Source organism: Hyla sarda, chromosome 1 (assembly GCF_029499605.1).
Source record: "Hyla sarda isolate aHylSar1 chromosome 1, aHylSar1.hap1, whole genome shotgun sequence".
In the NCBI taxonomy this organism is placed as follows: domain Eukaryota; kingdom Metazoa; phylum Chordata; class Amphibia; order Anura; family Hylidae; genus Hyla; species Hyla sarda.
Window position 1 is genome coordinate 478,540,043 of NC_079189.1, and position 72,089 is coordinate 478,612,131.

At 42.1% G+C, this 72,089-nt stretch overlaps 1 pseudogene; it reads left to right on the forward strand.

Annotated features, from left to right (window-relative positions):
* Positions 1 to 16,289: 16,289 nt before the first annotated feature.
* On the forward strand, positions 16,290 to 16,367 carry LOC130342503 (U2 spliceosomal RNA; annotated as a pseudogene).
* Positions 16,368 to 72,089: the final 55,722 nt, after the last annotated feature.

The following is a 72,089-nucleotide window of genomic DNA, read 5'->3' on the forward strand; positions in this document are numbered from 1 at the left end:
CAAAAATACACTATTTTGGACTTTGGAATTTTTTTGCAATTAATTAATGATATATTTTTATAATTCGGACATTTCCGCACGCGGCGATACCACATGTGTTTATTTTTATTTACACAGGTTTTTTTTAAATGGGAAAATGGGGGTGATTCAAACTTTTATTAGGGAAGGGGTTAAATGATCTTTATTAACTTTTTTTTCCACCTTTGTTTTGCAGTGTTATAGCTTCCATAGAGGGCTATAAAACTGCACACACTGATCTTTTACATCTTTCTCATAGGTAACCATTGATCAATGATTCTGCCGCTTGACTGCTCATGCCTGGATCTCAGGCACTGTGCAGTCGTTCGGTGATCGGACACCAGGAGGCAAGATAAGGGACCCTCCTGCTGTGTCACAGCTGTTCGGGATGCTGCAAACTCACCGCGGCCATCCCGAACAGCCCCCTGAGCTAACCTGCATTGTTTTACTTTCACTTTAGACGCGGCGTTCAACTTTGAACGCCGCATCTAAAGGGTTAATAGCGCACGACACGGCGATCAATGCCACGTGCTATTAGCCATGGGTCCTGGCCGTGCCCGACCCGCTATGACGTGGCCCCGCGTTATAGAAAGGGAAAGGACTCAGGATGTACCGATACGTCCTTGGTCTTTAAGGGGTTAAAAGAAGACTTTCACTCCCTTATCCAAGAAGAAATTAGTAACATTCAATACCCTATAACACAGACTCAGTAAAGCATATATACTCATTTTATGATAATAATAAAAGTGTGTGTTTTAAGGGGAGTTCTTAGTTGGTTTTTACCCTGTGGGGTCACCCCCAAAAGGTTGTTTGCAAATTGATATGCCCAGGAACCATCTGGGGATTTTTCTTTGGTTGTTCCATGAATATGACTTAGGATAGCAGCACTGATTTTTCAGATTCAGGATTTAAGGAAAATTAAGTTGTTCAGCACTTTACAGAATATACTGAAATGACAATTTTTAGATATTGGCTCATTTACTTAAAATGGTAGAATTGATTCAGTTTGAGTGAGTCAGGCTGATTTGCCTCCTTGAGAATAAAAGCAGAGAAAATTTATAATGAGTTACTCATCTCTAGTCATTAGAGGCTATAGAAATTGTGATTCTATGTATGCAAAGGACATAAATAAAATTGGATAGGAAAAATTCTAGGATGATACTTCTTCAGCCCTAAAAAATGGTGTTACATATACACCATGTTACTTTTTCTGATACTCTTCACGCAAAAGTTAATAGGGATTTAGAGCTACATAATTTGTACAGTTAAGAAAAATACATGTGACCGTCAAGTTCAACCAAGGACTCATTTATAAACATTTTCCAATAATTTACTAAACTCTGTAGCATAGTATACTGTATGTGCTTATAGAGGGTATCAAGCCACTTTCCAAGAATCACTTCAAAGTGGGTAATGGCTTTCCAGGCAGGTCAGATGGCTCTGGTGCCAGGCACCAGGAAGCATGCAGAGGCAGAACTGGTGCAGGTGTAAATAACAGGCAGAAGAGTCATGGCAAGAACCACAGGTTCAGAGTCAATGGTTCAGGTCAAGCACAGGAGGGCCAGCTTAGAACACAAGGGTCAGGCAAAGGCAATGTCAGTAGAACAAATGCAGGTCAGCTACATGATAAGAGATCAACAATAACGCACCTTTGCTATGGAAAAACATACTATTGCTCAGGTACAGGTGAGCAGAATAAGCAGCCTTAAATAGGTAGTGCAAGGCAGGGATAGGTATAGGGTAGAGGATACATGAGTATGTGCACTGTCCCTTTAAACCTTGGAAGATACAGGAATAGACACAATGGAGAGATGAAAGTAGACAACTGAACAAGATGAGCGTATAACTCTGCACAAAGCACTTTATTATCGGTCCTACACTTAGAAACACTTGTCCTTTTTGTTTTAAACCTCAGAAAGCACACGTACACTCACTTTACAATCCAGAATAGAAACTGCATTTACATGAAGAAAATGGTGGTAGGAAGTCTGGGTCTGATGGCAGGAGACAACCTAAGCAGCAGCAGAGACTTAGAGGCAGTGAGTGCTGAAGTAGGCATTATGTCAGCGGGTGTTGACAGCTGGCATTACAATAGGGCTAAATGACAGTCTCTCAGTGATGACTTATAGACACTATTAATACACATATTGCTTGTAAGCAGCACCAATAGAAACAGGTGAGGGGGCATGCCACATAGGGGGGGGGGGATTCGGTCCATCTGGCCCCTACTATTGTAAACCATAGATGTAGAGTAGCGACAGAACTACCAGAGATAAACTTCCTTAATCAGGTATTAGTATGTAGGGATAAACCAAGTTAATGAACTTCATCTTTGGTGGTGCTGTTGCTCCTTAGTTGTGGGAATGAAACTGAAGTGAGAGGAGCTCATAGACAGTGAGAGATTGGACAGAAATACAGATGGTGAAGTACATAAGTTGCAGTCAGTTGGGCAGTGTTTCAGTCTGCTTTTAGGGAAAACAACAAGAGAAGAATTGCATTTGACAGGGAGAGGAATCGCTTTCAAAGTGTGAGTTGGGCAGTCAGGCTGCCCCTTGCAATCATTTTGTTGTGATTCTGTGAATGGTTGCAGTGGACACATACAATTTGTCAATCACCAATCTTCTTCAGTAATATATGGCTGATAGCATTCCGACATGTTAAGAAAGTGTTTACACTGAACCAATGCTCTTCTACATTAGCTTGTGTCCAAGGAACATTTAACTATTCCTGATAATACTGTGCACTCTGTGTTTTGCATAAAATTTTGTGCCACCAAAAATCTAGTTGTTCTGTGCCAAGCACATGTTTAGACAGCACTATACATCAGTCTGTCTCTAAATGGGAATTTAAAGACTGTTCTTGATAGCAGTCGCACTGTGTAGTGGGGATTTTTCATTTCATTTGGACTGTGACCAAGCATTTTTTTAGCATCAAGCACACATTCACATAGCTCAGTTATATGTTAGTCTGTCTCAAAGTTGGCAACTTGAAACCTGTTGTTGATAGCCCTGTGCAGTGAGAACTTTACATTTAATTAGAAGCGTCATAAAAGATTTTATCGTTCACCATCAAGCGCACATTTACACAGCCTGAAAAATAAATTCAAGTAAACGATAAGTGGCAATGGGGTAATAAAATTATTAGAAAAAAGAACTGTGCCATGTCTACTGCCAGTAAGGATGTGGACAGCAGTAATCCAAGTATGAGAAAAATAGTTGGTAAAACGTAATTTTTAACTTAGTTTATCGATAAAAAAAGTGTCACCCAACACAAACCCCAGTTTGTGGGGAGAACATTCAAAATAACTATAGATAATCCTTCACCATATACATTGGCATGTATATAAAATAGAAAATATTGAAATGTTCCAACACAAAAAGAGAGTGTTATGGTAATTACAAAACCACCCACAAATCTGAGTCAGTCTCAACACCAAAGTGTCTCCATGTCTCAACACTTTAGATAAATGGTGTACACATATTGAGGGGCGCACCTATAACAGATAGGTAACATGTGACCAGCAAAAAAACGGAGATGCATATCCCATCACTGATAGGAAAGTAATGTAGGGAGGTGATAATTAGAGATCATCCACAATGGTATAGCCCCAGTAAAAAACAGTCCTTAGATATAATCCTAATGATTAAAACATACACCTCCAGTTACACAGCATTATCCAGATGGGCCGGTTACCATTGTCTTAGCACATGGAGTGGTAATCTTGGCCACAGTAATGGAAGTAGCAGCAGTATCGTATCAACCATGTGGTCAATAGTAGCAGGTCACCTTAGTCTATCATATCAAGTCTGCATGTTGGTACAGATGAAGTGGATGAGATACTAAACTGGATTGCCACTGTCATTGCAGGGGGATGTTACCTCTGATTAGAGATAAGAGAATTTTTGAAAAATTTGATTCAGCCGATTCGACGATTTTTCAGAAAAATTTGGTTCGGTCCAAATTTATTTGTGGCAAATCACTATTATAAATGGATATTTCTGGCCTACAGAGAGCCTCAATAGGGGAGTAGAACACTTTGCATTGCAGTAACACACATAGGGAGTGTGCTCTGTTAGTGAAATAATACTGTCATTCAGTATAACATGCAGATTAGAGGTGTCTCTATTAGAATCACTGTCACAGAGTGACACAATGACAGAACCTGGAGGTGTCATCCGTATAAGGAGACCATATAGTGGCTGAATGACACAGCGTGGAGGTTGCAGCAGCATGAGGAGACCATATAGTTCCTGAATGACACAGTGTGGAGGTGGCGGCAGCATGAGGAGACCATATAGTGGCTGAATGACCCAGCCTGGAGGTGGCAACAGCATGACGAGACCATAGGGCCTCACAATTGAAAAGATTAAATATATTTTTTACCATTTAAGTTGAAGATTTGAAATAGATGAACCTAAAAAGTTTTATTTAATGTGCCAGCAGCATTAGGAGACCACATGGCGGCACGATGACACAGCCTAGAGGTGGCAGTAATGTGAGGAGACCATAATCTGGCAGAATTACAAAGCCTGGAGTTGGCGGCAGCAAGACGAGACCATATAGTGGCTGAATGACACAGACTGGAGTTGGCAGTAGCACGAGGAGACCATATAGTGGCTGAATGACACAGCCTGGAGGTGGTGGAAGCATGAGGAGACCATATAGTGGATGAAAAGACCATATTACCTCACAATTGAAAAGATTAAAGATATTTTATTAATTTAACAGAGGAGACCATATAATGGCTGAATTACACAGTCTGAAGTTGGCGGCAGCAAAAGGAGACCATATAGTGGCGGTGGAGGTGGCATCAGCATGAGGAGAACATATGGTTGCAGTATGAGACAGCCTGGAGCTAGCATCAGCATGAGGAGAACATATGATGGCAGAATAAGACAGCCTGGAGCTGGCATCAGCAAGAGGAGAACATATGGTGGCAGAATGAGACAGCCTGGAGTTGGCATCAGCATGAGGAGAACATATGATGTCAGAATAAGACAGCCTGGAGCTAGCATCAGCATGAGGAGAACATATGATGGCAGAATAAGACAGCCTGGAGCTGGCATCAGCAGGAGGAGAACATATGGTGGCAGTATGAAACAGCCTGGAGCTGGCATCAGCAGGAGGAGAACATACGGTGGCAGAATTCAGCATGAGTGTTGGGGGGGGGAGGTGAAGATGACTATGATGACAATGGTTGGACAATACCTCAGAACTGGATCAAGGTGACAAGGAGGAGATGACCTCATAGGAGAAAGGTGGCAATAAGGAGCAGAGCCAAAGTATGGTCAACTGGATCAGCTGAGGTTTGCTCAGAAACCTGATGCCACTGATACTCATGGTGTAGGCTCAAAAGCTGGTAGAGAAAATAAAAGCTGGGGTGGTAGTGGTGGTGACACAAATAATGCTGGTGAGGGAGCTGTGCAGGCATTTACTGTAAAGTAATTGTACTTGACCTCAGAAAATGACTAAATCATTATAGTGCGCAAATTCTGCAGACAGAGAATAAGCCATGGCAGGCATCTTCTCTCAAAAAGGGATAATGCAAAACACTAATCCAATGATCCAATAAAATACAAAATATCCAACAGTGCGTATATGTTGCTCTTAGTTTGGCTACTATTGCTGTGTTGACTTTAAGACGCTTGAAAGGGGTTGGATACTGCCCTAGGGGACCTCTAAGCATTATAAACAACTTTTCTGGGAAATTTGGGGCCCCAAAAATGACCTCCAGATCAATAAATACAACCCATTGGAAAGAATTGGACCTGAAATGAATTTTAAAATATTCACTTATCACTAATCATGATCTTAATATATAAGTTACATCATAGATAATATTAGTCAATGTGTTATTTGCTCCTTTCCTGCTTAAACATCTGTCGCTTACTATTTATTTATGGTATCCATTATGATAAACTGACAGATCTGCAGAGATAAATCAGCACTGTTCATAGACTGTACAGCTGTGCAGGTAACACATCGAAATAGTTTTAATGAAATTTACTGTAAATTTGAAGGTCCATCAATCCTGTTACATGCCCTGAGGACTTCATTCTAGTGATATGAGACTATATGGCTGGGATGGTGAAATACTAATTAATAGCAAGTTAACTAATAGAGAATGACACTGAATATTACTTATAGAGGATGGCATTATTTATCACTTATAGAGGATGGCATTATTTATCACTTATAGAGGATGGCATTATTTATCACTTATAGAGGATGGCATTATTTATCACTTATAGAGGATGGCATTATTTATCACTTATAGAGGATTGCATTATTTATCACTTATAGAGGATGGCATTATTTATTACTTATAGGGCCTGACTGCTGGGAAAGAGGGGAAATCTAATTATGAGCTAATCCAGATTTGGTGGATTTGTTGCAGTTTTGTGGTAATTTCATGCTCCAAATCAGCAGCAAGAGCGTGCTTTACAGAAATCCACCTGTTAAATGTACAAGCTTTACATAGTTACATAGTTACATAGTTACATAGTTAGTACAGTCGAAAAAAGACATATGTCCATCAAGTTCAACCAGGGAATTAAGGGGTAGGGGTGTGACGCGATATTGGGGAAGGGATGAGATTTTATATTTCTTCATAAGCATTAATCTTATTTTGTTCCAGGAATGTATCTAATCCTGTTTTAAAGCTGTTAATTGTTCCTGCTGTGACCAGTTCCTGAGGTAGACCGTTCCATAAATTCACAGTCCTCACGGTAAAGAAGGCGTGTCGCCCCTTGAGACTGAACTTTTTCTTCTCCAGACGGAGGCAGTGCCCCCTCGTCCTTTGGGGGGGTTTAACCTGGAACAGTTTTTCTCCATATTTTTTGTATGGGCCATTAATATACTTATATACGTTTATCATATCCCCCCTTAAACGTCTCTTCTCAAGACTAAACAATTGTAACTCCTTTAATCGCTCCTCATAGCTAAGATGTTCCATGCCCCATATTAGTTTAGTCGCGCGTCTCTGCACCCTTTCCAACTCCGCAGTGTCCCTTTTATGGACAGGTGACCAAAACTGAACAGCATATTCCAGGTGAGGCCGTACCAATGCTTTATAAAGGGGGAGTATTATGTCCCTGTCCCTTGAGTCCATGCCTCTTTTGATACATGACAATATCCTGCCGGCTTTGGAAGCAGCAGCCTGACATTGCATGCTATTCTGTAGTCTGTGATCTACAAGTACACCCAGATCCTTCTCTACCAGTGACTCTGCCAGTTTAATCCCCCCTAAGACATACGATGCATGCAGGTTATTAGTACCCAGATGCATAACTTTACATTTATCCACATTGAACCTCATTTGCCAAGTGGATGCCCAGACACTTAGTCTATCCAAGTCATCTTGTAACTTATGCACATCCTCTATAGACTGTACTGTGCTACAAAGCTTGGTGTCATCTGCAAAGATAGAAACAGAGCTGTTAATGCCATCCTCTATATCATTGATAAATAAATTAAACAACAGCGGTCCCAGTACTGAACCTTGGGGTACACCACTAATAACCGGGGACCAATCAGAGTACGAATCATTGACCACCACTCTCTGGGTACGATCCATGAGCCAGTGTTCAATCCAGTTACAAACTAAAATTTCCAAACCCAAAGACCTTAACTTACCTGTCAGACGTCTATGAGGGACAGTATCAAATGCTTTAGCAAAATCCAGAAACACTATATCCACAGCCATTCCTCTGTCAAGGCTTCTACTCACCTCTTCATAAAAGCAAATTAGATTGGTTTGACAACTTCTATCCTTAGTAAACCCATGCTGGCTATCACTTATAATACAATTATCCCCTATGTATTCCTGTATGTAATCCCTTATAAATCCTTCAAACAATTTACCCACAATGCACGTTAAACTTACCAGTCTATAGTTTCCTGGGGAAGACCTAGAGCCCTTTTTGAAGATTGGCACCACATTCGCCTTGCGCCAGTCCCTTGGCACAATACCAGACACCAGAGAATCTCTAAATATCATGAACAGGGGTACAGATATTACTGAACTTACCTCTCTAAGAACTCTTGGGTGTAGTCCATCCGGTCCTGGGGATTTGCTTACATTTATATCACTTAACTTACCTTGTACCATCTCTATATTAAGCCAGTTCAGTACATTACACGATGTGTTACCAGCACTGACCTGGCCAATGTCAGCTCCTTCTTCCATAGTATATACAGAACTAACGAACCCATTCAGTAGCTCCGCCTTCTCTTGATCGCCTGTGACAACCTCCCCATTATCATTATTAAGGGGTCCTACATGCTCTGTCCTTGGTTTTTTTGCATTTATATATCTAAAAAAATATTTAGGATTAGTTTTGCTTTCTTTGGCCACCTGTCTCTCATTTTGAATTTTTGCTGTTTTTATTACATTTTTACAGATTTTATTAAGCTCCTTGTACTGTTTAAATGTTATAGCTGACCCATCAGATTTGTATTTTTTGAATGCTATTTTTTTGTTGTTTATTGCTCTTTTAACATCATGTGTCAGCCATGTAGGATTTAGTTTTAATCGTTTATATTTGTTCCCCTTTGGTATATATTTAGTTGTATAGTTATTTAGAGTTGATTTAAAGATGTCCCATTTACCTTCTGTATCAGTATTTGACAACACCTCCCCCCAGTCTATGTCCTGTAGTGCAGCCCTCAGCCCAGGGAAATTTGCCTTTTTAAAGTTATATGTTTTTGCCTTCCCCGCCTGTCTTTGTTTTCTACATTTTAAATCAAACGTAACTATATTGTGGTCGCTATTCCCAAGGTTTTCCCGCACAGTTACATTACCAACCAGCTCTGCGTTGTTGGAAATGATCAGATCCAACAAGGCATCACTTCTTGTTGGGTCCTCCACAAACTGGCCCATAAAATTATCCTGCAATAAATTTAGGAATTGTTGCCCCTTTGTAGTTTTAGCCAACCCCGGACCCCAATCTATATCTGGATAGTTAAAATCTCCCATTATTACCACTGTACCTGCCCGGGCGGCCCTCTCTATTTGTTTATGAAGCCGAACTTCTATCTCTTCAGTGATATTAGGGGGTCTGTAGATTACACCAAATACTATTTTTTCAGTATTTCCCTCCTTTTGTAATTCTACCCACAATGATTCCACATCCTCAGAATCATCACACACTATGGCATCGTTCACACTGACTTTCATACCACTTCTTACATACAGACAGACTCCACCACCTTTTCTGTTCATTCTATCCTTGCGAAACAATATAAACCCCTGCAGATTGACAGCCCAGTCATGCGAGGAGTCCAGCCATGTCTCAGTGACCCCAACTATATCAATATGTTCTAACCCCTCCCTCCGCTCCACCCCCAGGTACATTTATAATTCCCACCTCTCTATCTACACTATCTTCCCCCTCTTTGCTGTAGGTTCCCTCCCCCCAAGTCCCTAGTTTAAACACTCCTCCACCCTTCTAGCCATCTTCTCCCCAAGCAAAGCTGCACCCTCCCCATTGAGGTGCAGCCCGTCCCTACGGTAGAGCCGGTAACCGACAGCGAAGTCAGCCCAGTTCTCCATGAACAGAAACCCTTCCTTCCTACACCAGCTTCTGAGCCACTTGTTTACCTCCCTGATCTCCCGCTGCCTCTCTGGTGCGGCTCGTGGTACTGGTAGTATACAGCTTTGCTGTAAAAGCATCACACTGAGATGTGTGTTGACATCTCTGTCATAAGTATTTTGATATATGTGGACCTAGCCATCTGATAAATATGCTGGTAGCTTTTATTATCTCCTCTGTGCTCTCTCCTGTCTGATAGCACTCCTCTGTGTTCTCTCCTGTCTGATAGGACTCCTCTGTGCTCTCTCCTGTCTGATAGGACTCCTCTGTGTTCTCTCCTGTCTGATAGCACTCCTCTGTGCTCTCTCATGTCTGATAGGACTCCTCTGTGCTCTCTCCTGTCTGATAGGACTCCTCTGTGCTCTCTTCTGTCTGATAGGACTCCTCTGTGCTCTCTCCTGTCTGATAGGACTCCTCTGTGCTCTCTCCTGTCTGATAGGACTCCTCTGTGCTCTCTCCTGTCTGATAGGATTCCTAAAAACTATAGTCCAAAAAGTTTTTTATTTGACTATGCTACAGGTTGACAGGTTGCTGGGTGGGGCTGGAGAGGACCCAGCGGTCATGGTACCTATTGGCACCAATCAGACATACTGTATATCCATATGTCTGGCCCCCACAGCGCTTCTATAATCAAATGCCTTCACAGAGCTATGAATGAAAAGTATTCTACAGCAGCGCATCTGGTCGGCCACATGCGCTGCTGTAGAACACTTTTCATTCCTAGCGCTGCCGGGGCTTATGATATCGCTGCGAGGGGAACATATATATGCGCTGCGGTGGTAACATATATGATTGCACTGGGGAGGGGAACATATACATGCGCTGCGGTGGTAACACATATAACTGCGCTGCGGAGGGGAACATATATAAATGCGCTGCGGGGGGGGCAAGATATATAGAAGCGCTGTGGGGGCCAGATATATACCATATACCCCCCCCAGCGATTCTATATATCTTTCCCAAATGCAGCGCTTCTATTTGAAAACCCCGTGGAGAGCCCTGAATGGTTCCTCAGTACCGGCCATTGAGGGCTCCCGGCGGGGAATTTAAAAATGAAAGTAAATACATCGTACATCGTAGGGGAGGGCAGCATGCCGCCCACTCCCCTGCTTAATAACTTCTAATCACATCGGGTCTCAGAAGTGAGACCCAGTGCGATAAATCCCTCACCCCTGTCCTACAGCCCCCATCATGGAACAGAGTCTGTTCCATGACGGGGGTAGTAGTACAAACACTAATGTAGCCTCCCTAGCCACTGGCAGACTCCCGCAGCCCTGGAACTACTACTCCCATCATGGATAGAAATCTGTTCCATGATGGGAGTAATAGAAGTGCAAGCTGTGGGAGTCTGTATACGGCCATACATGAGTGATGTTATAATGGGTCTTAACGGATGAATATTTATTCAGCCATTAGAACCCATTATTTCATTTGTTATTATACATCCGTTTTTACACAGAAAACGGATGTTTAATAACGGATGAATGCTCATAGTGTGAAAGCAGCCAAATTGGTATCTACAATATTAGAAGTTTAAAGCTTTTCTTTCTCTTGTTTATAATTGGAACCTTCAGAACATGTCACTGGGAGACTGAAACCCTTTTAATGCAGTCACAATGACCTTGTACGACCGATCTTAACACAGCTGAAAAATGGACTTTTACCAGATAAGATAGCTGTCAGTGAAGTTTAATTGTGTCCTATGTAGCTGTGATTAGTTTTTAGGCCTATATCGGCAGTGTTAGTTTTGGTTTCTGCTAAAATAAACAGAATACTTTATCAGCTTTAACAGTATTGTCTTAGGCAAGGACTTTACATAAATCTCTTGAAATGGGAGAAATATATTGCTGCAATAAAACACATTTTATTGTCTTTTCAATGCACTCGTAGTCGACTCAGTTGTTTGAAAATTCTATAGTAATAAGATAATTAACAAATTCATTGCATTCATTCCAGACAAATTTCCATTCATGCTAACTGGGTTTTATGTTTTTCATGTTTTATATATATATATATATATATATATATATATATATTTTAGTTTTTAGTTTTTTTGTGAGATACATGTTTTGCATCTGGATTATTTTATTACGTGTAAAGTGCAAATATCTATTGAAATAACGTTTGTTGCTTTGTCAGCAATGTAAACTCTATAATTTATAATTCATCTATTTTTCTGTTTATTTTTAATCTGAATAATTTAGAAAAGACGTTGTGTTGCTACCTGCAGGCTATCTTCGGTAGATGGATCTCATAGCAGCTTTATTTTTATTATAATTATGGCTTGTGTAAATATCCAGGGTAGGCACAGCAGGGCAGGCAGTGGCATATGAATACAGGATGTTTACACACTGCCATGTTTAACACTTTCCTACCCTATGTCATAAAATACATTGTGGTTATCTTATCATTCTTACATTTAGGAGATGCTCTTTGTTGCTGTTTTCTGCTTTAACTGTTAGTTAATAATAAGCAGTCTTATTATTATAGAAGCTCAGAACAGAAACTAGGGAATCACCTGACAACTAACTTTGGAATGTTTTTCAAACATCAGGATTGGAAATTCAGCTCTAGGCTAAAACGCACCCAGGATTAGTTAAAAAGGATATGTCCCTTGGTTTATGCCGCCCAATCTGAGGACAGCATAAATTACTGACAGAGAAGGTGATTACAATAATGTAGAAATTATTGTGTAATGCATCCGTTCTACTCATATCTACTACTATTCTACTACTAATATCCAGGACACGGAGTACATTATTAGCATGTACTCAGTAGTTCTTTATAGTTGATGAATTACAGCTTGTTGCCTCTACTGGCAGATGGCAGAATCAGGATATAGACAAGACCAGGTAGTATAGCAAGGAAGAACACTACTGAAGGAGGATAAACACTGATCACAGGCTTCTGTGGCCAGCAGTTGCCTGTATTACATGCACGGCCAGAATGACAAAGGGGATTCCAGTGCTGAGCTAATTGATCGATTGCCCATTCTGACTGATTGGGTGGTCTACTCCCCTTCTTGTTCAGAGCAGCCCTGAGATGAGCAGCCCTGGTCATAAAGATGATAGACACACTCTCCTGATGGGGCTGAACAGAGGCTGGAGCCGACGTGGGACCGAGGACAGGTAAGTTCATTAGTCCCCATCACTATCTAAATCTCATATCCCAGACACCTACACTAGCGCCAATAACTTAATATTGCTAATGAGCCACAATGTTGTACACAGCATTTAAGCTCTATAATCCCTTCTAACTGGCATCACTTGATCTATTTTACAGGGAACTAGAATGCTACTGTATTGAAGTTCATTGTGAGCAGACATTTTCAATAGTATGCCCTGCCACTGGCAGGGTGTACCAGCAGGACTAAGATGGCAGGTCTAAGGGCATAGTGCAATCCTAACCCAAGTAGCAGGAACCAGCACCATGGTACCTTTTGATATAAACCACAGCATCTAGCAACCTTCTTTGTGGAGATTTGCTGGCGTTATGCATTTTCTGGTCAATATAATGTATTTTACAAATTCTGTCATGCTCTAATTATGCAATTTTTATACAATTTTTTACATAGGGTTCTCCTTAATATGACTTGAAAAAAAAATTATCAAAAAAATGAATACACTTATAAAAACATCATTAAAATGTATTAAATATGTGAAAATAAATAAATAAATTTGAATGAGTTGCAGCACTACTTTTGAATACCCGGATGCTACCGCCTTGATGACTACTTGAGTTATCAAGAAACAATGATATCAGTTCTATATTAAAAATCTATATAAAAAATGTGTCCTAGTTTGAACTTCCATTACAAAGTCTCTTTCAGCTTAAGTTAAAGCTTGAAAGCGGACAAATTACATTTATGTGCAAAAAGTTTTTAACAAATAAGACAGTTTTTAGATCGTAGTGTGGAGTCCGAACTTTCATTCATCTCATTTGCTGGTGTCTGATTCAATAACTTCATATGTTGCTCTTTAATTTCTAAATATGCACAAAGTCTTTCCTAAATATGCACAAAGTCTTTCCTAAGAATCAAAGGTCTGGTGCAGGCCTTGTTAGCAATGCTAATGCAAATACTTTCCAAATGTGTTTGTCCAATCTATTCTATTTGCTTTGTCTTTCAGCATAATAAAAATACATTTTAACAAGCAACATCTGAATTGTAGAACATATTCTACTAGAGGTTACAGAGGGCTTGTTTTGGTTTCAGTGTAATATTAGGTTTTTGAGAATTAAAGGCTGGGCTGGTGCAAGGATTTTTGTCACCCTAGGCAAAAGTTAATTTTGCCCCTTGACTCGGCCCATTGGCCCCCCTTTGACATGCCCCACTTTCTCCTTCTCATGTAAGGGGAGACACTCTGTAACAAGTCCCCTCCTCATGTAATTAGCTTACTACTCGGGTGACACACTGTAACAAATCTCCTCCTCATGTTTCTGGCTGAGCGAGTGGTTTTGATGCTGGTTGTCTAACTTTCTTGTGGCAGGCAGAGTGGCGGCCCCCATCAAGAGGGCCCTCTAAGCGGCGGCCTATTTTGCCTATAGGCAGAGCCGGCAACCCAGAAACATATAATTCACCAGGGATGTTCACCTTTGATTTTATAAAATACATAATACTTGACTTTACTTGGTCCACCAAGCAAGATTGTTGAAGTAGTAGTTGAAAAAAGACAACAATGTAATCTGTTGGTGCCGTGAGAAGGGCCTTGTAGGGCTGAAACAATTTTTTTTAAAAGCCGCTAGGAGTGTACAAACCTCCTAGAGTTGCACATGTGGAAAGGCGCTACTCTATTGTAAGCTTGGATAGAAAAATCCTGTTTGCACTTCCCAGGGGTATGCGATGGCCTCTTACATTATCTATAATCAAGGGGATGGCCAGTATATGCTGCACTAGTAAGAATGATGATCGCACAGGTGTAACAGACATGTCGGGATCCAATGGAAAAGGGCATTAGTGTATTCCTCAAATTGGAAAGTATGTTCCACTGATGTCAGATTAAGTAATATAATTGTTGCTCTCCTGCATGTGATTGGATTTGCATTTCTATATATACCATGCTATCCCCCAATTAGCCATCCCCCCTGCAAAGGTGAAGTAGGTGAAATGTACTTTGGGTGCTCCATGTGTCTGGTCTGTAATGACAATTGTCATGTTTACATTGTTATTGTGTACGTTCCATATGCAGCCGCACAGCCATGGTGCCAAAAAAGTGACAGGTCACTTATTTACACAGATGGAAAAAATACTGCCATTTTTAATATACTGTCCAGAGGAAAAGTTGCCCATAGCAACCAATCAGATTGCTTCATTAATTTCTGAAAAGGCCTATGAAAAATGAAAGAAGCTATCTGATTGGTTACTAGGGGCAACTTGGCAACTTTTTTTCTGGACAGGTTTTGAGAAATCTCCCCCCAGTGCACAACCTCTTTTCCATAGACTTACATAGACATATTAATTTTGCAAATACTGATGCAAACTTTCAGCGATTTTACAAATTATAATTTTTTTGAATTATACAGTTTTTTACACAGTTTGGTTCCACTTCCTTACAGGGGTATTTCCCAATCAGAAAATGTTTTCCTATCCACAGGATAGGGCAGGGGAATACCTATAGGGGGTGCCGAGGCAACAGTCGCAATAGGGCTTTGATGCCTTATAGGGCCCAAAGCACATCTGCCCCATAAGAGACCAGTGTTTTAAATGGCACATGGGACCCTGTGTTTTTGCATCAGGGCTCAGAAGATACAAGTTACACCTCTGGGATAAGGCCTAACAAGCTAATCGGTGGGGGCTCAACTGCTGCATGAAGAAAAGCCACACAATATCCATTCACCAGTTGACATTTGGTGCCGGTATCAAATCTGCAGGATCAATAGTTGCGGATTATTTGTGGATTTTCTCCACTGACTTAAAGGGGAAGTCAGTAGCTGCAAAAAAATTCAGTTTTACTGATTTTGCTGCAGAAAGGCTGCAGATCTACATCAAAGAGTGCGGAATTTGGTTCATATTTTCTATTATATTTTTTTGTCTTTATGCATGACTGTACCTTTATAATTCTCTGCAACGGTAAGTAAAACTATTCTACTTAATTAGTAAATTGCTTTTATTGGCATCAGCACTAAAGGCAATGTGCTGGCAATGTGCTGGAGAATGATTTACCTTACTACTACACTACATAGATGACATGTGGAGGGAGGGGGAAAAGCTTATTGATGTACTGGATTTGCAAGGTGCTATATGAGCAAAAAAGGAAAGAAACAACAGCAACACAGCAATGAAAGGTTACACTAGGGACTGAACTGATGATGGTAACAAAGGGGAGGGGGAGATTACATTCAGGAGAAATCCCTGTGTACATACAACATTAGGAACCATGGTATTTACACCATGCACAGCTTTCTTGTACTTTATGGAAGATAACATGGGAAGCCTTAATTTACCTGTTAGGCAAAGCATGAGCATTCTGGAGGAGGTAGAATGGCCCACAGGTAGCAAGTAAATAGCCTAGGCCTTTTCTCCTGCATAGCACTATCTGAGCCTTGCTCCCATTTTTTGTGTTCTGTCTTGGTCTCCCTGTTGCTAAAGATGGGATTCCCCTAACAGTGGACAACAGATTGCAGGGATGGAAGACACTTAGTGGCAAAGACTGTAGAGCTGTTTTTCTGTGCTAAGGAATCATCGCTTCTCGGCCTTTTGGCTAAGATCAAGTGTAGTATCTGTTCTTATCAGTTTCATACTGGTGGATAAGTCCCACCGGTGTGGGGCTGGTGGGGATGGGTGTTGCATGGAGGGGGCAGGTGTACCGGGGAGTTCCAGGCTGGTTCTGAGAAATAAGCTTGACAGCTGATGTGACCTGTTTCCTCCGGGTCTCGCCATAAGGTTGGGGGGTGTAGAGCTGAGGTACTTCTGTGCCTCGGGGAGTGGTGACCCTGAGGTGCCGAAACTCACTGGGTGTTATATCTCACTGAGTGAAGGCACTGCACCATTACTCTTCACCTTTGGCACTCACCCTTGGTATCCCGGCCTTCTGGCTAGGATCAGGGAAATTTTTATAGATCCGGTCGGATGACCAGGCAGTATATATGCACTCGTCCACTTATTATTTTTTTGTTTGTCACTGTGCCACTTTTATGTGTCTGTTTTTGTACACAGGATTGTCAGGATGCCGTAGCCCTTCTGGTGGTCTAGGGGAGGTGTGTGTGGCCATTAGGTTCCTTACCTCCCTGCAACCCCTGGGCATCTTGGCTTCGGTATCAGTATACGGCTCCTTGCCTGATACCTTGTTTAATGCCTAGGTTGAAGCCAGGAGCATATTCGGCCCCTTAGTAGCTTCGGCGAAAAGGGGCGTCGAACCTGGATCCTTGCAGGTGCCTTTTGGCCCGTAGGTTTGTTGGGGGATCTCTCTCCTGTTGGATAGGGCTTAGCGATAGACCGCATCCTTTGTGCGCTTATTTTTTGCACTTTGGGTGATAGAGAACACTTGCCTTGGCTCTTAAAAAAAAAAAAAAAAAAAAAAGGAGTCATCTTTGGTAAATGAAGTAATTTACAAATATCTCAGGAATCACCTAGGCTATCGAATGGAGGAAAGTTGTTTAACACCTTAAGGACACTGGGCGTACCTGTACGTCCTTCGCCCATTCCTGTGATATAACATGGGGTCACGCGGTGACCCCACGTCATTTCGTGTCGGTCCCGGTGGCTAACGATAGCTGGGACCCGTGGCTAATACTGGACATCACCGATCGCGGTGATGCCCGGTATTAACCCTTTAGACGCGGGATTAAAATTGATCGCCACGTCCTAAGTTAAGTTATTTCGCGAATATATTGACAATTATTCATGCGAAATTCGCATATTCGATATGTTCATTCACTTTTTTTCCATGCAAAAATTTGCATGGAAAATTCGCATGGAAAACACAATAGAAACGGAAGCCCCCAAAAGTAACAAAATGGCAGGGGGTTTCACTTTTTTTTTTGTTTTGCCGCCAATTTTGGGGTAAAATGACTGATGATACTACAAAGTAGAATTGGTAGTGCAAAAAACAAGCCATCATATGGATCTGTAGGAGCAAAATTGAAAGGGTTATGATTTTTAAAAGGTAAGGAGAAAAAAAGAGAGTGCAAAAACGGAAAAACGCTGAGTCCTTAAGGGATTAAAACAACAGTGACCACTGAACTTGAAATTAGGCCTTTCAAAGCCCTACTTTCACAGATCTAGGGTTTACATATTTTGCATTTGTACAAAAGTTGACTGTTTATAAAAACAAAACATTGTTTGCATTTCGCTATACAGATATGAAATGGAAGGGTATGTTAGAACCTTCTGTTACAAGGTACATTTCCAATGTTTTAACACAAATGATGATAAAAAAAAACATGAGAGAATCCAACTTTGTTTTGTATGTGCCAATCCCCATGTGTCAATATTCAGAGAGAAAATCTGACAGATGATGGTACCTGCTGCCCTTTAACTAGAACATGCCAAGACCGCATTGTTATTCACCATGAAGGTATTGATTATCAAATTAGTTATCTAAAGGTTAGTTTCCATGTATTGTTATTACAAATCTTTCATTGAAATGTGCTACAAAATCCAATCACATAGAAAACAAATATTATTATATTCTGAAATCTGTAATGCAGTAAGATATTGTGGACAAAGTGACCTTCACAGGAATCTAAATATAGATATGTTGAGTAAGTGACAGATTTATGTTAGAGATTTAAAATACAGCTATACCCAACGGAGAGAAATATTTCAGCCTTTTGACCCAATATTTCTAAAGTTATCAAAGCCATCAATCTAATCCGTAACAGTGGATTAAGCTAGCAAACAAAAATTTGAAGCGCTACAACACAATCTCTTACTTTTTCCATGGTCCTCTTGCATTTAGTGTCATAAATAAAAAATGGTATACTTGTTTAATTCTTTATAAAAAAAAATTCCCAGCTTCCCCAGACTGTGCAATTTTTGTAGGTAAATGATGTAAGCAAATAGTGTAATACAGGCTCTTCTTTAACTTTGGTTTAACCCTTTAAGGACCCGAGCATTTTTTGCAAATCTGACCACTATCACTTTAAGCATTAATAACTGGAATGCTTTTACTTTTCATTCTGATTCCGAGATAGTTTTTTCGTGACATATTCTACTTTATGTTGGGGTAAATTTTTGTAGATACTTGCATCATTTCTTGGTGAAAAAATGAAAGAAATTTAGCATTTTTTTTTTTTTATAATCTCTCTGCTTATAAGGATTCCAAATAAATTATATATTGATTGACATATACAATATGTCTACTTAATGTTTGCATCATAAAGTTGACATGTTTTTACTTTTGGAAGACATCAGAGGGCTTCGAAGATCATCAGTAATTTTTCAAAAAAATTTCAAAATCTGAATTTTCAAATCGGATGTGTAAATATATATATTTTTTTCACTAAGATGCAGTTTTTCCCCCCAAATTTACAATTTTTACAAGAAGTAATAGAAGAAAAGGGATTACAACTTTTGGGGGGAATTTTCTCCTGAGTATGGAAATACCCCATGTGTGGACATAAAGTGCTCTGCATATGTGCACTACAATGCTCAGAAAAGGAGAGGTCACATTTGGCCTTTTAAAAGCAAATTTTGCTGAAATGGTTTTTGGAGGGCATTTCGCATTTAGGAAGCCCCTATGGTGCCATAAAAAAAAACCATGGCATACTATTTTAAAAACTTCTCCCCTCAAGGAACGTAACAAGGGGTACAGTGCGCCTTAACACCCCACAGGTGTTTGATGACTTTTCGTTAAAGTCGGATGTAGGAATAATTTTTTTTTAACATAAATGCATTTTTTTCCCCAAATTTACCATTTTTACAAGAGGTAATACCCCATATGTGGATGTAAAGTGCTCTGCGGGTGCACTACAATGCTCAGAAGAGAAGGAGCGCCATTGGGCTTTTGGAGAGAGAATTTGTTTGGAATGGAAGTCGGGGGCCATGTGCATTTGCAAAGCCTCCATGGTGCCAGAACAGTGGAAACTACACCCCTCATGGAATGTAATAAGGGGTGCAGTGAGCATTTATAACCCACTGGCATTTTACAGACTTTTGGAACAGTGAGCTGTGCAAATGAAAAATATTTTTATTTTATTTTCATGGACCACTGTTCAAAAAATCTGTCAGACACCAGTGGGGCACAAATGCTCACTGCCCCCCTTATTACATTCCTTAAGGGGTGCAGTTTCCAAAATGGAAAGCACATGGCCTTCAATTCCAGCCAAATTCTCTCTCCAAAAGCCCAATGGTGCTCATTCTCTTCTGAGTCCTGTAGTGCACCTGCAGAGCACTTTACATCCACACATGGGTATTAATATACTCAGAAGAAATGGTGTTACAAATTTTTTTTCTTTTTTTTCTTTTTTTATATTACTCTTTGTGAAAATGAAAAATTTGGAATAACACCAGCATTTTAATGAAAATGTTTTTAATTTTCACGTCCAACTTTAACGAAAATTCTTCAAACACCTGTGGGGTGTTAAGGCTCACTATACCCCTTGTTATGTTCCCTGAGGGGTGTAGTTTCCAAAATGGAGTCACATGTGGGTGTTTTTTTCCCATTTATGTCAGAACCTAGGGGCGTAGGTAGAAACCACAGTGCCACAGTGCGAAAAATTGCCCTGGGCCCCCCCTACCACCTGATGACCCACTTCCCCAATCCCAGACGACCCCTTACTCGGCCGCACAGACAAAACATAGGCCTGGGTATTTAAGAATAAGCAGCCCATTTTTCTGGTGGATGTCCAACTGCTGAGACCCCCACGAATCACCCAAGCACCTTGGTTCCAGTTGGTCTCCAGCTGTTGTAAAGATATAACTCCCATCATGTCTGGAGAGTCTTAGACATTATGGGAGTTGTAGTTTTGCAACAGCAGGAGAGCCACAGATTAGGGTTCAACATCACCATCATCACTGCGGAACTTACAAGTGACTACAGTTGATGGGACAGTCAGGAGAATACATAATGATATCATTGACCTCAGTGACGTCTTCTCTGTTGTCTTTTCTCTTCTCCATCTGGTCCAGATGTCAGGACTTCTTCTAGCTCCATCTTCTCTGCAGAGTCTGACGCCCGGACATCATAGGCTCCTCACTTTGTCACTAGATCCTCATCCTCTGTATAAAGACCATAGTCATTATTATTCTGCTAAATACTGTACCCCCTGAATATAATACTGCCACCTACTGTTCCCCCTAAATATAACCCTGCCAAACACTGTACCTTCCAAATATAATAATCCCTACAAAAAACAATAAAACTAATACTGTTACACGCTGTTTCTTCTCTGTTTAGCTGACTCACACCGGTCCTCCTCCAGACCCCGCTATCCTTTTTCTGTCTCCTCTGATCCAACCCCCCCCCCCCAGACCCATAAGTCCTCCTACATGCTTCTCTTCCTCCCTACCTAGACCAATAAGTCCTCTCCAGGCTCCTCTGCCCCCTCCCCAGATCCCTGAATTCCATTCCAGGCCCCCCTGCCCAACTCTCCAGACCCCTAAGTCTGGACCCATAACCAATCACCTCCTGGCATACACACATAACAAATACACACACACGTCTAGCTTAGGCTGCCTTCACACTATACAGTTGCTCTGTTTTAAAGACCATTACAACGTCCCATTAGGAAAACCATTAAAATTGGCTGTTCAAGGGCCATTACAAAATCCCAAATGGCCGTTACTAAATCCCATTCAAGTCTATAGGAATTTTGCGATTAGCCATTATCACCCGTTATGAATAACGGACGTTATTTGTGACAGGAGAAAAATTAGTCCATGTAACGTTTTTTCTCCCGTCACAAATAACGTCGGTTATTCATAACGGTGATAACGGCTAATCACAAAATCCCATAGACTTGAATGGAATTTTTTAATGGACATTTTAAGGTTTTTCCTAACAGGGCATTATAACAGGTCTTTAAAATGGAGCAACTTTATAGTGTGAAAGCAGCCTTACAAACATTTATCATACATACACACATCATACATACACACATCATACATAGACACACCCAGCGCCTCTGCACCCTTATCCCTTCCCACACATGCATAATACATACATACACACATATCATACATACACATACATCATACATAAACACATTCCCCTGTGGCCTCTAGAATCCCCCGCATAATACTCTCCACACATTATACATACATCCTTCTAGCTTACACACATCTCCACACATCTTGCTTACACACATCTATCATTCACACACACATCGTTCATACACATACATCATTCATACATCATACATACAGTACATACACACACATCATTCATACATAGAGTACAAACACACACATCATACATATACACTCCGCCTCCACCCCCACACATGCATAATACATACATACACATCATACATATACCTGCCGCCTCCAGATCCCCACTAATAATAGATCACCACACATCATAAATACATACATCCTTCTAGCTTACACACATCATACATACTTACATACATCTTGCTTACACACATCTCCACACATAACATATACATACATTGTTCTAGCTTACACAAATCATACATACATACATCTTGCTTACACACATCTATCATTCATACACACACCATTCATACACACATATTATTCATACATACAGTACATACACACAACATTCATATATCATACATACAGTACATACACATCATACACACGTCACCTCCGCCCCACACATGCATGATGCTTACATACACACACATCATACATAAACACATATCATACATACACCCACCACCTCCAGACCCCCCCGCACATGCACATCTCCACACATCATACATACATACATACATCTTGCTTACACAACATCTATCATTCACACATCATACATACAGTACATACACACATCATTCATACATCATACATACAGTACATACACACGCCTCATTTATACAGTGCATACACACATAATTCACATATCATACAAACAGTACATACACACACATCATTCATACATCATACATACAGTACATACACACATCATTAATACATCATACATACAGTACATACACACATCACTTATACAGTACATACACATATCATTCACACGTCATATATACAGTACATACACATACAACATACATACAGTACATACACACATCATTCATACACAAGTTGCCTCCAGACCCCAAATCTCCAAAACTAGTACCCGGCCACAAACCCGACCACCTCCCCCCCCCCCCCCCCCCCCCCACCACCACCACCAGCTCCCGCTCCTCCAGACCCCAAATCTCATACCAGATATCCCCTTCTCCCCTGTGGCTGCCATTTATATGATCTGTGCTGGGGCCTGCTGGTGTTCGGGTACTGACAGAGGCAGCACTGCGCTCACAGGCTGTTGCTGCAGGCATTAGGAGCCTGTGTGCGGTGAGTGCAAGCATGCGTGGGAGGGTCGCGTTATGAGGCTTATGGGGGGGATTGAGGCTAGTGCTGGGGGGGAGGGGGAATGTTGAGGCAAGCACCGGGCCTAGTGCAGTCTCAGCAACAAGCCTCCTCTTCAGGCTTGGGACCTTGGGCTGTGCCTGCGGGCCCCCCGTGCAATGAGGCCCGTCTAAAATGGCGACCTTTCCAACCTCTATAGCTACGCCACTGTCAGAACCACTGTACAGCCACCCCTGTGTAAATCACCTCAAATATACATGGTGCACTCTCACTCCTGAGCCTAGTTGTGCATCTGCAGAGCATTTTACGTCCACACATGGGGTATTTCTGTACGCAGGAGAAATTGTATTACACATTTTGGGGGTCTTTTTTTCCTTTTACCTCTTGTAAAAAAGAAAGGTATGGGGCAAATTTTTTACAATAACATGCTGGAGTAGACCCCAACTTTACCTTTTTCATAAGGGGTAAAAGGAGAAAAAGCCCACCAAAATTTGTTAGTCAATTTCTCCTGAGTACGGAAATACCTCATATGTGGCCCTAAACTGTTGCCTTGAAATACGACAGGGCTCCGAAGTGAGAGAACACCATGCGCATTTAAGTCCTAAATTAGGGATTTGTATAGGACAGGTACACCCTGGGTCCTAAACTCCCAGGACGTCAGGGCGTACCTGTACGCCCTGGGTACCTAAGGGGTTAAAGGGGTTATCCAGAATAGGAAAAACTGAGCTAGTTTCTAGAAGAAGAAAAAACAGCACCACAGCTGTCCTCAGGTTGTGTCCAGTATTACAACTTGTCTCCATTCACTTCAAAGGAACTGAGCTAAAATATCACACCCCACTTGAGGTCAGGTGTGGCGTTGTTTTTGAAGAAATAAGCTCTTTTTTTAATCCTTTGAAACCCTATTAAAATTTGAAGTCAATGGAAATTGTCCTTTAACCCCTTAAGGACACAGCCCACTTTGGCCTTTAAAAGAGTAGTGCAGTGAAACATAACTTATCCCCTATTCAAAGGATAGGGGATAAGTTATAGTTTGCATGAGGTCCGACCGCTGGGACCCTCGCAATTTCATGAATGGGGCCCCAGCAGCCGTTCCGACCCCTGCTGGAATACATGGAGGAGGCATGGGATACAGGCAGGGGGTATGTCAGCCACTGCTGCGTGCGGGGTCGGCTGACCCCCTTCCAGCAGGCTGCCGGCACCACTTTCAGGAGATCGCGGAGGTCCCAGCCATTTATGTTTAAGCCATTCATCCTATGAGATCATTAACATTATATTTTGATTGTTCAGACATTTACACACATGCTGATACCAAATATGTTTATAAAAAAATATATTTTTATATTTCTGGGTAAAATGAGGTATCATTTTTATTAGGGGAGGGGCTTTTTCCAATTTTAAAAAAAACTTGTCTTAGTTTTTTTACACTTTTTATAGCACTCATCAGATTGCTAATACTGTTCTGTGCTATGGATAGCACTGATCAGTATTAATGGTGGGCTTCTTCTCTAGTGTGCTGGAAGGCAGACTAGAGAAGAAGACATTGGGAGAGTAGTAGAGGCAGTTGACGGGACCTCTGTTAAAACACTCTATTAAAACACCTGCATTGCCGCAGATTCTGTTATCAATAATGATCACGGCATCTGGGTGGTTAAGTTGGGACCTGCCATGCTTGAAGCAGGAATGTACATGTACAGGACAAAGGGGATTTACCTGCCGCTGCTCCCTCTGGGTCCTTGTATCGCTCTCCAGTTCTCCAGTACACTTGCTGTTCAGCAAATTACCAGCTGCAGCGATGTCCCGCCTCAGTCGGCAATAAGCTGAGCGGAAGCGTGATGCATTGAGCCCCAGCATTGGTTGCTGAGGCGTATTGCATTCAACTGCCATTCAGCCTATTGGGCCGATGTGGGACATCGCTGTGGCCGGTGATTAGCTGAGCCTCAGTTTGATGCACTGACCTTGGGCAACCTTTGTTATTTTATATTCTGGGCGCCCGGCATGATAGGTTAATACTTTTCTATATAAGATAATACTGCGTTTTTCAAATCCAGCATTTATAGATATCATAGATATCAAAAGACCTAGTATACTGCAGTTTATTCCAATATTTAGATGTAGCTGGGGTGCATTGGTAAAGTTGCTTATGTGCTCCTGACTCTGTTAGATGATTTATGTGTTCTGTGGCTTTGGTCACGTCTATTCAATGATAGAGAAAAATTAAGACAGCAGAAGTTCACCAAGGTCCCCTAAAACATACTCTTATATCTGCAACACACAAGAGAAAAATGCAGGGCAAGAAACCTTGGAAGTTGAGGCAGTTGAAATTAATTTCCCCTCACCACACTTTCTCCATTGTTATGGTCATCACGCAGGATGGCAGAGCGCTCAATCACCTCATATTTTTTAATGAAAAGTTGAATTTTGAGCGCACAAAGGGGGTTTTGAGTGTATATGAGGATGATCTGACAGAGTTCATTATTTTAGAAACATTTATATTTTTTTAAATAAAATTTATACATAGCAAAATATGATTAAAAATTACCATTTATATTGTAAAGAGACAGTATAATCAATTGCGTTCTGCTGGGGTAGAGTATAAGGAAACAAGAAGCATTTCTAGTACAAGACAGACTTACAACAATATTTTCCTGGGACAGAAGTTATTAAAGTGTATCTCTCATTTGCTAGAACTTTTTATATAATGTAGATAACAACAATAATTGTGTATATGTAATATTTTACATTTATTTTTTTATACTCAAATTTTCCTTTTAAAATGTTATACGCCAGAGCGTGTTATACACCGATAAATACAGTACTTTTACTTTTATTCACACTGAGTCCAGAGTTCTACCACCTGCCTGCCTGTCCTATTTCATTTTAATACGGTTATAAATCATTATATTTAGTTTAGCCCAATTAACAAGGAAACATAGAAACTTTGTTTTTTTCCAGTTTCTCTTGTCATTAAATTTCCTCAGAAATTGGATTTGTATTTCCAGCGTGCTTGGTTATTGATTCTGGTATCTGAATGAGTCACTGATGAATAGTTACAAAAAAAGGGAAAAATCAAGTTCAATTTACATTTCCCTACAATGCTACTGATCTTCCCAATAAATTCTAATCTTGTAGTTCAGATTCAGCCAAAGTAGTGAGACAAACAACATCTCAAAACAAATTTCAACCACAAAGTAATAAGATAGATCAAATTACAACTTTTCTATTCGGCAATAAATTGTTTATATGGACTTCAAGGGGAAGGGTGTGGAGGAATATGGTGAAGGAGTTGGTGTGCTTCTTTTCCCACAATGCACTTACTAGGTCTTTCTTTGATTACCCTCACTCTCTTTCCCCTCTTTTAAGGCCCACACCCTCTGGTATCTTTCCTTCTCCTTCAACCATTCTGTTAAAGCTCTAATACTGAAAAAAAAAAAAAATGTTTTGGATCTGTTCTGTGCAGCTACAGCTCTAATGTCTCCATCTCTAACTCTTGAAATGCTTGGTCTATTTCCGCCTGATCTGCTCTCCTTCAGTGTATCAATTTCCTGCTCGACTTCTTCTCCTCTTCCCCTTGCTTCTGGGTTCCACAGGGATAAGTCCTGGGCCCTCTCCTGTGTTCTCTTTACACAACCCCCATTGAACAAACTATCAGTAGATTTGGTTTCCAGGACCATCTCTACACTGAGATGGTCTATACCTCTTCCCGTATATCACCCCTGCACTCCTCCTCTGCTGTCTCAGATATCATGTCCTCCCTATCCTCTTGGGGATGCAGGACATATGCATACGCCCTGCATCCATGTTCCTTAAGGATCCTGGTCCAGTTTAACGGGTTTAAACCGTTCTCACCAGCGGAGAACGGGTTAAACCCTGTGGGCCCCGGTTGCTACAGGCAGCCAGGACCCACGTCTAATGCCGGGCACGGCCCTCATACCACCCCCAACACGGAAAAATAAAAAAGTTATAGGGGTCAGAAGATGCCAATTTTAAACATACAGACTTAGGTGCCTGTTTTTTTTACATATTTTTATTGGTTTTCAATCAACTGAACAACAGACATATAAACAGTTCCGATAGACTTTTCCCCTCCACTCCCAACATAGTCATGAACAACAACACATGAAGACCACACTACAGACACTTCCATTCACGCACACACACATCCAAACATACCCTAAGAACTCCTCAGTTCCCATTTAGCCAATCTACGTCAGAGAGGCTCCCCGAACTGGAGGATCAGCAGAGACATCTAACAACAACCATGGAGCCCAGACCTTGTCAAACTTTTTCGGACATTTCCTACTAACATAAAGGGCATGATATAAAGGGACATATTTATTAACCAAGGCTATCCACCAGGCCAGAGGGGTGGCGACACATCCTTCCAGGCCATCACTATAACTCTTTTGCGCACAAGAGGAAGAGAATCAAAATGCGTCTATAAGAGCCAAAACCATTAATAACCCCCAGCAAACACACATCTGGCGTTAAAAAAAAGGGGAATTCTAAGTTATCCATCAAGAAAGTCATTACCTCCCTCCAGAAGGGCACAACACAGGAGCAAGTCCAAACCGCATGTAAAAAAAAGTGCCCCTCTCTCTCCCACACCTAAAACAGACCTCCGACCCCGAGACCTCCATCCGATGTAGTCTGACTGGTGTATAATACAAACGAAGGAAAAACCTGGATTGAATAAGCATATCCCGAGAACTATCTACTGTAGAATATTACGTCTTAACAACCTCCTTCCACATATCCTCCGAAAGACTGGGAATATCCTCAACCCACTTCAACTGCGCCACAGCAAATGGGTCCGGACCCACTGATTGCAGCAACACATAACTCTGGGTGAGAGGCTTAGCCAGGTCGTCATTCCCCAGGAGCAGCTCCAATTCATTAAAGACAGGGGTAACCTCCAGTGAACCAAATTGCGCAAAGACCACATGTCGCAACTGAAGATACCGGAAGTGCGCATCCTGAGGGACATTAAAACATTCTCTAACCTCAGCAAAGGAAGGAAAGACACAGTAATCTCCAAACAGGTACATGGCAAACTTGATTCCCAGGGAGCTCCCAAATCCGGCTGCCTCCAACTCCCGTAGGTGTTCCAAATGTGGATTACCCCACAGGAGTGCTGAGTGAAGCCGGCTGAGGGAAGCGCCCGGTAACCACCGTCCAGACCGCCGCCAAGGTATTAACAGGGGCCAGTCAGGATAGAGAGGGAACATACCTGTATAATGTATGAGTCAGTGTCTCATAAGAACCCAGGAGAGCCCACGCCAAAACCGTGAAGGTATTGGAAAGGTCCAGGTCAATCCACCAGGCTGCGTACACCAGCTGTGAGGCTAGAAAATAATTATGCATATTAGGGGCGGCTAGTCCACCCCGCTGCTTAGGTGCCTGGAGCAGAGCCTGTCCCAGCCTCGGAGGTTTATTGTGCCAGTAGAAGAATCTCAGAGCCCCGTTAAGTTTAACAAAAAAAAAACCTTGGGAGGAATAATAGGGGACAAGTGAAAGAGGTAGAGGAACTTGGGGAGAAAGATCATTTTGAAAATGTTAACCCTACCAGCCAAGGAAAAGGGCAAGGAGTCCCATGCCTGCAACAGTGTAGTGTTAAGTAGGGGATCCTAATTAAGGGCCATGAACTCAGAGTTGTTAGGGGACACTTCCACTCCCAGATATTTAAAGCGGGACACTGCCTGCAACCCATTAGGAAGTACAGAAGGAAAAACCCCTGTACGGGACAAGGACATTACGGATGATTTTGCCCAGTTAACCCGCAGACCCGAGACCTCCCCAAACCTCTCCAACAGACAGAATAAAGTGTCTAGGGAGTCCCCCATGTCCTTCAGGTACACTAAGGTATCGTCTGCATATAGAGATATATTCTCGGTCAGAGAACCCCTAGTAATCCACTAAATTGAGGTAGAGGAGTAAATTGCCGCTGCCAGGGGCTCTACAGCCAAAGCAAAAGAGAAATGGAGATAGGGGCACCCTTGTCTAGTGCCCCTGCCCAACTGGAATGCCTCGGAGATCTCTAAATTAGTGCGTACTCGGGCCCAAGGGGAGTCATACAGCAACCAAACCCATTTCCGAAAAACCGGTCCGGTGCCTGATGCGGAGGATTCGCATCAGGCACCAAATATAGTGCCACTCAACGGAATCAAATGCCTTATAGACATCAAGGCTAACCACATAACCAGGGGATCTGCCCTCCTCCGCTGTGGAAATGTTTAGCTGGAGTCTTTTAACATTAACATCAGTTGCCCTCCCGGGCATGAACCCAGTCTGGTCAGGGTGAACTACAGAGGAAATGACCCCCTTGAGCATGTTTGCTAGGACCTTCGCTAGAATTTTGATTTCTACATTGAGGAGGGAAATCCTTACCAGGCTGAGGCAATACCACAATCAGAGCCTCTCTCATAGAGTCAGGCAGGGCCCCAGACTCAAAGGCCACCGCATACAGATTAAGTAAGATGGGGATCAATTTCTCCTCATTCAGCCTGTACCAGTCCCCCACCAATCCATCAAGTCCCGGAGTAACCCTGGACACCTCTTCAGCCGTCAGCGGGTCCTCCAGGCCAGAGGACTGGAGCGAGGTCAGCGGGAAAAGGGGAAGCTCCCTCACGAAGGATAGTATAGTCTGAGGGGTCACCGCAGAGGAGGAGGAGTACAATGAGCTATAGAAGGAGTGGAAGACCTCATTAATGACTGACTGTTCAGAGCTAAGGGACCTATACCGAGCACGTACACAGAGTATAGAAGCCCCAGGGCGGCTTTCCCTAGACAGGTAGGCCAAAAGTTTACCATTCTTATTCCCAAACTAAAAAATGTCTGCCTCTCACACTGCTAGTTGCAAATTAACCCTATCTTTCTGGACAATCAAAAGAGACCTCCCTTTCCGCTTCCGGAGTAGGGTCCCTCACCACCGCTGCCTCAAGAACCCCTATTTCCGTCTGCAGTGCTAGCTCCCAGGGTCCCATTAACACCCTTCTGACCGCAACCCCCACCATAAATGCTCCCCGAACCGTGGCTTTGTAAGCATCCCACTGGATGAAGACATCCGGATGGGAGGCATTATGAAGCCACCCTGGATGCATTCTCCACAAACATGAGGATGGCATAGGGCCTAGGGACAAAGTAACTATTAAGGCAGAATGATCTGAGATCTCTCTACTAGTATAGCACACCTCTCTCACTGCCGGTAGCCGAAGCAAAGGCGAGATCGATTCGGGAGAAGGTTCTATGCACCAAGGAGTAGTAAGAGAAAACTTAGTCACGGGTAGTTCCATCTCCAAAGGTCAGTATGGCCCAACCCCAGGTGCCAAGAATCTAATGCAGAGGATCCAAGGCCACAGCACTGGTACGATCGAGCCGGGGGTCAGGTACAGCATTGAAGTCTCCTTCAAGCGATTCTAAGAGGGCCACATGAAAGGGAGGAGGCATGTACAAAGAGACTAGAGTAAAGCAAAAGGAGGACAGCGCACAATGCAAGATCACACACCTCCCAAAGTGGTCACAGGAAACCTGGGAGACTATCAAGGGAAGAGACTTAGAGACAAGGACGGAGACCCCTCTAGCCAAAGACGAGTAGGAAGAGTGGTAACCCTTCGCAACCCACGCCCTCTTCAGGGCCAGGACCTTTTGATCAGTGAGGTGAGTTTCCTGCAGACAAATAGTATGCGGGGAATGTCTCTTAACAAAATCCAGGCACAGCACCCTCTTAAACTTGGAATTGAGGCCACGGACATTCCAGCTTAAAATCTTAAGGGACCCCATCATGAAGCCTAAAAAAATCGCCAGCAGGGCCTACCCCATCATACAAGTACCCAGCTTCTAGAGGAGCTCCCACACACACCGCAGACAACCAGACAACACAGACAGACAACACAGACAGAACACAACCAAACACCAAAAACAGATAAAAACAATAAAACATCCCAAAAAACTAAATCAATCCCTGTGTAACACTAACTAAACCAGTGGAGACCTGTACCCCAAACTATAAATACATAGCAGGCAAGTGCAAGAGCCCTTTGCAATCCACCAACCCCCCCCCATTAACAAAGGGCAGAACCCCCTGACCCCCTATCCAGTGAATTCCTAGAGGGAAGCTTGAACCTTGGCCAGCTAGCACTAACATCCTACCCGCTAGCTAACTAACTAGAACAGCAGGCAGTCCATCAGGAACATCAGTCAGGCAGCTAAGCCGCTCTAGGCGTGGCCTCCGCCCACTACATCGCCACCGCAGATGAGGTGAAGAATTTGGTAGTGCGTCCATCCACCACCTGCAGCCGGGCCGGGTACAGCATGGCATAGCGGTACCCCTTGGATCGTAGTTTGGCTCTGACTTCCGTAAATTGGGTGCGCTGTTTTCTCAATTCCACTGAGAAGTCCGGGTAGAAGGAGACTCTGCTGTAACCAAAGAGCACCTCTCCCTTGATCCTCACAGCTCTCAGGATAGTGTCTCTGACTCTAAAATGGAGAATCTTTGCTAGAAACGGTCGTGGAAGCCCCCGGGCACAGGAGGTCTGGCAGTGGCCCTATGGGCCCGCCCCACAGAGAAGAAGGGAGAAAAGGTCTTTGCAGGTAACAGCTCTTTCAGCCAGGACTCCAAGAACGCCACAGGATCAGCACCCTCCGCCTTTTCTAGAAGGCCCACCAGCCGAACATTGTTACGCCTCAGTCGATTTTCAAAGTCATCAGCTCTGTCCACCATTCCCCGGAACTGTCGCTGCAAGTCAGAAATTTGTTGAGGGATAGGGCGGAGTGTATCTTCAAACCGTAGAAACTCTGTTCTCCACCTCCATGGTGCGTTCTCTTAGCTTTTGAGTCTCATGGCGGAGGATGACCAATTCCTGCCTGAGCTCATCCACCTTAGAGATCATAGATGTATGAAAGGAGGTTATGGTAGATAGAATTTCCATAAAGCGAAGGTCCATGAGAGCCCCATCATATTGCAGCCATTCAGGAGAAGGAAGGGTTGACGGATCAGAAGGACTGGCCGCCGCTGACCCACTCTGCATAGGCAAGGCACTGCCCGACGGCTCCTCAGATCTGGAAAACTGACTTAATGTTTTAGCAGCATTGGCCACCACTTTAGTAGATAAATGAGTCTGGGCCACAGAGTCCCGCTGGGAGCAGCCACTAGCCTCAGAGTGTATGGTACTACCATGACTCCAAGGCGGCAAGCCTGCTGTCTTAGTATTATGCTAGACTCAGATTTATCTTTTACCCAGCATATTTAGTCCCCTCACGTTCTTGTTACTTGGACCTAAGAAACATCTCCACAATCTGCCCTTTTCTCACTATTGAAATAGCTAAAAAAAAAATCTTGTTGCTTTGATGCTCTCTTGCTCTCCTTGTCTATTTTAGCTCTTTACTAATAGGTGATCTATTCAGCACAGAATACAGTATTAAATCCTCACTTTCACCCGTAAAGCTATCCACCTCCATACATCTCCTCCCTCATCTTTCTCTACCATCCTCCATGTTCTCTCTGCTCTGTTAATTATCTGAAACTAACATCTTCTATAATCTGAATCTCGAACTCCCATCTCTAACACTTTGCTTGTGCTGCACCTTTCTCTGATATAAAATACCCTTTGTTATAAAAAAAATATATACCCTTAACCCTTAGACTTATACCCAACAGCCACTTTAAACAAGCCCTAAAGACACATCTGGTTATACAGGCATAGAACATTCCCTAATTGGTCTCCCCTACTATCACCCCCCCCCATGCTCTATGCACTCAGAGATTGGCTTATAAATGGTTCACCCCCTTTACACAACTAATCTTATTTATAAAACATGGCTGGACTAATCATAATTCAAGCATTCACTACCTTTTGTCTCAATCTCATTCCTCATAGATACGTTCTCATGAACAGGGCCCTCACTCCTCTTATTTGGAGAATTAGGGGGATATTTATCAAAATTTGTGAAGAGGAAGTTGATCAGTTGCCTAAAGCAAAAGCAACATATCAGAGCTCTTCTTTCATTCTTAACAAAGCCTCTGAAAAATAAAAGAAGCGATCGGATTGGTTGCTCTGGGCAACTGGGCAACTTTTCCTTTACACAGGTTTTGATAAATCTCCCCCTTAGTGCATATCATTGTAATGTCTAATTTTGTCCATATTTGTACATTAAAGACTATAAAGTATTGCATCATTTGTTGTAAAAAAAAGTTATTATTCATGTTTAACAACAAGTAATATACTGTGTTCATATGAAAAGAAGATATCACCCCTCTAAAACTTTTACTCTTCTTTAACATTGTCCAATTTCTTCTATGAAACAAATAGAAAAATCTAGAATTTATAGTACAAGTTCTGAGTGACCTGAAGCAAAATCAGGAAAACAATATTTTCACAGTTTTAAGAACCATAAAGAATTTCAAGTTACCATAAATAATGCATTGTGTTGTCAATACATAAAAAAATGCCTATAACTTAAAGTATACCTGTCGCCAACAAAACTTTTGATATAATGTGGATAATACCATTATATGTATCTTTGTATCCAAAAATAGGAAGTGAGGGCAGGAGAAGCAGGGCTCTGTGCAGGCATCTGGCTTGTCAGTCATCCTGATGTGTGAGACAGGGGCATGTCATAGAGCCTCAGTGTGCAGAGCCCTGCTTGTCCTCAATGTACAGAGCCCTGCTTGTCCACCCACACTTCCTGTGTTTGGACTCCTCATAGAGACACACAAACAATTGCTGTAGGGACAAAAATATTCAAATTTTTTAACCAATATATGTTACAAATATACAAATAATGGTATTATCTACATTGTATAAAAAGTATTTTGTTGACAACAGGTACACTTTAATATATTTTAAGGCTATTCTACAATTTCTGGTCTTTTAAGGGGCTAATACCAGGATACATTCCATTTCTCCAACATAAGTTTATTGATCTTCAACATCTGTCACTTGAAGAACATATGACCCTCATTTTTTTTGATTGATAAGGGTCCCAGCAGTCAGACCCCCCACTGTTCAGAAAGTTATCCCCTATTCTGTGAATAATAATAATATAGGGGGTAACTTATTTAATCTTAAATTTTATATAACTTTCATCATAGGTAACATTTTATTTTTACATTTTTAGTTTAATGCATTTCTTGCATAAGTTTCTCTCACTAGCAAGACATTTTGTCCTAATGAATGTAAACAGGTAAGTGCTCAGGAGCCCAACAGATTCCTGAACTTAAATAGGCACTGTCATTTGAACAAACTTTGCATAGGTCCGTAGTACAGGCAAATATAAGAAACTGTAATATAGGTTATTTGACAAAAATGCTCCTTTCTCCTGTTAATAAACTCCTCTCATGTGAGACTGTATTCCACTCTGAAAATCAATTTAGCTTTGTCCGGTGTCTGCAAGCTCCGCCCATAAGCTTTGAGAGAACTGAAAATGATAGATTAAGCCTACAGAGCAGACATTTGTTGAAAAATCCCATATACAAGTCGTATCATGGCCAGGAATAGTGTTGCTCCTCATGTACACATAAAAAATCACCTGAAATGACTGCTTTAAGTTTTTTATATCATCACACATTGTTTGGTCAACAGCACATTCCTCTCATCCCTTTGGCTGAAAGGAATCAGACACACTCTCTATGACCATGTTGTTGTGAAAAAGCCATTTTTTCTCCCTTAGACACATGCTTACTACAATGGAGTATACTTTTCAAAGCAACCAGGTTATAGTTCAGCAAGTGCAATAGAAGCATATAACTAAAATATGTTCTTGTTTAGAAAGGTTTGGTCTTATATTTTTCTTGAGATATTCTTAATTTTCTGTGCTTTACAAAATTTTCAGGGCCGTGTTAAATTAGGAAAAGAGAGAGAATCTACAATATATAATTCTTTAAACTGTATTATCCATTAAAAAAACAATAAACATGTAGACCTAAGCCAGTGCCTGGAATAATAAAAGGCAAATTGCATAGTTTTTTACATAAAAGATACAATTATAATTTCTCATAGTCTTAGTCAAGTATCAGTTTTATAAAGTAATACCTTGACCTGTTAAGTTTCTCTAATCTTACTTTAATATCATTTTGTACTTTTCAACATGAATAGTATTAATCAAAACAATTGTTCATCCACCAACATTAATGAATATTACAGCAGTTTTAGTTGACTTTGTAACAGAGATCTTATTTTAGAGTAAGATGTTTAGTTGCATGAAGCTTCTAATAAACTGTTTTAATTGTGAACTGTATTTGCGAACTGTATACTGCGATCAATTTTTTGCATCTATTTTAATTGAGTTTTCTACTGTTATAGACTATTAGGCCATGTTCACACACTGTTACATCTGCAGTTTTTTTATCATAAATGTGCAGTTCATGGTTTAAAAATCTGGTAAAAAAAGGGTAATTTTTGTTTAAAAAAATAAATGCATAATTAGATAGTAATTCTAACTGCTGTTAAATTAGATAGCATGTTCTTTATTTTTAGCCTTTTAAGCATAAAAACATCTGTAATTAAAAAGATCTCTGAAAAAAAGAATGCTGAAAAATTAGCTATACATCAAAAAGTCAGCTGTTTTTATATTTTAGTTTTTTTTTACAAATTTCTATAACATTGTTTTTTTTTACTAAAAGGCACATTTTTGTAAAACTACAAAAAACGGCTAAAAAAGAGTGTAAACATAGCCTTAGAGGGGAATCTACTTTATAAACAAGAAAATGATAGTTCCAGGGTACAGGTGACAAAAAACTAAAAAGAAAGAAAGAAAAATTAATATAGTTTTTTTTTAATATTATTATTAGCATTCATTAGCAAAATACAGGTTAAATGAAGTCAGATATTTTTCAGATTTTCTAATTGCTTTTCTGCTTAAATTATATCTACTCATCATGGAAGCAATTTTAGTTTCTGACACATTAATTATTAACTCAAAAATAGCTTAAAGAGGTACTCCACTCCTAGACATCTTATCCCCTATCCAAAGGATAGGGGATAAGATGTCTGATCGCGGGCCATCACACCCCCTCCCATAGACTTGCATTGAGGGGGTGGGGTGTGACATCACACAGGGGCAGAGTTGTGACATCAGAAACTTCCGTTCCCGTGGTCGGGACCCAGACCCTCCAGCGCTTCCGGAGCAGAAACAGGTGGGTGCTGCCTGCCATATTGCGGGGGTCCCCGGCGGGACCTCCACGATCAGACATCTTATTCCCTATCCTTTGGATAGGGGATAAGATGTCTAGGGGTGGAGTACCCCTTTAATCTATATTTTAGGGTGGGTGTCCCATCTGGACAAACCATGCCATATAGGAGATACAGTGAAGACGAGAGGTAACAAAGAAACAGCCACAATAGGGTAAAACATACATCTGTAACCTGTAGGCACAATGCTTAACCCCTTAAGGACCAAGCCCATTTTGACCTTGTGTTTTTGCACAACCAGCTGTCCTTTGTAATTAAATCACTAATTTTACCATAGAATGTATGGCACAAGCCAAAAAATACTATTTGTGTGGGGAAATTAAAAAGAGAAATGCAATTTAGCAAATTTTGGAAGGTTATGTTTTCCCACTGTACAATTAACGGTTAAAATGACATGTGTTCTATATTCTGTGGGTCAATACCATTAAAAAGATACCCATGATTACATACTTTTCTATTATTGTTGCACTTAAAAAAAATGCTAGCTTTTTAACCAAATTAAAACGTTTAAAATCCCTCTATTTTGAAAACCTATGACTTTTTCATTTCACCGAATAAGTGGCGGTATGAGGGCTCATTTTTTGCGCTGTGATCTGCAATTTTTATTGATACCACATTTGTGTATATAAAACTTGTATAATTTTTTTTACATTTAATTTAATCTGACAAAAAAGCAGCAATTTTGGATTCTTTTTTTTTTTTTTTTGCATTTACGCTGTTCACTGTAGGAGATCCTTAACATTATATTATAATAATTTGGACATTTACCCATGTGGCGATACCATATATGTTTATTAATTATTTTTACACTTTTTGAGGGAAAAAATGGGAAAAAGGGACATTTAAAATTGTTATTGGGGAGGGGATTTTTCAAATTTTTTTACACTTTAAAAGAAATACTTTTTATGTCCCCATAGGTGACTATTTATAGCAATCATTTGATTGCTAATACTGTTCAGTCCTATGCATAGGGCTAGTGTTATTGGCTATCTTCTGCTCTGGTCTGCTCGATTTCAGACCAGAGCAGAAGAAGCCAGGAAAGTGGTGGAGGCAGGTGAGGGGACCTCTGTCTGCCATGTTAGCTGATCTGATCGTGTCATGCACAGCAGGTCCCGACTGCTATCAGCAGCCAGGAACTCACCGGTAATGGCAGACATGATCGATCACGCTTATGTCTGCCATTAACCCCTCAGATGCTGTGATCAATACAAATCAAGGCATCTGTATTGATCGTGGCATTCGATCAGAGGGGATCCTATTTTACATAATGGTGGACTGAGGTCCCCTCACCTACCTTCATCCATCTCCTGGGGTCTTCTGCTCTGGTCTGAGATCAAGCAGACCAGAGCAAAAGATTGCCGATAGCACTGATCAGTGCTATGCCCTATGCATACGCACTAAACAGTGTTAGCAATCAAGTGATTTCTATAAATAGTCCCCTCCCCCAATAAAAATGTAAAATGTCCCTTTTGCCCATTTTACCCCGAAAAGTGAAAAAAAATTAATTTGTATCGCTATCAAAATACAATGTTAATGATCTCATACGGTGAACGTTGTAAATGTAAAAAAAAAAAATTTAAAAATCCCAAATTGCTGCTTTTTTGTCACATCATATTTCCAAAAATATTGATTAAAAATGTATTAAAAGTTTTATATACGCAAATGTGGTATCAATAAATATTACAGATCACCGCTGCTTATATGGAGAAATGAAAAAATAATAAATAGTTAAAAAAGAGCGATTTAAATGTACTAATTTGGTTAAAAAACATTTTAAAAGATTTTTTATGATTTTCTTAACCCGTACAGGACCTAGGGCGTATGGATACCCAGGGCGTACCTGTACGCCCGTGGGAATTTCGGTCCCCGCCGCGCGCTGGGACCGGACTGGGGTGACTGCTGATATCGATCAGCAGGCACCCCGTGCAAATGCCCAGGGGGGTCATCAGACCCCCCCCATGTCGGCGATTGGCGCAAATTGCAAGTGAATTCACACTTGCGATTTGCGCCGATTCCAGGTCATACGGGTCTATGGTGATCTGGTGACCCAGAATATAAGGGGGATCACGGTTGTCTAAGACACCCACGATCCCCCTGTAGCGATAGGAGTGAGGTGGCATTGGTGGTCTAGACGCGACCACTAATAGCAGATCAGGGGCGGGGGGGTTTACTTTCGTTTTCCCCGTTCTGCCCACCCACAATAGGCGGGGCAAAATGGTGAAACGATGGGGACCGAACGCCGAAGATTCACTTACCCGTCGGTGGAAGCTGCGGGACAGGATCGGCGGCGGTGATCGGTGCGAGCGGCGATGTCGTGCGGCAGAAGAGGACGGCTCCCTGGATCCGATGGAAGCCGCTAAGTTGCCTAGCAATATCTAGAGAGCTACAGTCTGAGACTGTAGCCCTCCAGATGTTGCAAAACTACCACTCCCAGCATGCCCAGACAGCTGCTGGGCATGCTGGGATTTGCAGTTTTGCAACAGCTGGAGGTCTACAGTTTAGAGACCACTGCACAGTGATCTCTATACTGTAGCACTCTAGATCTTGCAAAACTACAACTCCTAGCATGCCCACACAGCAGTTTGCTGTCTGTGCATGCTGGGATTTGTAGTTTTGCAACATCTGGAGGTCCACAGTTTGGAGATCACAGTGCAGTGGTCTCTATCTGTAGCCCTCCAGATGTTGAAAAACTGCAAATCCCAGCATGCCGAAACAGTCTCGGCATGCTGGGAAAAGTAGTTGCGTACCTCTAGCTGTTGCATAACTAGATCTCCCAGCATGCCCTTCGGCGATCATTACATGCTGGGAGTTGTAGTTTTGCAACAGCTATAGGAAAACTGGTTGGAAAATACTGAGTTAGGTAATAGAACCTAACTAAAGGTTTTCCAACCAGTGTGCCTCCAGCTGTTGCAAAACTACAACTCCCAGCATGCATGGTCTGTCAGTACATGCTGGGAGTTGTAGTTTTGAAACAGTTGGAGGTTTGCCCCCCCCCCCCATGTTAACGTACAGGGTACATTCACACGGACAGGTTTACAGTAAGTTTCCTGCTTCAAATATGAGCTGTGGCAAATTTATTGCTGCAGCGCAAATTTCTAGCGGGAAGCTCACTGTAAACCTGCGCCCGTGTGAATGTACCCTAAAAACACTACACTACACCACACTAACACATAATAAAGGGTAAAACACTACATCTACACCCCCTTACACTGCCCCCCCCCCCTAAAAATGAAAAACGTATTGTACAGCAGTGTTTCCAAAACGGAGCCTCCAGCTGTTGAAAAACAACAACTCCCAGAATTTCCGGACAGCCACTGACTGTCATGGCATGCTGGGAGTTTAGCAACAGCAGGAGACACCCTTTTTGGGAATCACTGGCGTAGAATACCCCTATGTCCACCCCTATGCAATCCCTAATTTAGTCCTCAAATGCGCATGGCGCGCTCTCACTTCAGAGCCCTGTCGTATTTCAAGGAAACTGTTTAGGGCCACATATGGGGTATCTCTGTACTCGGGAGAAATTGCGTTACACATTTTGGGGGGCTTTTTCTCCTTTTTCCCCTTATGAAAAGGAAAAATTGGGGGCTACACCAGCCTGTCAGTGTAAAAATTTTTTACATTTTACACTAACATGCTGGTGTTATCCTTTACTTTTTATTTTCACAAGTGTTAAAAGGAAAAAAATACCCCCAAAATTTCTAACGCAATTTCTCTTGAGTACGGAAATACCCCATATGTGGGTGTAAAATGCTCTGCGGGCGCATAACAAGGCTCAGGAGTGAGAACGCACTATGTACATTTGAAGCCTAAATTGGTGATTTGCACAGGGGTGGCTGATTTTACAGCGGTTCTGCCATAAACGCAAAAAAAGAAATACCCACACGTGACCCCATTTTGGAAACTACACCCCTCATGGAATTTAACAAGGAGTATAGTGAGCCTTAACACCCCACAGGTGTTTGACGAATTTTCATTAAAGTTGGATGGAAAAATGAAAAAAAAAAATGTTTCACTAAAATGCTGGTGTTACCCAAACTTTTTCATTTTCACAAGGAAAAATAGGAAAAAAGCCCCCCAAAATTTGTAACCCCATTTTTTCTGAGTAAGAAAATACCCCATATGTGGATGTTAAGTGCTCTGCTGGTGCACTACACTGCTCAGAAGAGAAGGAGCACCATTGGGATTTTGAAGATAAAATTTGCCCAGAATTGAAGGCCACGTATGTTTACAAAGCCCCCATAGAGCCAGAACAATAGACCCCCCCCCACATATGACCCTATTTTGGAAACTACACCCCTCACGTAATGTAATAAGGGGTACAGTGAGCATTTACGCCCCACAGGTGTCGGTCTTTACAGCCCACTGTTCCAAAGATCTGTCAAACGCGGGGTGTAAATATTCACTGCACCCCTTATTAAATTCTGTGAGGGCTGTAGTTTACAAAATGATGTCATATGGGGGGGGGTCCACTGTTCTGGCACCACGGGGGGGGGGGGGGGGGTGCTTTGTAAACGCACATGGCCCCCGACTTTTATTCCAACCAAATTCTGTCTTCAAAAGCTCAATGGTGCTCCTTCTCTTCTGAGCATTGTAATGCGCCAGTAGAGCACTTGACATCCACACATTGGGTATTTCCATACTCAGAAGAAATGGGGTTACAAATTTTGGGGGTCATTTTCTCCTATTACCCTTTGTAAAAATATAAAATGTGGGGGAAAACCAGCATTTTAGTGAAAATATTTTTTTTTTAATTTACACATCCGACTTTAGCAAAAAGTCGTCAAACACGTGTGAGGGTTTAAGGCTCACTGTACCCCTTGTTGTGTTCCTTGAGGGGTGTAGTTTCTAAAAGAGTATGCCATGTGTTTTTTTTTTTTTTTTTTTGCGGTTCTGGCACCATAGGGGCTTCCTAAATGTGACATGCCCTCCAAAAACCATTTCAGCAAAATTCGCTTTTAGACACACTCTCTATGACCATGTTGTTGTGAAAAAGCCATGTTTTCTCCCTTAGACACATGCTTACTACAATGGAGTATACTTTTCAAAGCAACCAGGTTATAGTTCAGCAAGTGCAATAGAAGCATATAACTAAAATATGTTCTTATTTAGAAAGGTTTGGTCTTATGTTTTTCCGTTCTTGAGATATTCTTAATTTTCTGTGCTTTACAAAATTTTCAGGGCCTTGTTAAATTAGGAAAAGAGAGAGAATCTACAATATATAATTCTTTAAACTGTATTATCCATTAAAAAAACAATAAACATGTAGACCTAAGCCAGTGCCTGGAATAATAAAAGGCAAATTGCGTAGTTTTTTACATAAAAGATACAATTATAATTTCTCATAGTCTTAGTCAAGTATCAGTTTTATAAAGTAATACCTTGACCTGTTAAGTTTCTCTAATCTTACTTTAATATCATTTTGTACTTTTCAACATGAATAGTATTAATCAAAACAATTGTTCATCCACCAACATTAATGAATATTACAGCAGCTTTAGTTGACTTTGTAACAGAGATCTTATTTTAGAGTAAGATGTTTAGTTGCATGAAGCTTCTAATAAACTGTTTTAATTGTGAACTGTATTTGCGAACTGTATACTGCGATCAATTTTTTGCATCTATTTTAATTGAGTTTTCTACTGTTATAGACTATTAGGCCATATTCACACACTGTTACATCTGCAGTTTTTTTTAATCATAAATGTGCAGTTCTTGGTTTAAAAATCTGGTAAAAAAAAAGGTAATTTTTGTTTAAAAAAATAAATGCATAATTAGATTGTAATTCTAACTGCTGTTAAATTAGATAGCATGTTCTTTATTTTTAGCCTTTTAAGCATAAAAACATCTGTAATTAAAAAGATCTCTGAAAAAAAGAATGCTGAAAAATTAGCTATACATCAAAAAGTCAGCTGTTTTTATATTTTAGTTTTTTTTTACAAATTTCTATAACATTGTTTTTTTTTTTTACAAAAAGGCACATTTTTGTAAAACTACAAAAAACGGCTAAAAAAGTTTGTAAACATAGCCTTAGAGGGGAATCTACTTTATAAACAAGAAAATGATAGTTCCAGGGTACAGGTGACAAAAAACTAAAAAGAAAGAAAGAAAAATTAATATAGTTTTTTTAAAAATATTATTATTAGCATTCATTAGCAAAATACAGGTTAAATGAAGTCAGATATGTTTCAGATTTTCTAATTGCTTTTCTGCTTAAATCATATCTACTCATCATGGAAGCAATTTTAGTTTCTGACACATTAATTATTAACTCACCAATAGCTTAAAGAGGTACTCCACTCCTAGACATCTTATCCCCTATCCAAAGGATAGGGGATAAGATGTCTGATCGCGGGCCGTCACACCCCCTCCCATAGACTTGCATTGAGGGGGCAGGGTGTGACATAACACAGGGGCGGAGTTGTGACATCACAAACTTCCATTCCCGTGGTCGGGACCCAGACCCTCCAGCGCTTCCGGAGCAGAAACAGGTGGGTGCCGCCTGCTATATTGCGGGGGTCCCCGGCGGGGTAGGGTGGGTGTCCCATCTGGACAAACCATGCCATATAGGAGATACAGTGAAGACGAGAGGTAACAAAGAAACAGCCACAATAGGGTAAAACATACATCTGTAACCTGTAGGCACAATGCTTAACCCCTTAAGGACCAAGCCCATTTTGACCTTGTGTTTTTGCACAACCAGCTGTCCTTTGTAATTAAATCACTAATTTTACCATAAAATGTATGGCACAAGCCAAAAAATACTATTTGTGTGGGGAAATTAAAAAGAAAAATGCAATTTAGCTAATTTTGGAAGGTTATGTTTTCCCACTGTACAATTAACGGTTAAAATGACATGTGTTCTATATTCTGTGGGTCAATACCATTAAAATGATACCCATGATTACATACTTTTCTATTATTGTTGCACTTAAAAAAATGCTAGCTTTTTAACCAAATTAAAACGTTTAAAATCCCTCTATTTTGAAAACCTATGACTTTTTCATTTCACCAAATAAGTGGCGGTATGAGGGCTCATTTTTTGCGCTGTGATCTGCAATTTTTATTGATACCACATTTGTGTATATAAAACTTGTATAATTTTTTTTACATTTAATTTAATCTGACAAAAAAGCAGCAATTTTGGATTCTTTTTTTTTTTTTTTTTTTGCATTTACGCTGTTCACTGTAGGGGATCCTTAACATTATATTATAATAATTTGGACATTTACGCATGTGGCGATACCATATATGTTTATTAATTATTTTTACACTTTTTGAGGGAAAAAATGGGAAAAAGGGACATTTAAAATTGTTATTGGGGAGGGGATTTTTCACATTTTTTTTACACTTTTTTTAAAATGCTTTTTATGTCCCCATAGGTGACTATTTATAGCAATCATTTGATTGCTAATACTGTTCAGTCCTATGCATAGGGCTAGTGTTATTGGCTATCTTCTGCTCTGGTCTGCTTGATCTCAGACCAGAGCAGAAGAAGCCAGGAAAGTGGTGGAGGCAGGTGAGGGGACCTCTGTCTGCCATGTTAGCTGATCTGATCGTGTCATGCACAGCAGGTCCCAACTGCTATCAGCAGCCAGGAACTCACCGGTAATGGCAGACATGATCGATCACGCTTATGTCTGCCATTAACCCCTCAGATGCTGTGATCAATACAAATCAAGGCATCTGTATTGGTCGTGGCATTCGATCAGCGGGGATCCTATTTTACATAATGGTGGACTGAGGTCCCCTCACCTACCTTCATCCATCTCCTGGGGTCTTCTGCTCTGGTCTGAGATCAAGCAGACCAAAGCAGAAGATTGCCGATAGCACTGATCAGTGCTATGCCCTATGCATACGCACTGAACAGTGTTAGCAATCAAGTGATTTCTATAAATAGTCCCCTCCCCCAATAAAAATGTAAAATGTCCCTTTTTCCCATTTTACCCCGAAAAGTGAAAAAAAATTAATTTGTATCGCCGCGTGCGAAAATGTTGGAACTATCAAAATACAATGTTAATGATCTCATACGGTGAACGTCGTAAATGTAAAAAAAAAAAATAAAAAAAATCCAAAATTGCTGCTTTTTTGTCACATCATATTCCCAAAAATATTGATTAAAAATGTATTAAAACTTTTATATACGCAAATGTGGTATCAATAAATATAACAGATCACCGCTGCTTATATGGAGAAATGAAAAAATAATAAATAGTTAAAAAAGAGCGATTTAAATGTACTAATTTGGTTATAAAACATTTTTAAAGATTTTTTATGATTTTTTTAACCCGTACAGGACCTAGGGCGTATGGATACGCCTTCTGTACCTGGGTCTTAAGGACCCAGGGCGTACCTGTACGCCCGTGGGAATTTCGGTCCCCGCCGCGCGCTGGGACCGGACTGGGGTGACTGCTGATATCGATCAGCAGGCACCCCGTGCAAATGCCCAGGGGGGTCATCAGACCCCCCCCCCATGTCGGCGATTGGCGCAAATTGCAAGTGAATTCAAACTTGCGATTTGCGCCGATTCCAGGTCATACGGTTCTATGGTGATCCGGTCACCCAGAATATAAGGGGGATCACGGTTGTCTAAGACACCCACGATTCCCCTGTAGCGATAGGAGTGAGGTGGCATTGGTGGTCTAGACGCGACCACTAATAGCAGATCAGGGGCGGGGGGGTTTACTTTCGTTTTCTCCGTTCTGCCCACCCACAATAGGCGGGGCAGAACGGGGAAACGATGGGGACCAAACGCCAAAGATCCACTTACCCGTCGGTGGAAGCTGCGGGACAGGATCGGCGGCGGTGATCGGCGCGAGCGGTGATGTCGTGCGGCAGAAGAGGACGGCTCCCTGGATCCGATGGAAGCCGGTAAGTTGCCTAGCAATATCTAGAGAGCTACAGTCTGAGACTGTAGCCCTCCAGATGTTGCAAAACTACAACTCCCAGCATGCCCAGACAGCTGCTGGGCATGCTGGGATTTGCAGTTTTGCAACAGCTGGAGGTCTACAGTTTAGAGACCACTGCACAGTGATCTCTATACTGTAGCACTCTAGATCTTGCAAAACTACAACTCCTAGCATGCCCACACAGCAGTTTGCTGTCTGTGCATGCTGGGATTTGTAGTTTTGCAACATCTGGAGGTCCACAGTTTGGAGATCACAGTGCAGTGGTCTTTATCTATAGCCCTCCAGATGTTGCAAAACTGCAAATCCCAGCATGCCGAAACAGTCTCGGCATGCTGGGAAAAGTAGTTGCGTACCTCTAGCTGTTGCATAACTAGATCTCCCAGCATGCCCTTTGGCGATCATTACATGTTGAGAGTTGTAGTTTTGCAACAGCTATAGGCAAACTGGTTGGAAAATACTGAGTTAGGTAATAGAACCTAACTAAAGGTTTTCCAACCAGTGTGCCTCCAGCTGTTGCAAAACTACAACTCCCAGCATGCACGGTCTGTCAGTACATGCTGGGAGCTGTAGTTTTGAAACAGTTGGAGGTTTGCCCCCCCCCCCATGTTAACGTACAGGGTACATTCACACGGACAGGTTTACAGTAAGTTTCCTGCTTCAAATATGAGCTGTGGCAATTTTTTTGCCGCAGCGCAAATTTCTAGCAGGAAGCTCACTGTAAACCTGCGCCCGTGTGAATGTACCCTAAAAACACTACACTACACTACACTAACACACAATAAAGGGTAAAACACTACATCTACATCCCCTTACACTGCCCCCCCCCCTAAAAATGAAAAACGTATTGGACAGCAGTGTTTCCAAAATGGAGCCTCCAGCTGTTGAAAAACAACAACTCCCAGCATTTCCGGACAGCCACTGACTGTCATGGCATGCTGGGAGTTTAGCAACAGCAGGAGACACCCTTTTTGGGAATCACTGGCGTAGAATACCCCTATGTCCACCCCTATGCAATCCCTAATTTAGTCCTCAAATGCGCATGGCGCTCTCTCACTTCAGAGCCCTGTCGTATTTCAAGGAAACAGTTTAGGGCCACACATGGGGTATCTCTGTACTCGGGAGAAATTGCGGTACACATTTTGGGGGGCTTTTTCTCCTTTTTTACCTTATGAAAATGAAAAATTGGGGGCTACACCAGCCTGTCAGTGTAAAAAAAATTTAAAATTTTACACTAACATGCTGGTGTTATCCTTTACTTTTTATTTTCACAAGTGTTAAAAGGAAAAAAACACCCCCAAAATTTCTAACGCAATTTCTCTTCAGTACGGAAATACCCCATATGTGGGCGTAAAATGCTCTGCGTGCGCATAACAAGGCTCAGGAGTGAGAATGCACTATATACATTTGAAGCCTAAATTGGTGATTTGCACAGGGGTGGCTGATTTTACAGCGGTTCTGCCATAAACGCAAAAAAAAAAATACCCACACGTGACCCCATTTTGGAAACTACACCCCTCATGGAATTTAACAAGGAGTAAAGTGAGCCTTAACACCCCACAGGTGTTTGACGAATTTTCATTAAAGTTGGATGGAAAAATGAAAAAAAAATGTTTCACTAAAATGCTGGTGTTACCCAAACTTTTTCATTTTCACAAGGAAAAATAGGAAAAAAGCCCCCCAAAATTTGTAACCCCATTTTTTCTGAGTAAGAAAATACCCCATATGTGGATGTTAAGTGCTCTGCTGGTGCACTACAATGCTCAGAAGAGAAGGAGCACCATTGGGATTTTGAAGATAAAATTTGCCCAGAATTGAAGGCCACGTATGTTTACAAAGCCCCCATAGAGCCAGAACAATGGACCCCCCACATATGACCCTATTTTGGAAACTACACCCCTCACGTAATGTAATAAGTGGTACAGTGAGCATTTACGCCCCACAGGTGTCTGTCTTTACAGCCCACTGTTCCAAAGATCTGTCAAACGCAGGGTGTAAATATTCACTGCACCCCTTATTAAATTCTGTGAGGGCTGTAGTTTACAAAAGGATGTCATCCGGGGGGGGTCCACTGTTCTGGCACCACGGGGGGGGGGGGGGGTGCTTTGTAAACGCACATGGCCCCCAACTTTTATTCCAACCAAATTCTGTCTTCAAAAGCTCAATGGTGCTCCTTCTCTTCTGAGCATTGTAATGCGCCAGTAGAGCACTTGACATCCACACATTGGGTATTTCCATACTCAGAAGAAATGGGGTTACAAATTTTGGGGGTCATTTTCTCCTATTACCCTTTGTAAAAATATAAAATGTGGGGGAAAACCAGCATTTTAGTGAAACATTTTTTTTTTTCATTTACACATCCGACTTTAGCAAAAAGTCATCAAACACCTGTGAGGGTTTAAGGCTCACTGTACCCCTTGTTGTGTTCCTTGAGGGGTGTAGTTTCGAAAATAGTATGCCATGTGTTTTTTTTTTTGCTGTTCTGGTACCACAGGGGCTTCCTAAATGCGACATGCCCCACAAAAACCATTTCAGAAGAACTCACTCTCCAAAATCCCATTGTCGCTCCTTCCCGTCTGTGCCCTCTACTGCGCCTGCCGTACACTTGACATACACATATGAGGTATTTCCTTACTCGAGAGAAATTGGGTTATACATTTTAGGAAGATTTCTCTCCTTTTACCCCTTGTCAAAATTCAAAAACTGGGTCTACAAGAACATGCCAGTGTAAAAAATGAAGATTTTAAATTTTTTCCTTCAATTTGCTGCTATTTCTGTGAAACACCTAAAGGGTTAACAAACCTTTTGAATGTCATTTTGAATACTTTGGGGGGTGCAGTTTTTATAATGGGGTCATTTGTGGGGCATTTCTAATATGAAAGCCCTTCAAATCCACTTAAAAACAGAACTGGTCCCTGAAAAATTTTGATTTTGAAAATTTTGTGAAAAATTGGAAAATTGCTGCTGAACTTTTAAGCCCTCTGATCTCTTCCAAAAGTAAAAACATGTCAATGTTATGATGCAATCATAAAGTAGACATGTTGTTTATGTGAATCAATATATAATGTATTTGGAATATTCATTTTCCTTATAAGCAGAGAGCTTCAAATTTAAAAAAATGCTAAATTTTCAATTTTTTCATAACATTTTGGAATTTTTCACCAAGAAACGATGCAAGTATCGACAAAATTTTACCACTAACATAAAGAAGAATATGTCACGAATAAACAATCTCGGAATCAGAATGAAAGGTAAAAGCATCCCAGAGTTATTAATGCTTAAAGTGACAGTGGTCAGGTGTGCAAAAAATGGCCATGTCCTACAGTGAAAATTGGCTGGGTCCTTAAGGGGTTAAAGCGGTACAATAATAGAAAAGTATGTAATCATGGGTATCATTTTAATGACCCACAGAATAAAGAAAACATGTCATTTTACCATAAATTGTACAGCGTGAAAAACAAAACCTTCCAAAATTTACTAAATTGTGGTTTTCTTTTCAATTTCCCCACACAAATAGTATTTTTTTTTGGCTGTGCCATACATTTTATGGTAAAATGAGTGATGTCATTACAAAGAACAACTGGTCATGCAAAAAGCAAGCCCTCATACTCCTCTATGGATAAAAATAGTTATGATTTTTAGAAGGCAAGGTGGAAAAAATGAAATTGGCTGAGTCCTTAAGGCCCAAATGCGGTGAGTCCTTAAGTAGTTAAGGCCTTAAATACGGTGAGTGTACAGCCTGCTGCTCTCTTCCACTAATGGTGTTTGTGCATGCAGTGAAGAATAACATGATAGGCCTGATAAAGAGCTAATTGCATGAAATGGATCGTATAATGAGTGCTCCGCATTCTCTTTCTTTTGGAGTGAAATATACCAGACAGATGTCCTTTATACAAAACTTGACAACTCACAGCAAACCAAAAAACTGAACAAAAAATAATAAATTAGATGTAACCTTTATTAGACAATGATAAAGATTAGGACTAGTAAAGACTAGAGGTAAGCATACTTTTCAAAAGTTCGGTTCCGTCGGTTTGCTGAAGTCTGGCAAAAAATCATGGTTCTAACTGAACTAATTATGTCCAAACCTGTACTTCACCAATAGCTCAAAAATTTGTGTATAAGACCAAGAGCTCCAAAAGCCCTGTATAACACTGTCAGGTCACCTAGGGGTTTATCTATGTACTCCTGAGCAGTTTTTAACGGAAATTGAATTCAATGTTACAGTAACGTGTATGGCTATGGGTAAACAAATGGTAACAAACAGAATGAATAAAAACACACCGCTTTTTTATGCTTTTTAACCCCTTAACGACGCAGGACGTATATTTACGTCCTGCGCCGGCTCCCGCGATATGAAGCGGGATCGCGGCGCGATCCTGCATCATATCACTTCAGTCCCGGCGCTCATCAACAGCCGGGACCTGCGGCTAATACCACACATCGCCGATCGCGCCGATGTGCGGTATTAACCCTTTAGAAGCGGCGGTCAAAGCTGACCTTCTAAAGTGAAACTGAAAGTATCCCGGCTGCTCAGTCGGGCTGTTCGGGACCGCCGCGGTGAAATCGCGGCGTCCCGAACAGCTGATCGGACACCGGGAGGGCCCTTACCTGCCTCCTCGGTGTCCGATCGACGAATGACTGCTCCGTGCCTGAGATCCAGGCAGGAGCAGTCAAGCGCCGATAATGCTGATCAGCATAGGAGATCAGTGTGTGCAGTGTTATAGGTCCCTATGGGACCTATAACACTGCAAAAGAATGTAAAAAAAAAGTGTTAATAAAGGTCATTTAACCCCTTCCCTAATAGAAGTTTGAATCACCCCCCTTTTCCCATAAAAAAATAAAACAGTGTAAAAAAAACATAAAAATAAACATATGTGGTACAGCCGCGTGCCTAAATGTCGGAACTATAAAAATATATCATTAATTAAACCGCACGGTCAATAGCGTACGCGCAAAAAAATTCCAATGTCCAAAAAAGCGTATTTTGGTCACTTTTTATACCATTAAAAAATGAATAAAGAGTGATCAAAAAGTCCGATCAAAACAAAAATCATACCGATAAAAACTTCAGATCACGGCGCAAAAAATGATTCCTCATACCGCCCTGTACGTGGAAAAATAAAAAAAGTTATAGGGGTCAGAAGATGACATTTTTAAACATATAAATTTTCCTGCAGTAGTTATGATTTTTTCCAGAAGTGCGACAAAATCAAACCTATATAAGTAGGGTAGCATTTTAACCGTATGGACCTACAGAATAATGATAAGGTGTAATTTTTACCGAAATATGCACTGCGTAGAAACGGAAGCCCCCAAAACTTACAAAATGGCGTTTTTTTTTTCTATTTTGTCGCACAATGATTTTTTTTTCCGTTTTGCCGTGCATTTTTGGGTAAAATGACTAATGTCACTGCAAAGTAGAATTGGCGACACAAAAAATTAACCATTATATGGATTTTTAGGTGGAAAATTGAAAGGGTTATGATTTTTAAAAGGTAAGGAGGAAAAAACGAAAGTGCAAAAACGGAAAAACCCTGAGTCCTTAAGGGGTTAAAAAAGAATGTCCAAAAGGTTTTCCTTTTTGGAGGCAGTTTATATGCACAGAGAGGTATCGAAAGATGGCTTTTTTCAAAGTGGTCCAAAAAATTATCCCTTTTTGGGAGTAGCAAAAGGTTTTGTGTCTGAAAAGTGAAAAAGCAATGGCTTTTTACAATCTGTGAAACATTATTTTCATTTTGGAGTATAGCAACTGGATTGGTATCCTAGAAGTGCACAAAAGTGACAAAAAAAAACTTCATGCACTGTAAAAGAAAAACACTTACACTTCCAAATAAAGCATATTTTGCACAGACAGAACAGAAGCAATGCTGCTTTACTACAATTTTTATATGTGTGGTTCTAGTCCTTTCTGTGTTGTTCACTGCTGAGTATCCTTCACAGAGTTTTTCACCTAACTTCTGCTATCTCTAAAATGGCTGCTGTTTTTATAGAGTCTTTGGCATTACTCCTATACTGTCTCATGATCAGCTGGAAGGGCTGATAGAAAAGCATTATGGGCTACCCAAATATGTGATCATTCCTCTTTCTCCCTTTTGTCATGTGGATAATGTTATTTAACCCCTTAAGGACCAGGCCATTTTACACCTTAAGGACCAGAGCGTTTTTTGCAATTCTGACCACTGTCACTTTAAACATTAATAACTCTGGAATGCTTTTAGTTATCATTCTGATTCCGAGATTGTTTTTTTGTGACATATTCTACTTTAACTTAGTGGTAAAATTTTATGGTAACTTGCATCCTTTCTTGGTGAAAAATCCCAAAATTTGATGAAAAAAATGAAAATTTTGCATTTTTCTAACTTTGAAGCTCTCTGCTTGTAAGGAAAATGGATATTCAAAATAAAAAAATTTTGGTTCATATATACAATGTGTCTACTTTATGTTTGCATCATAAAATGTATGAGTTTTTACTTTTGGAAGACATCAGAGGGCTTCAAAGTTCAGCAGCAATTTTGAAATTTTGAAAAAAAATTCAAACTCGCTATTTTTCATGGACCAGTTCAGGTTTGAAGTGGATTTGAAAGGTCTTCATATTAGAAATACCCCATAAATGACCCCATTATAAAAACTAGACCCCCCAAAGTATTAAAAATGACATTCAATAAGTGTATTAACCCTTTAGGTTTTTCACAGGAATAGCAGCAAAGTGAAGGAGAAAATTCACAATCTTCATTTTTTACACTCGCATGTTCTTGTAGACCCAATTTTTGAATTTTTGCAAGGGGTAAAAAGGAGAAAATTTTTACTTGTATTTGAAACCCAATTTCTCTCGAGTAAGCACATACCTCATATGTCTATGTTAACTGTTCAGCGGGCGCAGTAGAGGGCTCAGAACGGAAGGAGCGACAAATAGTTTTTGGGGGGCATGTCACCTTTAGGAAGCCCCTAAGGTGCCAGGACAGAAAAAATAAACACATGGCATACCATTTTGGAATCTAGACCCCTCGGGGAACGTAACAAGGGGTAAAGTGAACCTAAATACCCCACAGGTGATTCACGACTTTTGCATATGTAAAAAAAAAATAATCTTTTACCTAAAATGCTTGGTTTCCCAAAAATGTTACATTTTTAAAAAGGATAATAGCAGAAAATACCTCCCAAAATTTGAAGACCAATTTCTGCCGATTCAGAAAACACCCCATATGGGGGTGAAAAGTGCTCTGCTGGCGCACTACAGGTCTCAGAAGAGAAGGAGTCACATTTGGATTTTTGAAAGCAAATTTTGCTCTGGGGGCATGCCGCATTTAGGAAGCCCCTATGGTGCCAGAATGGCCAAAAAAAAACACATGGCATACCATTTTGGAAAGTAGACCCCTCGGTGAACGTAACAAGGGGTAAAGTGAACCTTAATACCCTACAGGTGTTTCACGACTTTTGCATCTGTAAAAAAAAAATTTTTGACCTAAAATGCTTGGTTTCCCAAAATGTTTACATTTTTAAAAAGGGTAATAGCAGAAAATACCCCCCAAAATATGAAGCCCAACTTCAGAAAACACCCCATATGGGGATGAAAAGTGCTCTGCTGGCGCACTACAGGTCTCAGAAGAGAAGGAGTCACATTTGGATTTTTGAAAGCAAATTTTGCTCTGGGGGCATGCCGCATTTAGGAAGCCCCTATGGTGCCAGAACAGCAAAAAAAAAAACACATGGCATACCATTTTGGAAACTAGACCCCTTGGGGAACGTAACAAGGGGTAATGTGAACCTTAATACCCTACAGGTGTTTCACGACTTTTGCATATGTAAAAAAAAAAATTTTTTACCTAAAATGCTTGGTTTCCCAAGATTTTTACATTTTTAAAAAGGATAATAGCAGAAAATACCCGCCAAAATTTGAAGCCCAATTTCTCCCGATTCAGAAAACACCCCATAGGGGGATGAAAAGTGCTCTGCTGGCGCACTACAGGTCTCAGAAGAGAAGGAGTCACATTTGGCTTTTTGAAAGCAAATTTTGCTCTGGGGGCATGCCGCATTTATGAAGCCCCTATGGTGCCAGGACAGCAAAAAAAAAAAACACATTGCATACCATTTTGGAAACTAGACCCCTCGGGGAACGTAACAAGGGGTAGTGTGAACCTTAATACCCCACAGGTGATTCACGACTTTTGCATATGTAAAAAAAAAAAAAAATTTTTTACTAAAATGCTTGGTTTCCCAAAAATTTAACATTTTTAAAAAGGGTAATAGCAGAAAAACAAAAACAAAATTTGTAACACAATTTCTCCCGAGTACGGCGATACCCCATATGTGACTCTAAACTGTTGCCTTGAAATACGACAGGGCTCCAAAGTGAGAGCGCCATGCGCATTTGAGGCCTAAATTAGGGACTTGCATAGGGGTGGACATAGGGGTATTCTAAGCCAGTGATTCCCAAACAGGGGGCCTCCAGCTGTTGTAAAACTCCCAGCATGCCTGGACAGTCAACGGCTATCTGGCAATACTGGGAGTAGTTGTTTTGCAACAGCTGGAGGCTCCGTTTTGGAAACACTGCCGTAACAGACGTTTTTAATTTTTATTGGGGAGGGGGGCTGTGTAGGGGTATGTGTATATGTAGTGTTTTTTACTTTTTATTTTATTTTGTGGTAGTGTAGTGTTTTTAGGGTACAGTCGCACGGGCAGGGGGTTCACAGTAGTTTCTTGCTGGCAGTTTGAGCTGCGGCAGAAAATTTGCCGCAGCTCAAACTTGCAGCCGGATTCTTACTGTAAACCTCTGCCCATGTGAGTGTACCCTGTACGTTCACATTGGGGAGGGGGGAACATCCAGCTGTTGCAAAACTACAACTATCAGCATGTAGGGTCTATAAGTGCATGCTGGGAGTTGTAGTTTTGCAACAGCTGGAGGCACACTGGTTGTGAAACACCCGAGTTTGGTAACAAACTCAGTGTTTTGCAACCAGTGTGCCTTCAGCTGTTGCAAAAGCTACAACCCCCAGCATGTACGGACAGCGGAAGGGCATGCTGGGTCTTGTAGTTATGCAACAGCTGGAGGCATACTACTTTGGCTGGGGATGCTGGGGGTTGTAGTTATACAACAGCTGGAGACACACTGGTTTGCTACTTAACTCAGTGTGCCTTCAGCTGTTGCAAAACTACAACTCTCAGCAGTCACCGACAGCCAACGGGCATGCTGGGAGTTGTAGTTATGCAACCACCAGATGCACCACTACAATTCCCAGCATGCACTTTAGCTGATTGTGCAAGCTGGGAGTTGTAGTTATACAACAGCTGAAGGTACACTTTTCTATAGAAAAAAGGTGCCTCCAGCTGTTGCAAAACCATAAGTCCCAGCATGCCCATAAGGGAATGCTGGGAGTTGTGGTGGTCTGCCTCCTCCTGTTGCATAACTACAGCTACCAGCACGCCCTTTTTGCATGCTGGGAGCTGTTGCTAAGCAACAGCAGGAGGCTGTCACTCGCAGGCCGCCGCCGTCGCTCCTGGGGCCCCGATCCCAACATTAACGCCGGGGATCAGGGTCCCCAGCACCCGGGGTACACGTCCCGCACCCGCTCACGTCCTCCGGAAGAGGGGCTTAGCGGGTTGCGGGAGTCACACCCGCAGCAGGCGCCCTGATTGGTTGGCCGGGAAACCGGCCGACAAATCAGGGCGATCGTGAGGTGGCACCAGTGCCACCTCACCCCTGCTGGCTATGGCTGTTCGGGGCCGTCTCTGACAGCCCTGATCAGCCAGTAATTCCGGGTCACCGGGTCACTGGAGACCCGATTGACCCGGAATCGCCGCAGATCGCTGGACTGAATTGTCCAGCGATCTGCGGCCATCGCCGACATGGGGGGGCATAGTGACCCCCCTGGGCGATATGCCGCGATGCCTGCTGAATGATTTCAGCAGGCATCGGGCACCGGCTCCCCTCCGGCTAGCGGCGGGGGGCCGGGAATGGACAGGATGTACTCCTACGTCCTCTGTCCTTAAGGTCTCAGAAACGGGGGCGTAGGAGAACGTCCATTGTCCTTAAGGGGTTAAGCAAGTTCTGCCAACTAAACCGCCCAAAGTTTAAGTACTAGCTGAACCAAACTTTTTGCAAAGTTCTGACTGAACTGGGGTTCTTTGGGTTCCGTTCGCTTATCTCTAGTTACGACACAACAAAATTAAATGAGGTTTATGCTATTATAAAAAATGCCAAATTCTCCAAAGATTAGTATATCTTGGATGCAGAGGCCCTATTATGCCTATAGGGGTGGAGCATGATACCTCTCTTTACCTCCCAGAGCACTCGTTTCTCTTCATTTTTCTTTTCACTTAAACCTGTCAGCACTGTTTTATGACAGCCAACCCGATGCTTCAGAATTAGTCTACACAGCATTATCAAATTTTAAGGGTTGTAAGTGAAGAATTTTTAACATAGGACCCCCACTGTGAACTTAAAGGGGTATTCCGGCTAAAGACATCTTATCTCCTTCCCAAAGGATAGGGGGATAAGATGTCTGATTGTGGGGGGCCTGCCGCTGGGACACCCGAAATCTCCATGCAGCACCCACATTCTATGCCGGGCTGCTGCTACAGTCTCAGAAACATGAATGGAAGGGGAGTGGCATGACATCACAAGGGGGCATGGTGTGACATCATGTCTCCAGGCCTGGAAACACAGAGGTTTCCAAGACTGGAGCAGCAGACATCTTAGCTCCTATCCTTTGGATAGGGGATAAAATGTCTTTGGCCAGAATAACCCTTTAACACTTACCTCTATCCTTTTTACAAATGTTCTGCCTTTGGCTGACCTTTGTGAGTACATCGATCTACAAGTAGAAAATACTCTTTCAGCCATTAATAAAACAACATCTCAACACTTTCCATGCCAACATATTCATTCCTGAAATGCTGTTTTCATAAATATGATAGTACAATAGTGTTTGCATATTTGGCATAGCAAATGTAATCATTATTGATTGGGAAGCTAAACTTATTATATGAACACTCTATGAATCTGTCCATGGATCAATTTATTTCCTTCGTGGCTTCTATTTCCGCTGTTGCTGCACAGCCACATAAATCTGAAGAAGTGAAAGGTAAGTGTGGGGTTTAGTTGAGAGAATGTTCTTATTGATGCATTATAATAAATATTTTATCACAACTATCCTATAACTATAGAAAGGAGAGGCAATGAAAATTAAAGTAATATAAAGTAGCCACATAAATTATCGACAAATGAAGAGATAAGGATTAGGCTAAAATGCTTAGGGACTACAACACTACCACACATCCGTTTATCTTGTTCATAACTCCATGTCATGGGAAAATAGACAATTAAAATACCAATACACAATGTTGTTTAATACTAAAATGTTATTCTTTAGCCGGGGGAGGGGGGGGGGGGATATTCATCTAGCATTTTACAGCATTTTGGTGTGTAAAAAAGGCGCAAATTTGGTGCATCAATGGTTTTGCTAATTGTTTTGTGATTTTTGCCAAACTTGCTTACTTAACCCATTTTTCCATTTGACTTTGCAGTGGTTGTGAATTTGTCTGTGCCAATTCTCTCCATATATTGCAAATTTTTATGCATGTCATAAACCAATACTTAAATGTCGCAAACCAATACCAGCAATACCTTGTTTTATAAGGCAATATCTTTTCCTTATAAAATATGCTGATAACAACTTCACAAAAGCAAAAATCTCACATCTGCACCAAATTTGTCCCACCGTGTGCAACTTTTAATAATTTAGGCGCAGGAAAACATAACTCGAGCCTGGTAAGTTAGTTTTAAAGATGTGCAGCTAAACTCACAATGATACATCTCCCCCTATATCTTGAGATTAATCTTAGGGCACTGTGAAAAGATAAGTAAATAGGATGGAGGAAGTTTGTTTAAAAAAAAAAAAATAAACTTTAATGGTCTTTTTTAGAATTTTGTGATCTTATTCATAACAATGAATAAATACTAAATTTGTATGAATCACCACTGGCCATGAGATTAACAGGATATATGCCAGGATTTACTGCATAGTGGCTGGCAGTGGTGACTGCAGCTTAGCTCCTGTTCAAGTGAACAGGGTATTGGCATCTGACCCATCAGCAATTAAAGAGTACCTGTCACCAAACTAAACTTTTAACATATTGTTCCTTATGTAATTATAAGACACTTTACATTTTACTTGCTGTTAAAATTCTCAACCTTTATATTATTTTTTATGTGACTGAAAAAAGGGCCACTAGGTGGCCCTGTTCTGTTCCCTGCGCAAGTCAAACAGTTTGTTTGGTCTCCTCCCGGCCTGGCAGGAGACCAAACTCAGAAAGTGAGTGTGGGACATGGCGAGGCACAGCTCTCACAGGCTTCAGTGATGTCGCCCCTACTGAGGTAATCTCACTTTCTCCTGCCGGGAGCTCATACAATGTCAGCAAGGGGAGAGGTATGATACAGAGCTTTTTAAAGCTTGGAAATTTTTTTTTTTAAGAGCAGGAGGGAGTAGTTAGGAAATATAATCTGAATTAGTTTATATGGTTTTTTCACAGGTACTCTTTTTAATGGGCAAGGATGTCCGGAGGATAGGCATCCGATCCTATAAGGTCAGAAAATACCTGTAATATTTTAATTCAGCAATAACTTAGCATGTTTTCACACTGGTTACCTTTATCACATTTTGTAAAAAGAAACCATTCTGTGTTACAAATATACATTATTAGGGCCACCTTACAGTATATATTTTAATACTTGATGTTTATACATGATAAGAAGAATAGATACATAGGCTTAATCCAACTTTACATCACTGAAATAACTGAGCTGTTGCCTTATGGGGTCAGTTTTTTTTGTGAGCATTCAAAAACATAGTTGTTATTCATTTTATAGAAATTGTGACACGGCTCTGATGCAACCTTTCAAGTCTCACACAAGGTATCAAGTATAATGTTTTTACTAAAGGTTTTCTTTACTTTCAATAATGAGACTTTCTAACACACACATATATATATATATATATATATATATATATATATATGTATATATACAGCAACAGAAGAATGCAGCAGCACACTGCCAGCACAAGGATATAGGTGAAACATGAACATGCAGATAAAACATGGAGAGCTATACAGTGAAACTATGAGATAGTGAGGCACTTAGCTCGCAAATTTGTCTCCGCTGGCGGTCAAGTTTGGTATCAACTAAAGTGCTGGCTGACTTATTCTTTGTCTGTATTACACATACGGGGGAGTGGCTACCTCCATGCGGGCCTTGCACCCCACCCACCTCTATCAGGTGTGTATATAAGGTGTCTTGGATGTTCCAGATCCTGCCATGCTTACTGAACTGTTCACACAGAGGCATATTCACAGTGTAGGGTCCGTCCCAATGAGGCCACCTTATCGCGGTGGGACGGTCCAAGCTATTTGACCACCGGCAGAGACAAATTTGCGAGCTAAGTGCCTCACTATCTCATAGTTTCACATTTGCATCTATTACAACAAAGCTGTATAGCTCTCCATGTTTTATTTGCATGTTCATGTTTCACCTATATCCTTGTGCTGGCAGTGTGCTGCTGCATTCTTCTGTTGCTGTATATTTAGTCTAGTAGCTGCAGGCCAGGTCCATATAATAGTTTATCAACTAAAGTGCTGGCTGACTTATTCTTTGTCTATATATAAATGTGTATTTTTATTGTCATTAATGATCCTGCCACACTGCAGAACTACTTTGCAGCATTGGGCCTAACCACCATGAGAGGCCGGATGAAGCGCCTTTTGTGCGCGAAATGTCGGCATCACCTCGCTGTCTTCTGAGCACACTTAGGAAGCGTCTGATGTGATCCCGTATCCAGACCCGGCGTCACAAGCAGATCCACTTCAGCCTGACGGTGAGTGCGCATACACTTTTCTTGTGTTATTACTTAACCACCATGAGACCATAAAAGTCAAGGTACAAATACAATAACAAGGTGAATCACCTACTTATAGGTAGAGAAGTCGCGAATTGTTCGCAGGCGAACAGTTCCCGGTGAATTTCGCATGTTCACGTTCGCATCGCCGGGCGAACATATGTGAAGTTCGCTCCGCCCCCTATACTTTAACATTGCAGTAAACTTTGACCCTGTGAGTCAGAGTCACCAGACACATTACAGCCAATCAGCAGCAGTCCCTCCCTTCAGGACCCTCCTACCTCTTGCATGGACGTCATTTTAGCCTCATTCAGTATGCTGCAGGCTTAGGAAGTGGAGGGTTAGAGAAGCTGCTCCTGTTGTATAGGGAAAGCGATAGCTAGGTTGCTGCTAGGTGGTGTATTCAGGGTCCAGTTTACTCCTAAAGCACTAGTGTAACATCTGCTTTAAGGACAGCACCCAAAAAAGCCCTTTTTAGGGCTGAAAGATATCAGTCCTGGTTGGGAGGGAACCGCTGATTAAAAGGGGTACTCCAGAATCAAACGTAAGTTCCTTCAAGCAACTAACTACTACAGTATTCAAAGGGCTGAAAGATATCAGTCTGTGTGTTTTGCAACAGCTGTAGGCACCCTGGTTGGGGACCACTGCGTAAAAGGGGAACTCCGCTGGCAAGCTTTTTTTCTTTAAAGCAACTAACTACTACAGTATTCAAAGGGCTGAAATATATCAGTCCGTGTGTTTTGCAACAGCTGGAGGCACCCTGGTTGGGGACCACTGCATAAAAGGGGAACTCCACTGGCAATTTTTTTTGCTCATTTTCACACTAGTGCAAATCACATTAGGTGTGACAGTTGTGCAAATTTAAAAAAGAAATACCTTTTTTGGCTGTTAAATAAAATCAGCCGTCACTGTTAGTTCACGTCACAGTTGCCATTTTTCCTGCCTGCAGGGCAAATTGTGTCACCCTAGTGCAAATCACATTAGGTGTGACAGTTGTGCAAATTTAAAAAAAAAAAACTTTTTTGGCTGTTAAATAAAATCAGTCGTCACTGTTAGTTCACGTCACAGTTGCCATTTTTCCTGCCTGTAGGGCAAATTGTGTCACCCTAGTGAAAATCCCATTAGGTGTGACAGTTGTGCAAATAAAAAAAAAACCTTTTTTGGCTGTTAAATAAAATCAGCCGTCACTGTTAGTTCACGTCACAGTTGCCATTTTCCTTGCCTGCAGGGCAAATTGTGTCACCCTAGTGCAAATCCCATTAGGTGTGACAGTTGTGCAAATAAAAAAAAAAAACTTTTTTGGCTGTTAAATAAAATCAGTCGTCACTGTTAGTTCACGTCACAGTTGCCATTTTTCCTGCCTGCAGGGCAAATTGTGTCACCCTAGTGCAAATCACATTAGGTGTGACAGTTGTGCAAATAAAAAAAAAAAATTTTGGCTGTTAAATTAAATCAGTCGTCACTGTTAGTTCACGTCACAGTTGCCATTTTTCTTGCCTGCAGGGCAAATTGTGTCACCCTAGTGCAAATCACATTAGGTGTGACACTTGTGCAAATTTAATCAAAATAATGAGAGGCAGAGGAAGGCCACCCCGCAGGGGCCGTCATGGTGCTGGGATTCCCTTTGGCCCTAGAATGGCCAGTGTTCAGAGGCCACGTACCCTGAACCCCCAAAGTTCTGAGGACTTAGTTGACTGACTATCACAAAACACCCAATCTACTACTTAAGCTTCCGCTCGAAATCTTGATGCAAGGTCCTTCTCCTCCTCTAGCTTAGCTTCGGGCACCTCTCATGCTACCACTTGCCCGCGTGCAGCCACCACCAACAATAGCACCACAGCAGCTTTACTTGATCCATCAGAGGAGTTATTTACACATCAGTTTGAAGACATGAGTGATGCACAACCATTATTGCCAGAGGATGTAGTTAACAGGGATATGTCTCAGTCAGGCAGCATTACACACATGGACGTACGGTGTGATGATGATGTTGTACCCGCTTCTGCTTCCTTTCTTGAGGTGTCAGATAGCGGCGAAGGTGTTGATGATGACAATGTGTCCGTGGATGCCACGTGGGTGCCCGCTAGAAGAGAAGAAGAGGGGGAAAGTTCAGATGGGGAGACAGAGAGGAGGAGGAGACGAGTTGGAAGCAGGGGGAGGTCGTCGCAAGGAGCTAGTGGCACAGTCAGACAGCGTGCATCGGCACCTGGGGTCAGCCAGACGGGACGCCAATCAACGCATGCTGTTGCCACCACCAGAATGCCGCCATCGCAGAGCTCAGCAGTGTGGCATTTTTTTGTGTGTCTGCCTCTGACAACAGCGAGGCCATTTGCTACCTGTGCCAGAAGAAACTGAGTCGTGGGAAGTCCAACACCCACCTAGGCACAACTGTTTTGTGAAGGCACATGATGTCATATCACAAACGCCTATGGGATCAACACGTCAGTACAAGCAGCACACAAAGTCAAAGCCACCATCCTCCTCCTGGTCCAGCATCTTCAGCCAGGTCAACCACTGCTGCCCTCCTTGCCCCCTCTCAACCATCCACCTCTCTGTCTTTCGCCTTGAGCAGTTCCTTCCCATCTGCCCACAGTTAGGTGTCTGTCAAGAAGATGTTTGAGCGCAAGAAGACAATGTCTCAAAGTCACCCCCTAGCCCGGCGTCTGACAGCTGGCTTGTCAGAACTGCTTGCCCACCAGCTTTTACCATACAAGCTGGGGGAGTCTGAGGCCTTTAAAAATTTTCTAGCCATTGGGACACCCCAGTGGAAGGTAAAAAGGCAATCCCAAAACTTTACTCCATTGTGCAAAAGGAAATGATGGCATGTCTGTCACACAGTGTAGGGGCAAGGGTCCATCTGACCACTGATACCTGGTCTGCAAAGCATGGTCAGGGCAGGTATATCACCTACACTTCTCATTGGGTAAACCTGGTGACGGCTGCCAAGCATGAAATGCGTGGCTCTGCAGAGGAGTTGGTCACACCACCATGACTTGCAGGCAGGCCTGCTGCCACCTCCTCTACTCCTCCTACTCCATCCTCTTCCATAACATCCTCGGTCGAGTCCACTTCCACTCCTGCGTCTTGCTCCACATCACCGGCACCCCCCCCCCCCCAGCTCCCCAGGTGCTATTCCACATCCCGGATACGGCAGTGTCACGCCATCTTGGGGTTGACTTGCCTCAAAGCGGAGAGTCACACTGCACCAGCGCTCCTGTCGGCCCTGAACGCACAGGTGGACCAGTGGCTGACTCCGCACCAACTGGAGATCAGCAAGGTGGTTTGTGACAGCTGAACAAATTTGTTGGCGGCATTGAGGTTGGGCAAGTTGACACATGTGCCGTGCATGGCACATGTGTGCAATCTGATTGTACAATGCTTTGTGCTCAAGTACCCAGGCTTACAGGATGTCCTGAAACAGTCCAGGAAGGTGTGTGGTCATTTCAGGCGTTCCTACACGGCCATGGCGCACTTGTCAGATATCCAGCGGCGAAACAACATGCCAATGAGGCGCTTGATTTACGACAGCCCGACATGTTGGAATTCAACACTCCTAATGTTTGACCGCCTGCTCCAACAAGAAAAAGCCGTCAACGAATATTTGTATGACTGGGGTGCTAGGACATCATCTTCGGAGCTGGGAATTTTTTTGCCACGTTACTGGAGGCTCATGCGCAATGCCTGTAGGCTCATGCGTCCTTTTGAGGAAGTGACAAACCTGGTCAGTCGCAACTAGGGAACCATCAGCGACATCATACCGTTTGTTTTCTTCCTGGAGCGTGCCCTGCGAAGAGTGCTGGATCAGGCAGTAGATGAGCGTGAAGAGGAAGAGTTGTGGACACCATCACCACCAGAAACAACCTTATCAGCATCGCTTGCTGGACCTGCGCCAATGCTGGAAGAGGATTGTGAGGAAGAGGAGTCAGAGGAGGAATGTAGCTTTGAGGAGGAGGAGGAAGACCAACCACAGCAGGAATCCCAGGGTGCTCCTTGTGACCTATCTGGTTCCCGTGGTGTTGTACGTGGCTGGGGGGAAGAAGATTATACCTTCCCTGACATCACTGAGTACGAGGAACGGGACATGAGTAGCTCGGCATCAGTCCTTGTGGAAATGGGGTCTTTCATGCTGTCGTGCCTGTTGAAGGTCACTCGTATAAAAAGGATGAAGGAGAACGACCTGCACTGGGTGTCCACGCTACTAGACCCCCTGTATAAGCATAAAGTGCCTGACATTACCGCATTACAGCAAGGCAGAAAGGATTCAGCAGGTCCAAAATAAATTAAGAAGTATACTGTACACAGCACATAAGGGTCATGTCACAGCACAACAGGGATCTAACAGGGGAAGAGGTGAAAGTAATCCTCCTCCTCCTCCCATGAACACGCCGGCAAGGACAGGAAGCTGTACAGACATGCTGTTGATGGAGGACATGCAGAGCTTTTTAAGTCCTACGCATCGCCACAGCCCTTCGGGGTCCACCATCAGAGAACAACTTGACCGACAGGTAGCAGACTACCTGGCCTTAACCTCAGATATCGACACTCTGAGGAGCGATGAACCCCTTGACTACTGGGTGTGCCGGCTTGACCTGTGGCCTGAGCTATCCCAATTTGCGCTCGAACTTCTGGCCTGTCCCGCTTCAAGTGTCCTGTCAGAAAGGACCTTCAGTGCAGCATGTATTGTCACTGAGAAGAGGAGTCGCCTTGGTCAAAAAAGTCAGGATTACCTCACCTTTCTTAAGATGAATGTGGGATGGATCCCGAAGGGACTGACACTGGGCGATACATTTGACTGAACAAGGCCAGATCAGATGAGCTGCCTTGGCCTAAAAATGGTCCACACGCTGCTGTATTTGAACTCTGAATGCCGGATGACTTGCGTGACTTACCCGCCACCAACTAGGGTTCAAGCCGCAATGTTTTAGGGCACTATCTTCTTGGCAAAACAAACAGAAATTTTTCAGGCCGCTGCTACAACGCTGTGACAATACCAAATTTTCCAGCCAGGTGTACATGCCTAATTTTTCTGGCCTCTGCTGCTGCACTTGTTATGGTGCTGCAATTCTTTTGGCCGCTGCTACAGCTGCGGCTGCGACAATACCCAATTTTTCATCCATGTGTACATGCCTAATTTTTCTGGCCTCTTCTGCTGCCCTTGTTATGGTGCTGCAATTTTTATGGCCGCTGCTACAGCTGCGACAATACCAAATTTTCCAGCCAGGTGTACATGCCTAATTTTTCTGGCCTCTGCTACTGCACTTTTTCTGGTGCTGCAATTTTTCTGGCTGCTGCTACAGATGCGGCTGCAACAATGCCCAATTTTTCATCCATGTGTACATGCCTAATTTTTCTGGCCTCTGCTGCTGCAATTGTTATGGTGCTGCAATTTTTATGGCCGCTGCTACAGAAGCGGCTGCAACAATACCAAATTTTTCAGGCATGTGTACATGCCTAATTTTTCAGGTACTCTCTGCTGACATCTCTGTCCATTTTTGCAACTGTGGATATTAGATGTATGCTAAGGGTAGCATGGTGGCTCAGAGGTTAGCACTGCTGCCTTGCAGCACTGGGGCCTTGTGTTCAAATCCCACTATGTGCTGCCTCAAGGGGGGCTCTAACTATGTGCTGCCTAATATAGGGGAATCTTATATGCTGCCTAAAGGGGAGCTCTAACTATGTGCTGCCTAACATGGGGGAATCTATGTGCTGCCTAAAGGGAGGCTCTAACTATGTGCTGTCTAAAAGGGGGGGGGGGGGAATCTAACTATGTGATGCCTAAAGGAGGGCTCTATGTGCTGCATAAAGGGGGCTAAAGCACGTTATTCCAAACCATTTAGGAATAATAGGTGATTTATGCCCTTTATGGATTAAAACCAGACTCTGCATCAACTATGTAATTTTCCTTGGGAGTTTTGCCATGGATCCCACTCCGGCACGCCACAGTCCAGGGGTTAGTACCCTTGAAAAAACTTTTAAATCACTATTGTGGCAAGAAAGAGTCCCTGTGGGTTTTAAAATTCGCCAGCCCATTGAAGTCAATGGCGGTTCGCATGGTTCGCCGTCTCGCGAACTTTTGCGGACGTTCGTGTTCGCGGTTCGCAAACCGAAAATTTTATGTTCGCGACATCACTACTTATAGGGTTTATCAAAAAGTGTATTCTTATTATTAGTTATGTCTTAATATATATATATATATATATATATATATATATATTTATATATATATATATATATATATATATATATATATATATATATATATATATATCATTTACACAAAGTTTCATAAAATACTTTGGTAACACATTGGATTCAACATATATCAAAACAATTCTCAAGCAAAATGATAAAAGTAAAAAAAAAAAGATTGCAAAGCAATGATGAATGGTTTCCAGCCAGATCAGGAAACATTTAATCCTATGAACAGTGTAGGAAGGTAATGGGATTTTGGATTTTATGCTTGGGTCAGAGAAAGCCTTGGGCAAAGCTTCAGAAATCCTCAATAAGCTTCCTTAAGTAGAAATTTGTTAAATGATAAACCAAAATAGTAATAGTGCAAAGAATGGATACTAAAAGTCACCATTTCACTATTTATACTTTATACTGTGCAAACTTGCAACATAGTCTCAATAGTGGAAATAATACTGTGGTATTAGTAATCTGACATTGTGATGTTGTCAAGCTTTTTAATAGAGATGTCGGGAATTGTTCACCGGCGAACAGTTGCCGGCGAACTTAGTATGTTTGCATTTGCATCGCCGGCGAACATATGTGAAGTTCGATTTGCCCCCTATACTTTAACATTGTGGTAAACTTTGACCCTGTGAGTCAGAGTCAGCAGACACATTACAGCCAATCAGCAGCAGTCCCTCCATTCCAAACCCTCCTACCTCCTCCACGGATGCCATTTTACCTTCATTCGGCATGCTGCAGGCTTAGAAAGTGGAGGGTTAGAGAAGCTGCTCCTGCTGTATAGGGAAAGCAATATCTAGGTTGTTGCTAGGTGGTGTATTCAGGGTCCACTTTACTCCTAAAGCACTAGTGTAACATCTGCTTTAAGGACAGCACCCAAAAAAGCCCTTTTTAGGGCTCAAATATCAGTCCGTGTGTCTTGCAACAGCTGTAGGCCCCCTGGTTGGGAGGGGACCGCTGGTTAAAAGGGGTACTCCAGTGTAAAACTTAATTTCCTTCAAGCAACTAACTACAGTATTAAAAGGGCTATAAGTTCAGTCTGTGTGTCTTGCAACTGCTGGAGGCACCCTGGTTGGGAGAGAACCGCTGGTTAAAAGGGGTACTCCAGTATAAAACTTAATTTCCTTCAAGCAACTAACTACAGTATTAAAAGGGCTATAAGTTCAGTCCTTGTGTCTTGCAACTGCTGGAGGCACCCTGGTTGGGGACCTCTGCTTAAAAGGGGAACTCCGCTGGCAACCTTTTTTGCTCATTGTCACACTAGGGCAAATCACATTTGGTGTGACAGTTGTTCAAATAAAATAAAAAATACCTTTTTTGGCTGTGAAATAAAACCAGTGTTGCCTAAAGGGGGGCTCTAACTATGTGCTGCCTAATATTGGGGAATCTATGCGCTGCCTAAAGGGGGAATCTAAATATGTGCTGCCTAAAGGGGGCTCTATGTGCTGCCTAAAGGGAGGCTCTAACTATGTGCGGCCTAACATGGGGGAATCTATGTGCTGCCTAAAGGGGGGATCTAACTATGTGATGCCTAAAGGGGGGATCTAACTATGTGCTGCCTAAAGGGGCCTCTATGTGCTGCCTAAAGGGAGGCTCTACCTATGTGCTGCCTAAAGGGGGGCTCTAACTATGTGCTGCCTAATATGGGGGAGTCAATGGCGGTTCGCCCGGTTCGCCGGTTCGCGAACATTTGCAGAATTTTGGGTTCGCGAACTGAAAATGTTATGTTTGCGACATCACTACTTTTCAATTATCCCAGAAAAGTGTTTACGAAATGTAATTGCCCATAAAATTACAGTGTACAGAAAGGTGTTGTTCACACAATGTCAAACTCAATACACAGAGTAAAGTATTTACTGATACGAAAACATATTTGGTAGCCTCTAATTGTGGCAACTTATACTATAAAATGTAATTGTAATTAACAGGAGTGCCACCAGAGAAGGAGAAAAACAAATTCTACAAATTAACAATCATAACATGCACCGCAAAATAATAAGACTCAAAACAATGTTAACATTTTTTATTTTAAATGTATAGTATTTGAAGTGCAGTATAGAATAAAAAATCGAATTAATCCTGAAATCAATATTTGACATGTCCTTAAATGGGCACTGTCAGAAACTTTTTATATGTTGTATTTCTTGGCAAAACATTAACCTTTCTAATATACTTCATAAAAAATGTTATCTGCTTTATATAGAAATCATGGCTTAGAAATAAGTCCACTAGGTGTCCCCATATTATCCAAAGCATAATTCTGTCCAGCTGCACCATTATCTTTGTCCCAGCCGAACAGCAGACTAAGTCCAGGAAGCGAGGGTGGCAAACTCCTGTCTCCTGTCTGAAAACAGAGAGGAGTTGCAGTGATTGGATGAAGAGACCCAGCACAGCACATCAGTAAGTGCATGCACGGTGAGTGAGGGCAGGCTCCATTGCCTACATCAGACACTTTCTGAGCAGTGGATGTCAGAATGAGTAGGCAGCACAACAGAGGAATTTGTGAGCCAAATCTAGACATATATAAAAAGACATGTAAAGAATCCTTGTAACCTAGTGAGTAATATTTAGAAGCATTATTTCTTTTCTGTAAAATGACAGGTGAATTTTAATTGCTAAAAGTAAATGGAAATGTATTGATTTTTGATGGAAAAAAATGTCAGAATTCTATGAGATAAATCTCTTTTTCCTAAACCAGAGACTTACTGTGTTGCTAACAATGGGCTCAAAGTATTTATTTTTAAACATGACTTCCTTCATAGTAACCCAGGTGAAACTCCTTATTTCCTATTTCTTTTTACTGCTTCTCTTATATCTGCTCCTGGACGTATGAAGCCCAGATGGTAACAGGCAGTTTAGGTGTCATGAAAAATTTATTACATATCGATTTGAGGAGGCAGACATGAAGAGAGAGGAAAGCTGCAGAATACATTCAAACATCAATATATTCTGACAAATATCATCTTGGGACCATTGAGGTCTTACAACATACAGTATTTTCACTACCCACTGAGTTATCTTACACTCTTTTTTGTAAAAGAAAAAAAAAACATGTAATAAAGTTTTAGGTAGTTTCAATAAATATTTGACACTGAGTAAAAATGCTTGTTATAACATATGGTTACAAATAAAAAAGGTAGGCAGGTCACGTGAAAGGGGGACAAGGAAGGAAGTCATTTTTACTTCATTAGTGACATTTATTTTACAACCTGTAGCTCCTGACATGATCTAGCTGTCACGTAATCTGGAATACTGGAATACTCATTAATGCTAAGTCACTCTAAATTACGAAGCTACATCTGGCAGGGTACAGGCCGTATGGGCCCTTACTAGGGAAGAGTGAATCGAATCTGACAAATCCAAATTCATTACGAATTTCAGGAAAAATCTAATACACAACGAATGCGAATATCGACGGGATTCGATTGCGCAAATCGCTTCATTAAACTCCATTTAGTGCGGTCCAGGCTCCAGGGACTGGGCATCTAAAATGGCAGATACACATGTGAGGACATGGGGCAAGGAATCCTGGGAAGGCGGGAACAATGGTCGGCTGGATGACCCTGAATCACATGCAGCCTATCAGCAGCCAACCCTGTGATTACACAGCCCTATATAATCGGCAGCCATTATGCGGCCAGCCACATCAGCATTCTATTACAGAGAGAGAGAGAAACAGACAGCAGTGTGTGTTGCACAGAAAATCATTTTTACTATAGTGATTCACCTCCCAGTCACATCAGCGTTCTATTGCAGAGAGAGGGAGAGAAGGACAGAGAGCACCATGGCCCTTCGTCAACATATGCAGTCACCTGGGAGGACTGTGGCTCCAGTGTGGTGGTCCAGCCTGCTGCATAACCCAGTGGCACGCCGCTCCCTGTTTCAACCAGCCAAGGCTCCACCACCTCAGCCAAAGGGAGCTGTGTATCATGCCCATCTTCTGTTGCTCCAGATGCTCCTGCTCCTCCTACTTCAAGTCAGTCATTCCGCCAGCAATCCATTGGTAAAGCCATGTCCAAGAGACAACAGTATGCGCCCACTCATCCAACGGCGCAGAGGCTGAATGTGCTCCTGTCCAAGTTGCTGGTGCTGCAGTCCCTCCCTTTTCAAGACTCTGCACCTTTCAGAGAACTGATGGCTTGTGCCAAGTCGAGATGGAGAGTCCTAAGCCATCGTTTCTTTGCGATAAAAGGCAGTACCAGCCCTGCACAATTTTGTGGAACAGAAGGTGGGCCAGTCCTTGAGCCTGTCGGTGTGTACCAAAGTGCATGGAAGCACCGACATCTGGAGCTGTAACTATGGTCAGGGACAATACATGTCCTTTATGGCCCACTGGGTAAATGTGGTTCCTGCACAGCCACAACATCAACTTGGACAGGTCATTCCGCTTCCGCCTCCACGCTCTCAGACCATTGGTCCTGTGACAGTGTGCGACTCCGCCTCCTCATCCCCCACTGTGTCCTCCGTCTTCACTGCACGGACAAGTCTTAGTGCCCCTCCAGCATACCATGTGTGCAGGGCACGGCGGTGTCACGCTGTTCTTAGCATGGTTTGCCTTGGTGAGCGGAGTCACACAGGGGAGGAACTGCTAAAAGTCATGCATCAAGAAATCGAATCATGGCTTACTCCACGAAAACTGGAAATGGGAACCATGGTGACCAACAACGGGAAGAACATCTTGTCTGTGGTGCGACAAAGAAGCCTGAGACATGCGCCCTGCATGACACAGGTGTTCAATATGGTTGTCAAGCGGTTCCTGAAGTGTTCCCCCCCATCTGCAAGGCATCCTAACAATGGGAAGGAAACTTTTCATGCACTTTAGCCACTCGCACACCACAAAGCACACCCTCCTTGAGCTGCAGCGTCAGAACGGTATCCCCCAACATAGTCTGATTTGTGACATTTCCACACGTTGGAATTCCACCCTCCATATTTTGGACCAACTATACATACAGAGAAAAGCCATCACTGATTTCTTGATGATCCAAGTGGATAGGAGGACTCCCCTGTGTAACTTCAATGTCAACCAGTGGCAGCTCATACGTGACACCTGCCGTTTGCTCAGGCCCTTTGAGGAAACCACATTATTAGTCAGTTGCTAGGATTACGGGATGAACAACGTCATTCCACTGCTTCATTTACTACAACACGTGTTGGAAACGATGGCTGGTCAGGGCACTGGAGACGTGGCGCCTACATCTCACAGCCACATGAGCCCTGTGGAGGCTGACCTGGAGGAGGAGCACAGTGGAGTACAGTTTACGTTTCGCGAGATGGGCGATCTCTAGCATCTAGCGGAGCACTTAGAGGTGCTAGAGGGTTATGAGGAAGGTGAGACAGAGGACCCAGACACATTGTGGCCGTATGCAGTGGACATTGAGGCAGGGAGTCCCGCCGAGTCACTTGCACAAATGGCACGATGCATGTTCACTTGCTTGCGTAGTGACTGATGAATTGTCACCATTCAGCAGCGGGATGACTTCTTGCTCTCCACCTTACTAGACCCTTGCTACCAGCACAAAATTGAGACCTTTTTTACACCCACTGAGAGGGAGGACAAACTGACCTTCTACAGAGACATCCTATGTAGTCAGTTGGCTGATGCCTATCTGCGCCATCGTCTATCCTCTCGCAGGTCTGACTCGGGGTCCCTCTGCGTTTACCTTCCACTGCCATGGCTGCTGGGGAGGGGTGGGGGGTATGAGCAGTAACAGCTCCATCAGCAGCAACCTGAGTCTACAGTCCCTGATGAGTAGCTTTCTTCACCTGCATAGTGAAGCAACTCATCATCAGCAGGTAGACCTAGAGCAGGACCTGAACCAAAAGATGGTGGCATACCATAACATGACCATGCCAAAATATTGAAGATCTGCTGGACTTCTGGGTGGCCAAACTTGATCTGTGGCCGCAACTAGCAGAGTTTGCCCTGGAAAAGCTGTCCTGTCTGGCCAGCAGTGTGCCATCAGAGCAGGTGTTTAGTGCGGTGGGGACCATAGTACAACTCGTCTGTCCATGAAAAATGTGGAGAGACTGACCTTTGTGAAGATGAATCAGGCATTGATCAGCCAGGATTTCCACACAACCAATGCCTGATGCATCAGTGTAAATTGACCATGGTGCCACACCAACACTTCACAAATATGGATAGTGCAAGACATATTTAAGGTGCTGCTCCCCAGTTGCAGACATTCCTCAGCACCAGACCACAAGTAAGTATTGAGCATATGCGTTAGCTAAAACTTAACTTTTCTCTTGAAAAAATATATGTAACCAAAGTTTTTTTTTAAATCAAACAAAAGGAAATGCGTGCAAAAAACACCATGTGCCACCTACACCACCAATTATTCATGTGACGCAAAGACCTCTAAAAGGTGGAAGAGAACAACATATGGTGCATTTCCCTTGTCAAGAAGGGAATTAATAGGGCGAGAGTAGGGCCTTAGAGGGGAATTTTTTAGTACCACCTGCTACAATGGACAAAACGTTGTTCCCTTCCACCTTTTTTTCCACACAGGAACCTCTCCCTATATCCACCTAAAAACCCTGGGAAATGTCAGTGTTTGCAGGTGGAAATAGGGAGAGGTTCCTGTGTGGGGCCGCCCTTTTTAGGGTGAGTAACACTTGCCAAGAAGAGAATTAATAATGTGAGAGTAGGACCTTACAGGGGAAGTTTTTACCCCCACCGGTTACAATGAACCATACGTTGTTCCCTTCCACCTTTTAGAGGTCTTTGCATCACATCAATACTTTGCACACCTTTCCTTTTGTTTGATTTAAAAAAAATAATAATAATTGGGTACATATATTTTATCCTAAGATTATTATTAAAAGTTAACTTTTATGCAATGCATATCCTGAATACTTACTTGTGCATACTA